This window comes from Schistocerca nitens, chromosome 7, assembly GCF_023898315.1.
Source record: "Schistocerca nitens isolate TAMUIC-IGC-003100 chromosome 7, iqSchNite1.1, whole genome shotgun sequence".
Taxonomy (NCBI): Eukaryota; Metazoa; Arthropoda; class Insecta; order Orthoptera; family Acrididae; genus Schistocerca; species Schistocerca nitens.
Window position 1 is genome coordinate 482,630,007 of NC_064620.1, and position 72,089 is coordinate 482,702,095.

Genomic DNA, 72,089 nt, shown 5'->3' on the forward strand with positions numbered 1-72,089 from the left:
CGATTCAGCTGTGCAGTCGAGGTAAGATAGAGAGTCGGAATATTCGCCGAAGCAGGAGGGTATGTGAGCAGTCATGTGAACATGGCTGTTGGGAAGTGTACCCAACGTACATACCACAAGATATACACTCCTGGAAATGGAAAAAAGAACACATTGACACCGGTGTGTCATACCCACCATACTTGCTCCGGACACTGCGAGAGGGCTGTACAAGCAATGATCACACGCACGGCACAGCGGACACATCAGGAACCGCGGTGTTGGCCGTCGAATGGCGCTAGCTGCGCAGCATTTGTGCACCGCCGCCGTCAGTGTCAGCCAGTTTGCCGTGGCATACGGAGCTCCATCGCAGTCTTTAACACTGGTAGCATGCCGCGACAGCGTGGACGTGAACCGTATGTGCAGTTGACGGACTTTGAGCGAAGGCGTATAGTGGGCATGCGGGAGGCCGGGTGGACGTACCGCCGAATTGCTCAACACGTGGGGCGTGAGGTCTCCACAGTACATCGATGTTGTCACCAGTGGTCGGCGGAAGGTGCACGTGCCCGTCGACCTGGGACCGGACCGCAGCGACGCACGGATGCACGCCAAGACCGTAGGATCCTACGCAGTGCCGTAGGGGACCGCACCGCCACTTCCCAGCAAATTAGGGACACTGTTGCTCCTGGGGTATCGGCGAGGACCATTCGCAACCGTCTCCATGAAGCTGGGCTACGGTCCCGCACACCGTTAGGCCGTCTTCCGCTCACGCCCCAACATCGTGCAGCCCGCCTCCAGTGGTGTCGCGACAGGCGTGAATGGAGGGACGAATGGAGACGTGTCGTCTTCAGCGATGAGAGTCGCTTCTGCCTTGGTGCCAATGATGGTCGTATGCGTGTTTGGCGCCGTGCAGGTGAGCGCCACAATCAGGACTGCATACGACCGAGGCACACAGGGCCAACACCCGGCATCATGGTGTGGGGAGCGATCTCCTACACTGGCCGTACACCACTGGTGATCGTCGAGGGGACACTGAATAGTGCACGGTACATCAAAACCGTCATCGAACCCATCGTTCTACCATTCCTAGACCGGCAAGGGAACTTGCTGTTCCAACAGGACAATGCACGTCCGCATGTATCCCGTGCCACCCAACGTGCTCTAGAAGGTGCAAGTCAACTACCCTGGCCACCAAGATCTCCGGATCTGTCCCCCATTGAGCATGTTTGGGACTGGATGAAGCGTCGTCTCACGCGGTCTGCACGTCCAGCACGAACGCTGGTCCAACTGAGGCGCCAGGTGGAAATGGCATGGGAAGCCGTTCCACAGGACTACATCCAGCATCTCTACGATCGTCTCCATGGGAGAAAAGCAGCCTGAATTGCTGCGAAAGGTGGATATACACCGTACTAGTGCCGACATTGTGCATGCTCTGTTGCCTGTGTCTATGTGCCTGTGGTTCTGTCAGTGTGATCATGTGATGTATCTGACCCCAGGAATGTGTCAATAAAGTTTCCCCTTCCTGGGACAATGAATTCACGGTGTTCTTATTTCAATTTCCAGGAGTGTAGAAGTAAGGCCAATATTGAGTCAAGTTAATACTGAAATTAATATCCTGGTTCATGTTTACAGTAACCAGAGTGAATCTGCCCACTCCCAAAACATCACAGCACCACCTGCTACCTGGCCTATACCCCATACGCACTGCGACTTACTGGGCTGTCAGTGCAGTCGACGTTTGACGTCATTTGAAAAGGGGCAAAAACGCAACTCGCCTCCAGCTATCTACTCTCTAGTTTCTGTGTTTTTCGGTCCAATGAAGTGCAGTTTTATGTGTAACTGTAGTCACTGATCTTCTGTGAGATAATCTACCCCACATACAGGTGCTAATTGCATGGAGTTGTCCTCGCGATGTTCGCTCCGAAACTAGGTGAGATGGCTCTACATTCACTGACTACAGCCATACTTGTCATCACCATCGCCATAACCAGTTTTGGTTTAGGAATTTTTGGTTGTTCCAGTTTTAAGTAGAATGCAGCCGGTCTTTTCATCTCTTCGTAGGACGCCCAATTTTCTTTTTCACGTGTACCTGTACATTTTTACATTAATTTATGTGCTAGTTCCTCTGCATTAGTTCTTCTGTCATCCTTTGAAAGTTTTGGAATAGTATTTCATTCTGTACTTCTCTATTTTCTGAAATACGCTTTTCACACCCAGTTCATTCCTTATTGCACTATTTTTTGTCCGACCAGACAGAGGTCTTATGAGCCTCATCTCTGCTCCCTCAATCCTCCTCCTCTGACTGTCGCTTAGAGCTCAAGTCTCTGAACCATACATTAGAGCTGATATTGCCATCCAATTATAAAATTTTAGTACTGTCTGTTTTCTAGCTTTTTGGAGAAGGGTACGATTTATAGTACCCACTACGTACCAACTGCTGTAATTTTTGCAGTTTATATTCTTGATCGGCACGGCCCTGCCGCAGTGGTCACAGCAGCACCGGTCAGATCACTGTATTTAAGCGCCGTCAGGCTTAGCTGGCACTTGGATGGGTGACCGTCCGGTATCCCGTACTCTGTTGGTAAGTGGGGTGCACTCAGCCCTTGTGAGGCAAATTGAGGAGCTACTTGACTGAGAAGTAGCGTCATAAAAACTGACAACAGACGGGAGAGCAGTGTGCTGACCTCAGGCCCTTCCATATCCGCATCCAGCGCCACCTGTAGGATGAGGATTACATGGCGGTCGGTCGCTGCCGTTGGCTGTTCCGAGGCATGTTCGGACGGAGTGCAGTTGTTTAGTTTTATATATTTGATAATTGTCTGTGATACATGAGACCTCACATCCCAGGTATTTAAAAATATTTTTTTTAGCAGTTTATCATCAATTATTATTTTTGCCCATAAATGCTCCTTACCATGGAATGCCAGTTTCTTAGTTTTACCTTTAAATATCGCCATGTTATAATTTACTAACTTTTGCAAGCACAAAATTGCTCTTTGTAATTTATCTTCTGATTCTGCTAAGACTATTTGATCATATGCAAACTGGAGTATGTATAAATTTTTTATTGAGCTTATAATGGTGCAGTACTTTATTCTTCCAAATCTTTATGACGTCTTGTATCTATGCATTAAATAATGTGGCTGATAAAGAACAGTCTTGTCTCACTCTTAGGGAGATGTTTCTTGTAAACGGACTTCCTCTTTGTACTTTGATATATACGTACTATGAATTACACTTATTAGATGCTGGGATAGTCCATTGTTTTCTAAAGTTTCTCATAACTTGGCTTTCTTACTTTATCAAAAGCTTTGTTACTGTCAACAAAGGTTATGTATATGCAATGATTGTATTATTTGATGTTACAGATTGGAAAAACACTGTAGAAGTAAAATCTTCCCATCCGAAAATCATTCTGTTCTTCTGCAAGAAACGTTTCCAAAATATCTATAGTCTGTTTGACATTATTTTCGGGTATATCATGTATCCAGAGTTCAAAAGGTAAATATCTCGATGATTCTCATACATCCTGCATCTATTTTTTTTTAAATAATGGGATAACAACTGCAGTTTTCCAATCTTCTGGTATGTTGCTCAGCTGTTTGCATCACGCATTTATGAAATTCAGTAGTTTTGAGTATGATGATTCTGAAGCATGTTTAAATAATTCCAAGTGTAGAGACCGACGACCTGAGCAGTTTGGTCCCTTAGGAATTGACACACATTTGACATTTGACAATCAGTAGTTTTCGTCTTTTGGTTCGTTATTGAAATTAACATGCCTGCTTGTATGATGCCAGTGCTCAGAGGTTTATTCACAAGTAATACGCATTTTGTCTGTTCCAAAAATTTATGTTTTCTTTATAGCTGGGCTTTTTAGTTTTTTCGATATCTTTAACACAACTGTTAGTTCTTCCGTTGACACAAGATCAACAAGCTAACCTCTGATTGTCATTTTCACATTTAGTCTTCCGTTGACATAAGATCAACAAGCTAACCTCTGATGGTAATTTTCACGTTTTCGTGTTCACCCGTCCATAGTCTCTAGAAATAATCCAGCCACTCATTTTCTTCAATGTGATTAATTTGAACCACATATCTTTCATCTTTATTAAGCTGTTTCAGCATTTGTTTCCCATGTACATCACGCTTCATTTCACTCAGGATTTGTTGTTTTATTGTTCTTGTCTCTATTTTGACCACTGTTGTGTGTCGCTTATACGCGATATAGTCTTCTTGTCTCTTTGATTGCAAATATTTTAGGTAGGCCTGTTTCTTACATTGTGTGATGTCTGCTAGATCTTGATTACAGATTGGGAATCTCCTTTCGTTTTTATATTTCATTCTTTTCCTTAAAGCTTCAGTTACGTGTATTATTCCTACTATTTCTTTCCACTCTTCATTAATCTTTTGTTTTGCTTGCACACGTTTTAGTACTTAATCCACAAGTTTTCTCTATAACCATGTAAAGCTTAGATTTTGTAGAAAACGTACTCTGTAGACTTTTCGTCATGTTTGTTTTTTGACTGTGCTTTTATTGTTATACAGTGGACTTCTTAGTTTTGATATTACCAGAAAATGGTCAGTACTAACATCATATCCTCTGTTGACACCGATGTCTTCTATTAATGAGATGGCTTCCTTATTTGCAATAACACAGTCTATTACTGATCTAGTACCCTTAGCACTACGTGTTAATTTATGAATATCTATATGGGGGAAACCTGTTTGTTATCCTTAAGTGGTGAAAGGAAGAAAAATCCTTTAACTGATCTGCATTATAGTTTTTAGTATGTTCTCATGTGGCATCAGTATTCCTTTAATGGTAGATTTACCTACCCTCACATTGAAATCTCCAGCAATTAATAAATATTCTGCTTTAGGTAATCCATTAATAATCGTCTGCATGCATTCGTAAGTTACAAGCGATTCTTCTCTCTTTCTCTCCTCTGGCCAATATACACTGATTACATTCACCAGCTTCCTCATTATCTTCAATCTTAAATATATCAACCTTTAGTTTATTAAGTTATTTGATTGCAACCATTTTCTGTGAGTACTTCAGGTCACAACTTGTTGCCCGTTTAGTTCTGTTTACTCCACTGTATAACATAACGTAGCCATTATTTCCGTTAGAGCCTTGTAGTTTCTTCTTTGTTTCTGGTATTACAGATATATCATCTTTGCAGTGTTTAATTCCCTTGTTAGTTGTCCTTCTTTATTGCTCATTCCTCTAACTTCCCACGAGTCTATTTTCAGCATTTTCCCATTTCTTTTATTATTTACTTTTCATCTGCTTTGATCGTCGTGAAAACATCAGAGCGTTTTTCTGCCTGACTTTCGTGAGTAATGTAATTCCCCCATTACAAGAAACAGACCTGTAGCGACGGTAGCTAGGTGGTGGGCTGCCACCTTTGGGTTACTTAAGGGTTGTCTCCCCTTAGATGATTGCCTTCACTACGGCTGTAGATCCAAGTCTCCAGGTTGTGGGGTGTCCTTCCCTGTTTTTAATCAAGGTTGCGTCCTCTAGGAGAGTAGGCTTCCCTACGCCCAAAAGCGACCCCCCTCCCCTGCCCCCGCTACGTTGAGGACTGCTCTCCGTCTGATTCTTGCCCAGAAGACCTGTCCGGCTAGGGCGGCCCTACCACGAACTAGCGCTCTCTAGGTCACAGCAGAGTGCACAAACCTCCTCCCCACGGTAAGGCGGCAGTGCTCGAGGACGCCACACCTGTCGAGTTTGAAATTTGTTGGCCTTGACAACGCGTGACACCCGTATTCGCTACAAATTTTTACAATTTCTGCTATTACATCGCTGCAAGTAGTACACCTTTCCTTGTAGATACGCCAGAAAGTCCGTTTGATTCACCACCAAACAGGGCAACTTGTAACATTACGGAGATGATATCGGTTGATTCAATAAACCTTTCTAGCTCATGTTTACAATATGTTCAAACTGTTCGCACAATATTTCGACAGATAACATTTGTACACACCCCCATAAGTTCTATACACAAGAAATCGAAGAATGATTTTGCAGCTTATCGAACATTATTTTCAATGTAGAATTACGATCAAATTTGGAACCGTACAGTTATCAGGAAAAAATAAATTTTTGGAAGAGACAAAATGCATATTACTTGTAAATAAACCTCTCAACACTGACATCATACAAACAATGTTAATTTCAGTAACGAACCAAAAGACGAAAATTAGAGACTGTCAAAAGTGTGTGCATTCCTAAGGGACCAAACTGCTGAGGTCATCGGTCCCTACACTTACGCACTACTTAAACTGATGTAAACAAACTTATGCTAAGAACAACACACACACCCATGCCCGAGGGAGGACCTCCGGCGGGAGTAGCCCCTCAATCCGTGACATGATGCCTCAAACCGCCCGGCTACTCCGCGTGGCTTACAGATTGTGCAATATTGTTAAATTATTCATTAAATCGTCGTTTTGTACTTTATGTCTCATCCGAAATCTTAGGTGACAGAGATACTGCAATGCTTCCTAGTTTTTGTCAGTTCTATCCCAAATAGAAGACAACTGGATTTGAAATATGAAAATTGCGTCGTAATTTTCAATTAAAAAGTATAATTGATTCACAAAACTGTTCACACCAAAATTACTTTTATTGTTTGTAAATCCTCAAATGGAACATAAAACAATGTATCTTATTTGTAGAAAAAAACAGAACTGCAAAACACCTGTTTGACAATCAGAGTGGAAAACACGCCGAAGTTAAATTAAGTATACCATTGTCAGCGCAATATAAACATCATATTCTCGTAAATAATTTCCAATAATTACTCTAAGCATTATTCTATACCTGTAAGTTTCATATTTTCCCAGCTTTTGTAATAATATTAACCTGTGTCAAAAGCTTGCAAACAAAATCCAAAACAACAACTCCAGCCTGAGTCTGGTTTTACGAGATCATTGACATATCGAGGCAAACGGCGCACTTGGATGTCAGGGATGGTAGGAAGTGTACGTGTTTTGAGGGTCGCTCAAAATACTGTTGTCATCACCAATGCATGTGAATATTGCAAACAATAGTGAGAGTGTATCATAATTTGGAAGAAAACCATATGGTGGAAAATATCATGGTCAAGGCTTTTTATTTAAAGACAAACGTCAAACCTTTTACCAAAACCTATTTTTCAAACTTGCATAAGAGGCAGCAGCATCCTGGGAGACATCGCCGAAAAGTTCAACATTTAAAAGCTAAGTACAAACTAATTCAGCTACGTCCTCTTCACTGTGTCCAGAATTTAAATATTTGAGGGAAGAAGACGAGTACTGAAATCTGGTCATATCCAAAAAGGTATTAGGACAGTTGGACGAAGTGACGTAAGAAACTTCATTCACGGTTTGATTATCTTTACATCCAAACATAACAACTCGCTTCTTCATTCTGTCACGTCTCGACATCGACCTATCTCACTGCGCAGATTCCATACAACACATTGACTGCCATAGTATAGTTGGGTTACCGACCCCTTGGGGCCATTTACTTTTTTTCAATATCCTGCTTTAGTCTGATCCAAGTAAACTTGTCAAGTGCAAATAAAGTGAAAATATGGCATTTTACTACCTTTTTTGAAACTTTCTTGTGTTGGTTACATATGATTCACATGGCCCCAGAGTAAAGGTACTAGGTGTGCCATTTGCTATGTCACTAATAATTTTAGGTTTGTACTCCTGTCAGTTTTTCATTCCACAGCATTATTTGTGTACAGTTCTATTATTGCTTTCCTGATTTGTTGCTAGAGTCTTTATTCAGTGTTGTTTGCTCCGTGAAAAAGTGATATTGTGACAGAAGAAAATGTCTCGTAGAAGTTATGAAGATGGACAAAGACATGTACAGCAGCTTTTAGATGAAGTTATGGACATAAGTGATGGAGATTCTGTGTCTTTATTTGATGATAGCTGAGACGAATTTTTACCAGAGGAGACCAGAAGTGAAACCGGAAGTTCTGATGATGAAATCACATCAGTGAAGGTAGGAAGAAGAGTTTTATGTCCACCAGACTTCACAGCTGTAAAAACCAGGCAACAAAGCACCTCTAACCGTGTTAGTGCCATAACTACTGCAGTTGATTCAGGTTCAATTGAAGTAAGTGTAATATCAGAAAGTTCTGAAGATGAAGATGACACACTTACAAGGGAACCTCCCCATCGCACCCCCCTCAGATTTAGTTATAAGTTGGCACAGTGGATAGGCCTTGAAAAACTGAACACAGATCAATCGAGAAAACAGGAAGAAATTGTGTGGAACTACGAAAAAAATAAGCAAAATATACAAACTGAGTTGTCCATGCGCAAGATAGGCAACATAACAGGAGATTGTGAGCTCAGGAGCTCCGTGGTCCCGTGGTTAGCGCGAGCAGCTGCGTAACGTGAGGTCCTTGGTTCAAGTCTTCCATCGACTGGAAAATTTATTTTCGCAAAGTTATGATCTGTCCGTTCGTTCATTGACGTTTCTGTTCACTGTAATAAGTTTAGTGTCTGTGTTTTGCGACCGCACCGCAAAACCGTGCGATTAGTAGACGAAAGGACGTGCCTCTCCAATGGGAATCGAAAACATTTGATCGCAAGGTCACAGGTCAACCGATTCCTCCACAGGAAAACACGTCTGATATATTCTATACGACAATGGTAACGGCATGTGCGTCACATGACAGGAATATGTTGTCGACCCACCTAACTTGTACACTTAGCGAATGGGTTTTACCTTGCCCGATTTAGGTTTTGTTGTGGATGTGATAATCACTCCCAAAAAAGGGATGAAAACATAAGAGTGCGTCACATAAACTGCAACAAATGAATGCAACAGTTTCACAGTCGCAGTGTTTTCCCTGTGCTCTTTCAAAGCATATGTTTTTAACGGTTTCTAACGTTTTCTAATTTTTCCTTGTGTAGACCGTCAAATCATGCATATGTCCAAGCAAATCTGAACATGTCCTGGAATTTTGGAGTCCGAAGTTGATTATGTGTGAGTGACTGAACTTTGATAATTGTCTGAAAATAAGAAAATTAAACTTCTTGCTCGAGGGAAGGCTTGAACCAACGACCTCTCACTCCGCAGCTCCTGACGCTAACCACGGGACCACGGCGCTCCTGAGCTCACACGTGTCCTTGATGTTGTATATCTTGCACATGGACTACTCAGTTTGTATATTTTGTTTACTTTTTTCATAGTTCCACAGAACTTCTTCCTGTTTTCTCGATTGATCTGTGTTCAATTTTTCAAGGCCTATCAACTGTGCCAACTTATAACTAAATCTGAGGGGGGTGCGATGGGGAGGTTCCCTTGTTAGAACAGATTCTAATGAGATTGTCTGGGGGCCAGTTACGAATAAAAATATGAAAACTTTTACGTTTATTTATTCCAGTTCTGGTGTAAATGCTTCTGTTACACTAACTCTCAAAGGCAAGACACCATACGATTTCTTCAAATATTTTGTAACTGATGAAATTTTAGAATATCTGACTCAACAAACTAATTTTTACATGTAATTCGTACATGGGAGCAGCCAGGCGTGGGTGTACAGTGTGCTACGAAAAAATGAAGAATGGATTTGGATGAGAGCAAGCTGTCAAGAAATGCAAACAAACAGCATGGAAATGTAAGACTTGTGGCTCATATTTTTGCGTAGAGTGTTTTTTCATAAAGCACAGTGCATACTGGTGTTAGAGAAACAAAATGGAATGACCCAAATTTATCAGTTTCATTGTTGTTGCAATTAGAGCTGAAGAATGTAAATAAAACTGTAAGTGATTTGCAATCTACTGTGTAAGTAATATGTCAAACCAAATAATATAAAACAATAAAAAGAAGAAAAGTCCATTACGACTGAGCCATGTGAGTTATATATAACTCACGAATTCACATGTCAATAACTACTCTTGAGCTGTTGAAAACCGTAGACCACGAACATGATTTGTTACTGGGGCCATAGCCTACTATAACACCGATTCACAGCACGCTCCTGAGAGTTACAACTGCACCACGGAGCTTTAAATGGAAAAATGTCCGTGAGTTGCATTTACTTCACGTGGTCCGAAGAGAACACTTCCCGTGAGTTATATTTAACTCACGTGACAGTCAGTGTGTTATCTTTACATCCAAACATAACAACTCTTATCTTCATTATGTCACGTCTCAACATCGACCTATCTCGCTGCGCTGATTCCATACAACCGACTGACACTTCAAAGCCAAGACTTACGTTGACGGTAGAGGTTCACGTGGAGGCCCGGTACTAGTTGTACACTATCCACGGCTCTTCAAGTGACCTGTGTGCTCTGTTAGGGGGTGTTTACTCTGTCCACTGTATTCATAACCCCTAATTTAATTTAAGTCTTCAGTCTTCTGACTGGTTCAGTGCCACCAGACAGGAATTCTTCTCCTGCGCCAACCACTTCATCTAAGTGCAGTATTTGTACCACACGTCCTGAATTTGTTGGGTATATACCAATCTCTGTCTTCCTGTACAGTTTCTTTTTCCTCTCTGAAGCTCCGTCTAATATCATGGAAATTATTCTTCAAAGTTTTAATACGTGTTCCATCACCTCGTCCCTTCTTCTTGTCAGTGTTTTCCACGTATTCCTTGCTTCGCCTTTTCCGCAGAGAACGTCCTTATTCCTTATCTTATCAGTCTACCTAATTTTTAACAATCTTCTCTATTACCACATTTTAAACGCATAGATCCTTTTCTGTCCCGGCTTTCCCACTGTGCGTGATTCAATACTATGCTATGCTGTGCTCCAAACGTACTTCCTCCGAAGTTTCTTCATCGAGCTAAGGCCGATGTTTGATACCAGTAGCCTTTGTTTTTGGCCAGGAGTGTTCTATTTGCCAGTGCTAGTCTGGTTTTTATATTCTTCTTGCTTCCTCCATTATTCCTTATTTGGCTTCCAGTACAGCAGAATTCCTTCTTTTCACCTACTTCGTGGGCACAAGTTATGATGTTAATTTTCTTTCTTTACTTATTTATATCATTCATCATTACTTTCGCATATCTTCGGTTTACTCTCAATCCATACACTGTAGTGGGAGTTTTGTAGCTTGAGGTTAGTGTGCGCAGGAACAGACGATGTTTCCTGGTTGGCGTTTCGATCTCGTGACCGATTTTATAGTCACATGTGAGACTCCCATACGAAGTTTCCAGGATTCTCTACTGTTTTCTTGTTGTGAGACGATAGACTATTGTAGCATTCGTAAATATTATGACCTCTACGTATTTACGTGCTGTATAATATACTGCAGCTATTTGCTAGACAGTGCTGATTCTTCAGTTATAGAATTTTATGTCAAGTAAAATTCTATTAACTCTTAAAACTAGTTCCACAACGTGTGGATGCTTAGGCCATAATTCGTCGGCCGTGCATCCTGCTGTACCTTGAAACTGAAGAAGATCTTCTACCAGGGAATATGTGTAATTTTGTAACTTGTGAATCAACTGAATCTCTCTAATGTCGTAACCCATCCCCCAATGAACCAAGGGCCTTGCTGTTAGTGGGGAGGCTTGCGTGCCTCAGCGAATCATATAGCTGTGCCGTCGGCGCAACGAAAAGGCAGTGGCACTCTGTTGAGAGGCCACACAAACGTGTGATTCTGAAGAGGGCAGCAGCCTTTTCAATAGTTGCAGGGGAAATGGTCTGCATGACTGACTGATCTGGCCTTGTAACACTAACCAAAACGGCCTAGCTGTGCTGGTACTGCGAACGGCTGAAAGCAAGGGCAAACTACAACCGTAATTTTTCCCGAGGGCTTGCAACTCTACTGGCCGGCCGGAGCGACCGAGCGGTTCTAAGCGCTACAGTCTGGAACCGCGCGACCGCTACGGTCGCAGGTTCGAATCCTGCCTTGGGCATGGATGTGTGTGATGTCCTTAGGTTAGTTAGGTGTAAGTAGTTCTAAGTTCTAGGGGACTGATGACCTCAGATGTTAAGTCCCATAGTGCTCAGAGCCATTTGAACCATTTTTGTTTTGCAACTCTACTGCTCTAAGTGTCCGGGAGTCCTTTCTGAAAGTATTTCTATGGGGTGTAGCCACGTATGGAAGTGAAACATGGGTGATAAACAGTTTAGACCAGAAGAGAATAGAAGCTTTTGAAATATGGTGTTGCAGAAGAACACTGAGTATTAGATGGGTAGATCACGTAACTAGTGTTTGTTGTGAGACTGGAATGTGTCAGGCAAACTGCATGTACTAAGCACTGGAATGTCCTGGACGCTATGCGCATTAAGTTACATACAAGACTTTTTCAACTGTGGCGAGCCCAATTGCTCATAATTGTCACTATTAAGCAGTGTAACAGAAGCGCCAGCATCTAACTGAACTCGCAAGCGGCGTCCAGCAATGACTAACTTCACAAACAGTTCGTTTGACTGTCGTTGCACAGCACTTGGGCTAGATGGAGGCACGTCCTGAATTTGGTCATTACTAGTACCAGTAGCAGGTTTAGAAAAAACGACATGCATTGAGTGAGAATGTGCTCCACACTTGCGAGAGCGAACGTGGGTAGAGTTCTTTTTCTATTGCAAGCACACAGACTGTACATGTCCTGGATTTTCACAAGCAAAGCAAGTCACGTTCCGCGAAGGGCAATGTCTTTTATGCGTGGAAAAACAGCGGGGACATGATTTCACAGCAGACACATGAACCGACACTGGTTTACTCTGGCCACGGCGCTGCGACCCGTTTTCTCACGATAGTTGGTAGTAAGGCTGTACCTGCTTGTCACTCTGCGTTAAGCTGGAAATGGGAGAGATTCAAACTTTTCCACGGCACTGTCACATGAATCCTGACGTTCAGTAATCTGTAACACATGTTTCAAAGTAGGATCAGAATGTTTGAGCACTTGTTCATGAATCATACATTGTGAACAATTGCCTGAAGAATTATTGTGTCACTACAGTACTGTAAAAAACTACATTGGCTGGCCGGTGTGGCCAAGCAGTTCTAGACGCTTCAGTCTGGAACCGCGTGACCGCTACAGTCGCAGGTTCCAATCCCGCCTCGGGCATGGATGTGCGTGATGTCCTTAGGTTAGTTAGGTTTAAGTACACTCCTGGAAATGGAAAAAAGAACACATTGACACCGGTGTGTCAGACCCACCATACTTGCTCCGGACATTGCGAGAGGGCTGTACAAGCAATGATCACACGCACGGCACAGCGGACACACCAGGAACCGCGGTGTTGGCCGTCGAATGGCGCTAGCTGCGCAGCATTTGTGCACCGCCGCCGTCACTGTCAGCCAGTTTGCCGTGGCATACGGAGCTCCATCGCAGTCTTTAACACTGGTAGCATGCCGCGACAGCGTGGACGTGAACCGTATGTGCAGTTGACGGACTTTGAGCGAGGGCGTATAGTGGGCATGCGGGAGGCCGGGTGGACGTACCGCCGAATTGCTCAACACGTGGGGCGTGAGGTCTCCACAGTACATCGATGTTGTCGCCAGTGGTCGGCGGAAGGTGCACGTGCCCGTCGACCTGGGACCGGACCGCAGCGACGCACGGATGCACGCCAAGACCGTAGGATCCTACGCAGTGCCGTAGGGGACCGCACCGCCACTTCCCAGCAAATTAGGGACACTGTTGCTCCTGGGGTATCGGCGAGGACCATTCGCAACCGTCTCCATGAAGCTGGGCTACGGTCCCGCACACCGTTAGGCCGTCTTCCGCTCACGCCCCAACATCGTGCAGCCCGCCTCCAGTGGTGTCGCGACAGGCGTGAATGGAGGGACGAATGGAGACGTGTCGTCTTCAGCGATGAGAGTCGCTTCTGCCTTGGTGCCAATGATGGTCGTATGCGTGTTTGGCGCCGTGCAGGTGAGCGCCACAATCAGGACTGCATACGACCAAGGCACACAGGGCCAACACCCGGCATCATGGTGTGGGGAGCGATCTCCTACACTGGCCGTACACCACTGGTGTCGTCGAGGGGACACTGAATAGTGCACGGTACATCCAAACCGTCATCGAACCCATCGTTCTGCCATTCCTAGACCGGCAAGGGAACTTGCTGTTCCAACAGGACAATGCACGTCCGCATGTATCCCGTGCCACCCAACGTGCTCTAGAAGGTGTAAGTCAACTACCCTGGCCAGCAAGATCTCCGGATCTGTCCCCCATTGAGCATGTTTGGGACTGGATGAAGCGTCGTCTCACGCGGTCTGCACGTCCAGCACGAACGCTGGTCCAACTGAGGCGCCAGGTGGAAATGGCATGGCAAGCCGTTCCACAGGACTACATCCAGCATCTCTACGATCGTCTCCATCGGAGAATAGCAGCCTGCATTGCTGCGAAAGGTGGATATACACTGTACTAGTGCCGACATTGTGCATGCTCTGTTGCCTGTGTCTATGTGCCTGTGGTTCTGTCAGTGTGATCATGTGATGTATCTGACCCCAGGAATGTGTCAATAAAGTTTCCCCTTCCTGGGACAATGAATTCACGGTGTTCTTATTTCAATTTCCAGGAGTGTAGTTCTACGTTCTAGGGGACTGATGACCACAAATGTTGTCCCATAGTGCTCAGAGCCATTTGAACCATTTTTGAAAACTACATTGAAAACGACACTGTCATTTCAAACCATGAAGCTCAGGGACCCACAGAAGGTATGTCTGTTCTGGCTCTTTCCCCAATTGAAAGAACTTGTAATGAATTCCAGCAAACTGTACCTGATCCTCGTGATACTTAGTGTGGAAGGAACTAAATCTTCAGAAACCAATATCTCCAGCCTGCTGCTCGGGAAACTGCTGTGCCAGCCGCCGACAAGAAATAAGAATTTCACAGTACATTGCACTTCACGTGTAGCACAAAGAGCATTCAACTGATCATAGTACTCACTCCATTCCTCTTGCTGTTCATCGCAAACTCGGAACGGTGAAATGCGTTGAGGCAGTGACATGGGTGTGCCTAGCTCTTGTGGCGGAGCTGATGCAGCACCGTCTTGTGCATTAATGAGCTGCTGGACTGCCATCAGCAGCTGAGACATTTGCTGGTTCTGAAACTGAATAAACTGCCTTAGATCGGAGCCAGCAGCAGCAGGAGACGCAGGCGCAGGTGATCTAGGAGGTTGGTTTCAAACGGCTCGGAGCACTATGGGAGTTAACATCTGTGGTCATCAGTCCCCTAGAAATTAGAACTACTTGCACCTAACTAACCTAAGGACATCACACACATCCATGCCCGAGGCAGGATTCGAACCTGCGACCGTAGTGGTCACGCGGTTCCAGACTGAAGCGCCTAGAACCGCACGGCCACAACGGCCGGCTTCTAGGAGGTTGGTTGGACGCCATTTTAATAAGTGCCGATACACAGTAATATAATTAATTCAAATACACAGTGAGTAGCAATGCACCTCTGAAAGAAACGAGAGAAATATTAGTGAGGCCCTGTGAAGAAGCGGCGTAGATCGAAGGCAGCGTTGGTTCTTGAATCCTCATCACCAGATGTTGTGGTGGCTACTTTGGGAGTCAGCATGGACACAAACAAGAGAACTTGCAATGGCCAATGGCAGGAATCCAAAATCTATGCATAACACTTGAAGATTAATTGTACATTTTATTTCTAAAAAGGAACTAAACAGAACTCTTCTTTTATAAGTGCCTGCCTGTGCCTCCTTTTTGCAAGTACTTTAGCCACTATTACTACTCGCAGAACATTGGCTAAGTGTCGTCTTGACATTACTCAGTACTGATGCTCTCAAAGACTGCGACTGAACTAGAGCCGACCAGCAGTGGGCGGCTCGTAAAATCGGAGTTAACAATGGGAGCTGAACTCTGCCTTCCTAGAGGTGTGGCACTGTCCGCTCTTTCCACTATTTCGCAGTTAGCGCCTTGTTAATGCCGTTTCGCGGTGCTGCGCTGGTCGGTGTGTAGTCAATGCTTTAGGACTGCCCACATGGTGGAGCGCATGTCCAGCCTGTAGGATTCCATACATTCCACACTGTATACAGTTCTCCACAGCAACCAGAGTGCTTTTCTATGGAGATTTATTTATTTCATTAACAGCACAGGGTAACCCACCACTTTGAAATCTAAGGTGGGTCGGATGCTTCTGAATCTTACAGCAAAGACTTCTCATTGTTACAATCTTATTAATATACAGCTTTTAATGTTTTTTTAAATATATAATTTAGTGAACATAATATATAAAGATTCTCTGAGATTACAGCGAAATGAATGCTTAACAATTGTTAAAATTATTCCATATAATTTTTTACTACCTAGTTGATGAAAATATAATTTATGTAATGCAAATGTCAAAGAAAAATTAAAGAAAAAGGAAATCTAATACAATGAGTGTGGTGAAAATAATTTGCAGTATGTAGAGGGAAGTAATATGCTGTATTTGGATGTGTAATATAGTCTAAGTAGCATGTTGGTTGATAATGGCCTATTTCTACCTATTTCATATGAGAAGGTCTTGGCACAACCTCGAGCTATTCTTAAAAAAAAAAAAAAATGGCTCTGAGCACTATGCGACTTAACTTCTGAGGTCATCAGTCGCCTAGAACTTAGAACTTATTAAACGTAACATCACACACATCCATGCCCGAGGCAGGATTCGAACCTGCGACCGTAGCGGTCGCTCGGCTCCAGACTGTAGCGCCTAGAACCGCAAGGCCACTCCGGCCGGCCAAGCTATTCTCATCTGAAATGGTTTGTGCGAATGTATGTTTACACAGATTAAATACTGACTGAGCACATCATACATGGAATACATGAATTTTTGCTTTACATGAGAAATACACTTATGTTTGTAATTTGTTAGTAGAAACAGAATATAGTTCATTGCTACTAGAATGCACTATTCCTTAAATAACTTAATAAATTACTGATATATACAATTCATTTATTGTAACTTTGAATAGAGAAGAGAATATACTTCTGTCTGCACGCAATAAGACGAGCAATACATTGCTGCTTATCTGCAGTATACTTTAAACACAATGCAGTACGTCACTGGGAAAGAGGAGCCCCGGAATAAAAGTTCTTCGAGCCTTCTCCTCCCAAGCGACATTATCTTGTTACCACAATCTTAGTTTATGGCGCCGGTGTTTATTCGTTTTATGATTGTTGTGTTGTTTGTGACTGTGTTGTGGCATGCAGTGTCATGCATTGATGGTTTTGGTCCCTTACATGTTGATCCCTTCTGAGTCATGTTCACTTAGTGTTCCTTCCTCGGTTTCGGAATCTGTGGTCGTGTTTGTGTGCTCCCATGTCGTTTGTTGTGTTGTTCGTGCATGTCTACGCCTCCTTCCATATGGGTTTTGGCGCTTGTATTCTTCGTGCAATGCCAATCATCGGGATTACGTATTATTCTGGCGATGTCATTGTCGTTCTGTATAGGTCTCACTTGTGCTAGAATATTGCTCAGCAGTGCGACATGTTCTGGTGTCCCAGTTTCTCCGCAAACTTCATTGTTAGTCCCATGCGGTTTAAATGTACCCAATACGGCCCGTGGCCTGTAAGGAAATGGACCATCCCCCAGCTTGGGTCGACATGTTTCAGTTGTAGTCTTACGTGTACATCAGGAAAGAAAGAGTGTACTCGGCGGCCCTTGTCGGATGCATCCCACTCTCTCTGCCATGTTTGAATCCGCCATTGTTTCTTTTGTGTTTTGTTCGTAATGTTGGCTCCCGTAATTTCGGTGACTTCATCGAGCCTGTCCCTCTTAAGCCAGTAAAGTGCAGCTCTATAAAGTATTGTTTTGCCTATAGGGCAGGTCCCGATCACAACGCCAAGTGCCTTTAGTGACGTGGTGTTGAAGGCTCCGCCCATTCTCAGGAGTACACTACGTTGACCTCGTCTTGCAATTGTCTTGTTAGTCTGTATGTTTAGTCTGTGAGCCCAAGCACTTGCAGCCAAGCATGCGATGGATTCAGATATCACCAACTGCAACATGGTCGCAATGTGGTAGGTCCTTATCATCTTAAAAGGTAATTTATACTGAATTATGTTTAGTCTTGCTAGTTTGTGCATAATTTCGGAGACTTTATCAATTGTCAATTTTATATTATGGTTGAAAGTCTGTTTATCGTGAAGATGCAGTCCGAGATAAAGTGTGGCTTGCTTCCTCTGTATGCTTGTCTAATTTTAGAATTGGATTCCTCTGTAGTGTCCCTCTGAGCAGTAAATATACAGTTTTGTTGGGAGTTAGTTTTAATTTATTTTCTTTGCACCAGCTGTTAATTTTATGAAGCGATTGCTTGCCTATTGTCTGTAGTGCTGCTCTGGAGTTGGCTGACACCGCTACGAGCAGGTCATCTGCGGAAGCCACCACACCTCTTACCCTGCCGCCACTGTCCAGGGTGTTCAGCAAGGGCTCGATTGCGATATCCCAGAATATTGTTCCGCAGAACGTGCCCTGTGGACATCTCTTTGTTATTCTCTTGACAACCCTCCGTGTACCAGCCCGCCACTCTGCCGCTGCCGTAGTTGAGGAGGCTATTGTAAAGGGATGCTGATAGCCTCATTTCCCTTAACCTGGCGAAAAGGGATGGCCATCACAAGTTGTCAAAAGCCTCGGCTATGTCGATTAGTATGGCGGCCACGTATTTGTCACTAATGCTATTTGTAACTGTCAGTGCTCGGTTGACGGCGTCTTCTATTGATCTACCTTCCCTGAAGCCGAATTGATGGGGCGTTAGACCAACGAGGCGTCTGTGCGATTGTAAACGGTCGCACAGGAGCCTTTCATTCATTTTGCCGAGAGTGTTTAAGAGACAGATAGATCGGTACGTTTTGGGGTCTGTTGGCTCTTTGTCTTGTGATTTCCTGATTATTACTACATTAGCAGTTTTTCTGATGTTTGGAATTCTGCCTGTTAGTAGTGCCTCGTTGAACATGTTAGTAAGAGATGGTGTGATTTCTGCTGCTTTTTGTTTTAATGTTTCTGAAAGTATTTGTCTTGGCCGGGTGCTTTTCGGATTTTAAGCCTGCTGATTGCCGTCGCGACTTCTTCTTGCGCGAATGGCATGGTTACTCTGTCACTGATGTATGGGTGCCTCATGCTCTCTCTTAAGTCAACGTGGTATCGCTCGTCTTGTGTGGGGTCGTCATCTGGGAGGAGCCTGTTCAGAAGATAGTCTGCTACGCTTCTCCCTCCTCTAGTCATTGTGCCGTCGGTTTGTTTCAGTGTTGACAGAACTGTCGCTGTCTTAACTCGTTCTGCTTCTATCTTGAATGGTTGTCCGCAGATGTCTTTCTGTAGCTGGTTTGTTACAAAATTGGTCCAGTAGTCTTGCCTTGTTGTCGAGTTGTCTTTGGTATTTCTGTTTAGCATCACAATACAGATCAAGTCTCATCTGTCTTTCAGGAGCTGTCTTTGCTTGCTGGTAGTACTTTCCTTTGTCCCGTGAATCCTTCCTTAGTTCTGTCGACCACGGTTGTTTCTGTCCCCACCCAGCTTTTGTCCGTGGTGTAGGTGCTTCCTGTGCTCTTTGTAGGACATCTGTCAGTACATGCGTTTTGTAATCTATACTGCCTTGAACAGTGTGTAATGACGACGCCTCAACAATACCTCGAACTTTTTGCCATCGGCTCTTCCTATGAGTAAATGCTGCTGTTCATGGTCCATGTTATGTGCATTGATATATCTGTCCTTAGTTATACCGATTGCGTTGAGGTCGCTGTGTGTGGCTCTATCTAATACCCTCCATTTATTGACTTGTGGAGAGACTAATATTTTCCCTGGCTACCTTACATAACGTGGCAGTCTGTAAGAAGACACTGGAAAAACGATTAACGTAGTTACGGACAAGGCCGGAGAAGTAGGTTGTCGAATATTTCCACAGGACGTGAAGATCGAGAAGAGTAGGATTTGAAAAGACCAGAAACCAGTGAGATCCGACTGGAAGTATTTGTCGACGGCAGGTCAACAATGAAAGAAATGTCTGCGACATGTCCGATAGAGCAGACACCACTCACATATACACATTTCTGAAAAAAGAAGGCCCGCATCTCGTGGTCGTGCGGTAGCGTTCTCGCTTCCCACGCCCGGGTTCCCGGGTTCGATTCCCGGCGGGGTCAGGGATTTTCTCTGCCTCGTGATGGCTGGGTGTTGTGTGCTGTCCTTAGGTTAGTTAGGTTTAAGTAGTTCTAAGTTCTAGGGGACTTATGACCACAGCAGTTGGGTCCCATAGTGCTCAGAGCCATTTGAACCATTTTTTTGAAAAAAGAGGGTAATGGCTCCTTGATGCTTGGTTAAGTGTGAATGGATAAATATTTTCCGAATTCCTATGGGAATCAGGATTTGTTAGTAAAGAGGATAACGGATCAGGGACGTTGCATTGCAGCATACATTAAGTTCGAAAATTGAGTCGGTCAAGAACCATGTTCCAATAGCAGAATATGTTGTGGCAACCGCTCACGAGAAGCTGTAAATCCGAGTTCGTGTGCCGCTACAGCTCAAAATTTCAACGTTCGCCGTTGCATTATCACAATGCCCTGTGTGGCTCGCCATCACGATTTCCCACCCATCGTTTTCTTTTCTACATTTGATGTTTACAGAAAGAAGTGAATAATCTGAGATGAAAAAGCAGTGTGAGATACTCTTGCAATCTATTCAAATTGAGTGCTCAGGTATGTATGGATTGCTTTCAGTTTTATCATTAATAGCTCATTACTTATTGATCGTTGCTGCGTCAGACATCTGTATTACAGAGAGTGTGCTATGGAGAGCAAGAGCTATAGCGTCTACGTTGCCATGATGGCGCTAATGATACATTGTTATCAGAATACAAATTTATTATTCATTGATTCATGGCTGCCAGCAGTCAGCATGCACTGATGCCAGCATGTCTCACATCCTCGGGTGTGCAGCGAAGGAGATGCATATGCAACGCCCCACAACATCACAGTCAGCTAGGTACTACCCGCAACTTAGACATGTGTTACCCACGCTGGCTGTGGCAGCCAAACTTACCAGAGCCCTCTCATTGACATAGTAGACTACGACCCAGAATGTCAGGCAACAGCTCTGCATGAGGTGGCTCTATTCGTGAAATGGTCGCAGCCCCTCAGCGAGAGAACAGCCGGTGACACCGATGTTTGTTTTCATAGATGGAGATTGGGGGGTAGTACAGTAGCTCACCAGGTACCATTAGATAGGCCTTCAATGGGCTTGGTAGCACGAGAAGGTGGAAGTGAGTGAGCAACACCCCACACCTACAAAGTCCCCAAGGTTGGACTGGCTGTTGCACTGCAGATTGTAGTCATCTAGATCGAACGCAAATGGAATGTCACAGAGCCTACCTCAGGACCAGTTAGCTGGAAACTGAGAGATTATACGTGGAATTCAGGTCTGTATCTATGATGCTATCTTGTGGCAATAACGACCAAATGTGCCCCATTTTCCTGAATCCATCAGTAATCAACATGACGCTGTGGTGTCCCAACTCTGCTCTTTGGTTCAGTTATCTCTGCAGTGTCCACGTGCTGAAAGCCGTTTCTTGTGTACAACTTAGGCGTTCTTGCTTCAGTGTGCATGGTTAACAGAATGACGTTATGGTGCCTTTGCCATGAGGTGAATTCGCTACATGGCCCCATGGTTCTCCAGCTTGAGTGGTGTATGGCAGTTTAGCCCAAAAGTGTGCTCATTCTGCATGAAGTATTGGCTATTCTTCTAAGTTCTCATTCCAGTCTAGATATTGCTTATTAGCCTGGCCCGCCTTCAACTCTGGCTCTGGTGCTGGCTGAGGAAACTTTAAAAAAGTTTCATATCACCCAGAATATCATTCTGGGACATAGTAGTACATTTTTGTTGATGTCAGGATAAATAAATCTACATAACAATAATTATCTTATGTATGTACAAGTAACCAATTCTTTTAGAAGAGTGAACGATATACTGAACTTGCGCAACATGTTTTAAATGGCGCCTTATACACATTATATTTTGAGACAGGCTACTGGAGGTGGAAATAAGAATATTTTGCTAAGCGAGTGGGCTTAATTACAACATAGGATATATATATATATATATATATATATATATATATATATATATATATATATATGACCTTTTCTTGCTGCTTGAGGCTAGAACCAGAGGCTGAAAGAACCAGATGTTGTACAGAGTTTCAGGGAGAGCATAAGGGAACAATTGACAGGAATGGGGGAAAGAAATACAGTAGAAGAAGAATGGGTAGCTTTGAGGGATGAAGTAGTGAAGGCAGCAGAGGATCAAGTAGGTAAAAAGACGAGGGCTAGTAGAAATCCTTGGGTAACAGAAGAAATATTGAATTTAATTGATGAGAGGAGAAAATATAAAAATGCAGTAAATGAAGCAGGCAAAAAGGAATACAAACTTCTCAAAAATGAGATCGACAGGAAGTGCAAAATGGCTAAGCAGGCATGGCTAGAGGACAAATGTAAGGATGTAGAGGCTTATCTCACTAGGGGTAAGATAGATACTGCCTACAGGAAAATTAAAGAGACCTTTGGAGATAAGAGAACCACTTGTATGAACATCAAGAGCTCAGATGGAAACCCAGTTCTAAGCAAAGAAGGGAAAGCAGAAAGGTGGAAGGAGTATATAGAGGGTCTATACAAGGGCGATGTACTTGAGGACAATATTATAGAAATGGAAGAGGATGTAGATGAGGATGAAATGGGAGATACGATACTGCGTGAAGAGTCTGACAGAGCACTGAAATACCTGAGTCGAAACAAGGCCCCCGGAGTAGACAACATTCCATTGGAACTACTGACGGCCTTGGGAGAGCCAGTCCTGACAAAACTCTACCATCTGGTGAGCAAGATGTATGAGACAGGCGAAATACCCACAGACTTCAAGAAGAATATAATAATTCCAATCGCAAAGAAATCAGGTGTTGACAGATGTGAAAATTACCGAACAATCAGTTTAATAAGCCACAGCTGCAAAATACTAACGCGAATTCTTTACAGACGAATGGAAAAACTGGTAGAAGCGGACCTCAGGGAAGATCAGTTTGGATTCCGTAGAAATACTGGAACACGTGAGGCAATACTGATCTTACGACTTATCTTAGAAGAAAGATTAAGGAAAGGCAAACCTACGTTTTTAGCATTTGTAGACTTAGAGAAAGCTTTTGACAATGTTGACTGGAATACTCTCTTTCAAATTCTAAAGGTGGCAGGGGTAAAATACAGGGAGCGAAACCAGATGGCTGTTATAAGAGTCGAGGGACATGAAAGGGAAGCAGTGGTTGGGAAGGGACTAAGACAGGGTTGTAGCCTCTCCCCGATGTTATTCAATCTGTATATTGAGCAAGCAGTAAAGGAAACAAAACAAAAATTCGGAGTAGGTATTAAAATCCATGGAGAAGAAATAAAAACTTTGAGGTTCGCCGATGACATTGTAATTCTGTCAGAGACAGCAAAGGACTTGGAAGAGCAGTTGAATGGAATGGACAGTGTCTTGAAAGGAGGATATAAGATGAATATCAACAAAAGCAAAACGAGGATAATGGAATGTAGTCGAATTAAATCGGGTGATGCTGAGGGAATTAGATTAGGAAATGAGACACTTAAAGTAGTAAAGGAGTTTTGCTATTTGGGGAGCAAAATAACTGATGATGGTCGGAGTAGAGAGGATATAAAATGTAGACTGGCAATGGCAAGGAAAGCGTTTATGAAGAAGAGAAATTTGTTAACATCGAGTATAGATTTAAGTGTCATGAAGTCATTTCTGAAAGTATTTGTATGGAGTGTAGCCATGTATGGAGGTGAAACATGGACGATAAATAGTTTAGACAAGAAGAGAATAGATGCTTTCGAAATGTGGTGCTACAGAAGAATGCTGCAGATTAGATGGGTAAATCACATAACTAATGAGGAAGTATTGAATAGGATTGGGGAGAAGAGAAGTTTGTGGCACAACTTGACCAGAAGAAGGGATCGGTTGGTAGGACATTCTGAGGCATCAAGGGATCATCAATTTAGTATTGGAGGGCAGCGTGGAGGGTAAAAATCGTAGAGGGAAACCAAGAGATGAATACATTAAGCAGATTCAGAAGGATGTAGGTTGCAGTAGGTACTGGGAGATGAAGAAGCTTGCACAGGATAGAGTAGCATGGAGAGCTGCATCAAACCAGTCTCAGGACTGAAGACCACAACAACAACAACGAGGCTAGAGTGTGCGCATACAATGATATTAGTAATGCACCAATAACATGTCCTGCACTGCCTGCCCATACTGACAGAACAACACATCCCAGTAACTGTCGTGTTGGGCTAGAGTCTCCCAACGAACATTCTCCCCATGCTCCTTTATCTGACTGCAATCAGATACTGTGCTTCAGAAAAACAAATTCCAATATGATAAAAAAAGTTTATATCTGCGATCATGCAGATGACATACAAACGTACATATGAAACTTACAGCCAGATGATTTCCTCCCTCCATTCCGCCTAACATCTTCACTTCCGTCTGTACCTCCAATCCTATCTTCCAAATTTCATCGAAGGTCTCGTCTTCCCTTCTATTCCTAGCGAACTAGCACTCCTGTATGAAAGAAAAGTAGGAGGGAGATACCAATGGCAATGGCTCGCAGTAGTCCAGCACGAAATTTGAAATCAGTGCACACTTCTCTGCGGCAGGGTGAAAATTCACTCTCGAGATAAGTATATATTATGTCCTCTTACATATTTCACATAAATATTTTTAATCGAAATCAGTAGTAAGCTACCATATCCAACACAGTAATTAGCCCTTGAGGTATATTTTTTGTAAAAAATATTCATACTGTTTGTGTTTTCCTGTACTGTGCATAGTCACATATTGGTAAGAAAGATGAGTGCTCATAGTACGGCACAGATAAAGAAATTACATGTTTACAATAGGACATATTTATTACATTTGTCTTTTTCACTGCTCTGCAGGAAGTTTAAAATTTTCCAAGTAGACCAAAGTAAAGATTTCAAGAAATTTTGCATTACAAGTTACCGTAGCTAATGTTCGTTTGTTCAGCCACTTTTACTTTATTACCATTTTCGGGCTCTAATAAGTACTTACTTTTTGTGGTTTATGATCACTGGACTACATTATGAGAATGAAGAGTTGTTTCAGACTCCTAGTCGAGGAATGGATCTGCACCAGACATTTGTAGATTTTGTGATGTTAAAGTACACAAGCGGACGCTTGGATAATTTCTTAAAGTTATGTGTTATGTGTGGAAACGTATTTTCATCGAATGAGATATAAGCCTTTAATGAGAAATTCCTGATGTTTCGCATTTTAACCTAGGGATTTATTTTCTGGTCTGTTTTTCCCTTTCTTTAAACCATTTGTGGCAGTTTTACGCAAAATAAGTAGTTTTGGATTTGAAGAAATACGAGTAAACCGTAATTTTTGTCCAAAAAGTTTCATGACTCGTTTAATGCGACCTGCACGAATTCTTCTTGTGCAAGCTATTTTACATTAGAACATAACTGCCATCCAACGTTCTTAGTCATTTGTCGGCTGTATTTTAATCTCTGTCTTTTCTACAGTCCCTACCCTCTTCATTTCCATCTGGCACCATGAAGGTTACTCCCTGTCGTTCTCTTCCTTCTTCTTGGCAGGATTTTTCATATGTTCCTTTCTTCTCCGATTCTGTGGAGGCCCTCCTCATTTCTGTCTGATCTGTCCACCAAAATGTAACACCTCTCTATAGCATCAGACGCTTCGATTCTCTTCTGTGCGTGTTTTGCCACAGTCCACTATTCACTACCATACATTGCTGTGCTTCAGACGTACGTTCCCAGTAATGTCTTCCTCAAATTAAGGCCGACGTTCGATATTAGTAGATTTTAGTAGACTTCTTTTGACCAAGAATGTCGTCTTTGCCTGTGCTAGTCTGCTTTTTATATCCCCCTTGATTCTTCCCTCGTGTGCTATTTCGCTTCCGAGTGTTACAATTCCTTACCTTCGTCTTCGCCCTGGTCGCTAATTTTGATGTTAAGTTCATCGTTACTCTCGTTTCTGCCCCTCCTCATCACTTTTGTTTTTTAGGTCATCTCATTAGACTACTCACTCTGTTCAAAAGGTCCTGACATTGATCCTAACTTTCAATGAGGATAGTAGTGTAATCACTGAATCTTGTCACTAACATGCTTTCATTCAGATTTTTAATCCCACTATTCAATCTTTCTTTGATTTCCGTCATTGTTTCTTCGATTTAGAGATTTAAAAGCTGGAACGGAAGACTACTTCCTTGTATTATACACATGTTAGATCGAACACTTTGTCCTCGGTCTTCTTTCTTGGTTCTGGAACATACTTTATATTGCCAGTCTTTTCTTATTGCCAATTCCTATTTTTATCGGGATTTCGAAGATCTTTCACCATTTTATATCATCGAATGCTTTTTCTGGGCCGATAAATTCTATATTGTTGTTGTTGTTGTTGTGTTCTTCAGTCCAGAGACTGGTTTGATGCAGCTGTCCATGCTACTCTATCCTGTGCAAGCTTCTTCATCTCCTAGTACCTACTGCAACCTACATGCTTCTGAATCTATTTAGTGTATTCATCTCTTGATCTCCCTCTACGATTTTTCCCCTCCACGCTGCCCTCCAATGCTAAATTGGTGATACCTTGATGCCTCAGAATATGCTCTACCAACCGATCCCATCTTCTAGTCAAGTTGTGCCACAAATGCATATCTCCTTTACACTTCACTAACCCCTCTAAATCTACTTTGAATCTTTCTATTTCTCTTTTCACATGTTCCCTACAACATTCAAACTTCTGACATTTCACGCTCCGACTCGTAGAATGTTACCTTTTTGTTCATTATTCAATCTTTTTCTCATGGTTATCTACCCTACGGCAGTCCTTTCCCTGATATCCGAACGGGGAACGAATCTGTAATCTTTCGCCATTGAAGATAACATGGCAGTTTCACTTACAGTCCAAACGTCCTGGCCTACACATTGTGTATCGTTAGCGCAGTTGTTTCCATTGCCTTCTATTCAATACCTCGTCATTAGTTATGTGATGTACCCATCTAATCTTCAGCATTCTTCTGTAGCACCACATTCCGAAAATTTCTATTCTCTTCTTGTCTAAACTATTTATCGTCCACGTTTCACTTCCATACATGACTACACTCCATACAAATCCTTTCAGAAACGACTTCCTGACCCTTAATTCTATACTCGATGTTAACAAATTTCTCTTCTTCAGAAACGCTTTCCTTGCCATTGCCATATACTCTCTACTTCGACCATCATCAGTTATTTTGCTCCCCAAATAGCAAAACTCATTTACTACTTTAAGCGTCTCATTTCCTAACCTAGTTCCCGCAGCATCATCCGATTTAATTCGACTAAATTCCATTATCCTCGTTTTGCTTTTGTTGATGTTCGTCTTATAACCTCCTTATAACCTCTATGAACGTATCTTGATTTTTCTTAAGTCCTGCTCCCATTTTCAAATGCTGTCTCAGAATTGTCTCGAAGGCACCTGTACCTTTCCGAAAACTAAACTGATTGTCATCTAAGAGGGCTCCAATTCTTTTTTCCATTATTCTGTGCATTATTTTTGTCAGAAATTTTGATGCATCAACTGTTAAGCTGTTTGTACAGTATTTCTCGCATTTATCTAACCTTACTATCTTTTGGATCGTGTGGATTGTATGTTTCCAGACTCATCGTGTCATAAATTCTACACGCCAGTTTGAATAGCCGTTTGGTTGCCACTGCATCCAATGATTTCAGAATTTTGCTTTATTTGATCGTAAATCATCCAAAGTTGTATTAAATTCTCACTCTAACAGTAGGTCCCCCGCGTCTTCCAAATCTGTTCCTATTTTTTTCTTCTACCTCGTTATCAGACAAGTTCTCCGCTCCCTTGAGGCAGTCATTGTACTCTTTCACCCTATTCACTGATTCTTCTGCTTTTAGCAGTGGAACTACTACTGATCTCTCAATGCTGCCGCCCTCGTTTATTTCGCTAATGGTAATTTTGACTTCTCTGCTATCTGAATCAGTCCTTCCGATGACCATTTATTTTTCGATTTTGCCTCATTTTTCTTGTAATTTCGGCTTTTTTCCGTAGTTCTTAATTATTTTCCAAAGTGACTTATAATGCGGTATTTCTTTGAGTATTCTTCTTTCGACGATCATTTCTAGTATTTGTTCGTCACACAAGGTTTCTTCACATCATTGTACCCACGTTTACATATACGACTTCTGTTATTGCTCTTTTTAGAGATGTTCATTCCTCTTCAGTTGAATTACCGACTGTGATAATAATTATCGCAGTATTAATGCTTTAGAGTTCTTCTAACACACATGTCTTTCCGCGTTACTCAGAGATCCCACTTCTTCTCAGATTGATTCTTCTGAACGATTATTGTAAACTTCAGTCTACTCTTCATCATTATTAAATTATGATCTGAGTCCTGGGTACGCCTTACAATCCAGTGTGTGATTTCACAATCTCTAACCATGAGGTAGTCCATCTGGAATCTTCCCGTGTCCCCAAGCCTTTACCAAGTATGTCTCTTCCTCCTGTGATTTTTAAGCAGCGCATTCGCTATTACTCGCTGAAATTTATTACAAAACCCAGTAAGTTTTTCTCCTCTCTTTTTTCTATTACCAAGCTCATATTCTGCAGTAACTCTGTTTTTATTCCTCCGCCTCCTACCGCATTCCAGTCCCCCATGATTATCAGATTATTATCTTCATTTGCTAAATTACTTGTTCAGTATCTTAATATACCTCCTCTTTCTCTTCATCTTCTGCTTGTAACGTCGGCATGTATACCCGTAGAGGAGTGCTGTACCTGGAGGGAACTATACCCTAGGAGCATACGATGTTTTCTGGTCAGTCTGTAAACCTAATGATTTTAGGGTCAAATGAAATAATGCTAATTAGAAAACGTTATGCGCAGTTTCTGTCATTTTATACCGTTTTTGTTTTCGTGAGACATAAGGTTGTGTTTTGAGGAGCATATCTCCTTTACACTTCACTAACCCCTCTAAGTCTACTTTGAATCTTTCCATTTCTCTTTCCGCATGTTCCCTACAACATTCAAACTTCTGACATTTCACGCTCCGACTCGTAGAATGTTACCTTTTTGTTCATTATTCAATCTTTTTCTCATGGTTATCTACCCTACGGCAGTCCTTTCCCTGATATCCCAGCGGGGAACAAATCTGTAATCTTTCATCTTTCGCCCTTGAAGATATCATGGCAGTTTCACTTGCAGTCCAACTGTCCTTGCCTACACATTGTGTATCGTTAATGCAGTTGTTTCCATTCCCTTCTGCAGCCTCATGCCGTTGATCCTTACAGATTCTTCCTCCTTCCATGGCAGTGTCCGCAGCAAGGAAAAGAGATTGGCTTGAGACTGCCTCCACTTTTCCGCCTTGTTTGACTAAGCCATTGGTAGAAACAGGATGATTCCTTGTACCGGAAAGCTTGGACCGCCATTGTTCAGTACTTTTATTCAAAATTTAGTCACCCGGGACGTTTTGAGTGCCAGACAAAGGCGCTATCATCTTTATTATTTCTCTGTCTGTGCCTTTTATCTCGTTTGCTAAAACGTAATAATTCTCCTAGAAATGGAAGAAATTGTCGTAACTATTTAGATTAATGTGGTGAACTTCTGTTTTATTATTGATATAAATTTAAGTTCTTTTTAATTGTAAATTAAATTATAAGGGAAGTTTTTCATCCGATGGAATTGAAAAAGTAACAAGTAAATTATCTTTAGTTTACTATACAAGGTGTAACTGGTTTAAGGTAAGATATTTCTGTTGGTGACTTAGGAAGGTGTAATGAACGGCATTACATAAGTATTGACGTTATCTGAAGACTACTAATTATTGTTATAAAATATCATATGTTTGGTAATACCTCCAATGACAAGGTGTCCATGATTAGAGTTCCAGTTTCAAAACGCTGTAGGAAGAGAACCACTGCTCAGAATGACGTCAAATTTGAACAGCATCTTATTGGAGCATGGCGGGGGGTTCGTCATGGAACAGGAAAATTTTCGAAAATTTTATGAACAGATGGCACTGTAAGCGTCTTAAAGTAAACTTGACCGGCTACAAATGACTGTGTCAATACGATGGCTATGGTTTGAATTGCACATTACACCGTCCGTACTGTCCGATGTACATGACTGCTCAAGTTCAGCAGTCAACAGTTGTGGCACTGTTAGGTAAGCCCATCCACCATGGGTAAGTCGTACCATACACGGTGGGCAAAATTGCGCAGATAAAAAAAATCGCATGAAAAGCAAAATGACAAAAACTGCATAAAAAGCGAATTTCATCGGTTTGGACCGTTCTGGGACTGGCACAAGGTATGTTCAATACGCTGTCCACCGTTTTCTGCCAGAAGTTAAAATCGAGAAACAATATGTTCCACTACCGATGGAAGTGTGTAGAGGGCTACGTTCAGAATGCTTTGCGCAATGTGTGCTTTTGATTAAGTCAAGTTCCCAATTGGAGCATTGAACACAACATTTTTCGCATAATCTCACAGCCACAAGTCATACGGATTAAGATCAGGTGATCTGGACGGCCAGCTTGTAGGGAAATGACGTTTGATAATCCCGCATTTCCGAAATGCCTCAGCAGCAGCCACTTCACTGACGGAGTGCCATCTTGCATAAAAAAGATCCTACTTTCACGCTGTTGAGGGTTGGAATGACGTTGGGGCACAAGAATATCTAAGACTCTCAGAGTGTTTACCAGTGGCGGTACAGATAACAGGACACGCGGGACTCATCTCCTCGAAAAAATGCTGCCTGCAATAAACAAAGCCGTCAACCTGCACCGGTCATCACCTTTGCAGAATGAAGTGTTACCAGTTGATGTGCGTGCGGATTTTCCCTTGCCTATATTCTACAATTCTGTGTATTGGCATATCCTTGGAGATGTAAATGGGCTTTTTATGTCTTCAGAATATTCCATGGTCATTCATTGTCCACTTCCACGCAAGCAAGTACTTCCAGAGCGAACGTTTGTCTTGCTGGTTGGTCACCTTGAAGTAACTCCTGGACATGGACAGCAGTGGAGGATGTTTCGTAGGATTTTACGCACCGTGCTCGCAGCCATGTCCAACGTTCGGGCAATTCCCCGTGCATTGAATGTTTGCACACCACCGCTCGATCCCCTCTACAGTGCTGTGGACAAATCTTCGATAGACATCAAATCAACTGATTTCCTCCCTCTGCCATATTTCACTTCAAAATAACCTGTATTTTCGAATTTTGTAACCATTTTCTCCAGACTCTTAGCAGACATCGGACCAGTGCACTTTTCCATACTCTTGAGTGTCCGCAACTTCTTCAGAGCTATTTGTGCACGATCACCGTTCCTGTAAAAGAATTTTACCAACAACGCGTGAACATTCGTAGAGACTGTCATGCCGGGGGTCTTGGACGAAAATTGAGGAACAGCCGTGGTTGGGACACCTGACGCTTATAGCACCATATATTAGTCAAATTTCCGTTAATTCTTTTTTCCGTGACGTTTCCCCCTGTGTCAATAGCATTCTTTTCAAATCTGAGGTCATTGTAAAGCGTTTTGATACTGGAACTGGACACCCTGTAAATGGTCAAGAGCAAGTTACTAATGTTTGTTTTTCCCTGGGCATTAGGTCAGGTGTTGAAGTGCGGACGTGCGGACGCAAAACGCTAAGCCTATACTGACAGGTGTAGTCCACCTCATGGTGCACTTATGACCATGCAGAAAACATTAGGTCGTAAAGTTTGACATGTGTTTGAGGGAAGACTGTTCGATGCAACCAACGCAATGGTCGGTCTACATATAAAAATATATACCCATTACCCCCTCCACATTACTTCTCTCGTAAAGTGTAAATTGTTTCTCCTTCATCTGAAATCCTTTATATCTCCTCTGTCCTAAAAATGAAATTTATGGTTCTTTATAAATGCAAATATGAGGGTCAATCGAAAAGTAACGCCATCAATTTTTTTTATTTTTTTATTGGCCAAGAACTTAAAATGCAACCACTTAGGTTGGAAACCACAACAATGACCATTAATTTATGACTTCTAAAAAATACCTACATCCATTTCCACAGTTTTGGTACATCTTTTTACAATGGCATGTAATCCAGTGTGGTAAAATGCAAGCATCTGCTTCTGAAGCCATTGACGCAAGGACCTTTCGAAGGCCTTCACATCCTGAAAGAAAATCCAATGATGATCTTTTTGTGACTCGAACAGATTCACGTCTGATGGTTCCAGGTCAGGACTGTGAGGGGTATGAGTCAAGACTTGACATACAGTTTTCACAATAATTTCAGTGGCCAGTTAACGTTATTGGTACCCAAGTTGCACAAAACTTTGGGTGTCCTAGCTGTTGAATGACCGTCATCACACTGCTTTTGCTGTGGGAGGTAATGGGTCACAAATCATTCGCACTCACCCGCTAGTCACCGCGAACTGTGCCATCGACTTGCTGAATGGTGTTTGGCGTCACTGAAATTACTGTCCTGCCGCCCAGCGTTACGTCAGCCAATGGTGGCTGCACTTCAACTACTTTACAGCGATGAAGCCATCGGCTAACAGCGCTGATATCCACAATTCCATCACCGTGCACATTTTTTCCTTCTTTCACGATTGCGAATGGATGTTTCACCTTCTACATTCAGAACTTCTATCACAGAACACTGTCTAATACGAGAATCGATGGTGACCATTTTGCAAGCAACTTCAGTATTACTATTTGCTGTCGCAGAAAGCTACAACTGTAGTGCATTGAAAAAGAATCTTTACAGAATAGTTTGTAACACCATAGCTCTAATGTTGTACTGATTTATTTTGCTTTTGTTTCATTTAATGTTACATTTCTGTGCTTCTGTAAATGTGTTTGTTTGAATAGATAACACAAAACTGTATACTCCTTTCTTTGTAAAAACTTTGAGTCATGGTCTGATTCTATGCGATGTAGTATATCTGCCGTTTAAATGCTTTGTCCCATTTGGAGGGAACAAAACTTACTGTATATGATTGTAATTTTGTGTGAATAATTTTTGGTAGAAATGTAAATATGTGCAAATGTTCTGTTTTAATTAATGTATTTGGTTGCTGTTGTGTAAACTGCTGATCCTCACTTAGGGCTCTTAGTTATTCTGTATGTAAAAGTTGTTGTGGTTCCCCTCAGGAACGGAACTGTGTAGCGCGCGCAAAGTGTGGTTGGCCTGTGTAGAAAAGGTGGAACTGATAGTCAGTCGGGGACGAGCTACGAGTCGGGGACAAGCTACGAGACTGTGCACTGCCATGTAAAAGATGCATATCGTGCTGGTTCCGAGAGAGGCTTTTTCTGCTACTTTCCAATGCCTCGGATGGATGGATAAATAGCTGGAACTATTCTGGAATTTGTATCTATCATCGCCACCAAGAAATGACAGAGTCCAGCAAATCCACCTGCAATTCCACCTGCCAACATGCAATCGCCACCTCATTACGCAATCATTACATCGGAATGCTACAATGATGTACAGTGAAGGATCAGCTTAATGGATGTGTTAGTGTGCTCAAATATAACGTAATTTATATCTGAATTTATGTACCTACCTTGATTTTCCTCCTTATCATAACACCTCTCAGGTTCCTCTCCATTTGAACTAAAGTGATTTCCGAGTGTCCTTACTGAAAGTACATTACAGCCCAGTGTTTTGCTAATTGATTCCTCTTGAACATAGTAAAGAGAAAGTTAAAGTTAATGTGGCAAGAGAGTGAGTTAAAGTTAAAGTGACTTGCTGAAAATAATTTTCCAATTAAAATTGCTTATTAATGTGTTGTTGCCAACTTCAAATTAAAATTTCTCAAGACTGAGGCTTATAAAGTTTTGCTTAGTAAATGATCACATTGCTGTCTGTAGGAAATTCTAAAAGGTGAGTTAGTTTCTTGCAATTTTGCCAACATTGTGTTTCACTGTAGTAAAAGTGGAAAACTGCAGTTGTGAAACTTTATATACTCATGTTTGTTAAGTGTATGTCTCTCTTGTGTATAGGAAGTGCATATTAATAATATAACAGGATCCACAGTTTGTCTATTGTATTAATGCTGGGTAACAAGTAATGGGAAGACCACTGATTATAAAAACCATAATTTCTTTATTCAAATGATAATGAGAAGCAACCTGTGAGTGGATTCCAATTAACTTTCATTTTAAATAGTAAAGTATTTAACTGAGAGAGACTTCACATATGTACAATTTATGATCCTGCAGTGAATGTTAATAGTAATTATATAAATACCATTCAGTTTGAACAAGGCCTGAAATTAATAGTGTGTTTCGGTATCTGTTATAATTTTGCAAATAGTTTGTGCTGCTCCAGTTGTTAGCTTCAAGCTTAACGTAAACATATGTACGTGTCAGAGTTTATTGAACTCGCGTGTGTCCAAGTATAGGTTGTGTTTATCCATTAGAGTTACTAATAACTATTTTCTTGAACGAGAATGTTAACCATTCTCTTGCCTAGTTAGGCTGGCGACCGTTTTCTTTATCAGTTAAACAGTGCAGATAGGCAAAATATTGTTTGTTACTGTTCGAATATTTACGTAATTCTGACTTTCACTTCCGATAAGCCACCCCGTTAGGTACAACACGGTCAACATAACAAAATTCCTCTCGGAAGGTAACACTGCTCTGTTGCTTTAGACCATTATCACTCTAACAAAATAATTCTGATTTGCAAATTGCCTCCAGTTTTGAGGTTATGGTATAGCAGTAGCAGACAGAAGTGTTATACGTGGCGCCGCGTGACAGGACGTTGTTCAATTTGCACCTACAAGCGGGAAAAAATTGTAAGTAGTTAGCATTTTACAAACATAGAGTGAACATAAAACGTCCAGCGGCACGAATCTGTACATTATTTGAAAGAACGGATAGTGAAATTTCAGCTTAAATTGAAAATAAAAGGCATCAGTACTTAATAGTAACTAAAATGGACAGGAAACTAGAAATAAATCCAGACGAGCAGGAACAGATTGTAGCCGGTAGCAGGTTGGACTGCTTAACAATAGATGGCACGACGCGCGACGTGCGAGTACAGGCGGACGTAAACAAACCTATCCAAGCTACGAACATTGCACACACTAAACAGGATGAAATAGACGATGTTGCTAAAGACAATGACTATGCTAACGAATCGAGGGATATGTTCGAATCACCGGAAACAGCAAGGGACGTAGGACGTGAACACGAAAATGCAGTAGAAACCGAAAGTGAAAAGACACCAGATGTGATTGATTTGTTCAGGATGTTGTCTGAACAATTTACAACACAAATTGCAGCAGTGGGGCAACAATTGGCAGCGTATTATGATGATATGTCTGCACAAATGGTATCACAAAGTAAACAAATCGAAATGCAATGCAACAGAGTTATCGAAAAAATTGATATGTCATTCAATGATGATCTTTCAAGGTCAGAATCGTCTGAAAAGGTATTATTACAAAATGAAATTGAGCTAGAAAATGCGAGTGAAAAGGAGGATATTTGTACTGTTAATGATGTGTATGAGGTCAAAGACGTAGATTTGGGGGAGGTTATGATGAAATATGTCACGCAAAAGACGTGTGCACAACTAATAATAGGTGAAAGTGATGTAAAGGAGGACGTTAGTAAACATGACATTATAAACAGTGCAGGTGAAATTATTGTTGATGGAAAGGTGTTTTGTGGCTCCGATGCAGAAGGGTCTGGTAGGGATTTCGCACGATTATCTGAAACTGATAGTAATGGAATCAGTGAAACGAAGGTTATCAGTGTATATGACGAGTATACTATGTACGAAACTAAGGCTGAAATTGTCCAAAGTGCTACTACTGTAGTGCCCACGTGTCCAAACGGTGTGCATTGTGTAGAAAGTAATTCAAAAAACAAAGTAGCTGAAACATCTAGTGATAATCTGCTCCACTGTCTAAAAGTTGCTTTCCTGCTCGAATATGATGACGAAAATGAAATCAATGATAGTTCAGGTGATGAAGGGTATACGAATACAGGTAAGAATGAATATACTAACTTTCCCTGTTGTTCAAAAGTAGCGTACTTAAGTGAATCTGATGGTGAGGAAGAGAGTAGTGATGACTCCAGTGCTTATGTACTTAAAAAAAGTAACATAATAAGTAAAATAATTAATCATAAATACAAAATAAAAATAGAGGACCCAGAAATCTGCACAATAGACTTAATATCTCAGATGCATGGACACCATCCTCATGTTTAGTTTTCAAAACGTTTTCAATAAGTTCGTTTCTGCTGTATTTCATGGTGTAATGCTGTTAGTTTACATTTAAAATTCCTTTAAATTCGATGTTTCTGATGTTGTCACATAGTGCACGAACTGGTTTTTGGCAAATTACAATACTGTTTTCCTGGTCGGGATATTGCTTTTGGTCTGGTGTCATAACTTCTTATATCTTCACGTATTGCGTTGTCGTCATCATATTTGACGCTTATTTCTGCTTCATCTATTCCAGTATTGCCCCTAAACCACAGGTGATCTACTGCAGTAATATTCTCACATAAAATGATGCAATGAACATGGAAAATTAACTTTGAAATTGCTTGTTACGACGAGCATTTAACAAACACTAAACTACTAAACTACGCGAACAGCTACTGGCTGCCTATTAACTCACGTGCAATGAGCACTTCGCGGTTTTTCACTGAGGAGGGCAGACACGTGTCTCAAAGTGTCGCGTATTGTCTTGCCATGAAAAAGTAATTTTTTGCTAATGTGCTTTTTTCTACCGCAGTAATAGAGTAAAAGCTGTTGTTGCTCATAATTCACATAATGTTAGTATTTCCGACGGTGCCAGGAACAGTAAGAGGGACATAAAAGATGTGACTACACCTTGCGGTTTCGTAGTTTGATGAGCCGTCATATTTCAAAAACTGCTGTATTGAAGTATGTTTCTACGTATTTTATCACATATGTAGCACATACAATTAGCAAGAACCAAAATACCTGTTACGTGCTACTGTGGATGATTCAAATGGTTCAAATGGCTCTGAGCACTATGGGACTCAACTGCTGTGGTCATCAGTCCCCTAGAACTTAGAACTACTTAAACCTAACTAACCTAAGGACATCACACACATCCATGCCCGAGGCAGGATTCGAACCTGCGACCGTAGCAGTCGCACGGTTCCGGACTGCGCGCCTAGAACCGCGAGACCACCGCGGCCGGCTATGTGGATGATTCCAAAATAAAAGAAGGGAAATTCATATGACAGACAAACAGCCTTTCATTTAGTGACTAAAACACATCTTATATACAAAGAAGATAGTGATTAAGCCACAACAAAAATATATGAAATTAAGAGTTGTATTCATAGTCCAAAAGGTGTGCTAAAACTCTATTCTCTATAGAGACAAAAAATGTTATATATTAAGTAGATGATCACCTGTATATTTATTTATATTGTTCATCTAAGTACACGTGTACCTTTAAAGAAATAAACATTTTATTCTGGAACTGGGAACTGAAATTATTGAACTACTTATTTCTGAAGTTATAATTACAAGATGAGTATCTTTCTGGAAACGTACATTTAACAAATTTGGTGGCAGTTTCTAAGTATTCCAGTTTGTCTGAAAGAACTATATAGATTCGTATATATTGAAAAATTAAAATAAATTGTCCAAACTTTTCATAAAAGTATGATTATATATTCGTGAACGAAATTGTAGAAAGTATTACAGCTACCTATTTCCAGTTTGTACCATTCATGGCTTAGAAAAGTCTGCAAGATGTTTACAACACGGCATATTGCGAAGTAAGAACACCTTACAGAATTCAGTGTAAAACATTCTGTTGATCTGATCTTAACAATATGCACCACACTGTGGCTGTACAATAACAAATATCTTCAAACTGTCTTGCGTCCGATTAGATTATTATCGAAAGTACAACCAAATGGAGTATCAAGCAAGATTTGTGACTGGGAGGAGATACCACGTTATCTTGGATGGAGAATCGTCGACAGATGTAGAAGTAACTTCAGGTGGCCCCTAGGGATGCATGCTAGAACCATAGCTAGTCATATTGTATAATAATGATCCTGCAGACAATATTAATGGTAATCTCAGAATTTTCACAGATGATTGTGTCATCTGCAATGAAGTTCTGTCTAAAAAAGGATGCACAAATATTTCAGATCTTGATAAGATGTCAAATTGTCGTAAAGATTGGCATTAAATCCTTAGAAATGTAAAATAGTCTACATTACAACATGAAAAAAGTAGTATCCTATGACTACCGTATGCAAGATGCACGATTGGAATCTTTCAACCCACACGAATGGTTGGGTGCAACGTCAGTACAGGTATGAAATAGAACGATAACATAGTCTCAGCCGCAGGTAAAACAGCTGACAGACATCGGTTCGTTTTTAGAATACTAGGAAAATAAAATCAGCCTACAATGGAGACTGAATGCGGAACACGCGTGCGACCAATTCTAGAATACTGCGCAAGTGTGTGGGACCTGCACCAAGTAGGACTAGCAGATGATACTGATCGGTTACAAAGAAGGGCACTACGAATGGTCACAGGTTTGTTTGATACACGCGCAGTGTACGAGGTGCATTCAAGTTCTAAGGCTTCCATTTTTTTTCTAACTAACTACTCACCAGAAATCGATGAAACTGGCGTTACATCTCGACGTAATCGCCCTGCAGACATACACATTTTTCACAACGCTGACGCCATGATTCCATGGCAGCGGTGAAGGCTTCTTTAGGAGTCTGTTTTGACCACTGGAAAATCGCTGAGGCAATAGCAGCACAGCTGGTGAATGTGCGGCCACAGAGAGTGTCTTTCATTGTTGGAAAAAGCCAAAAGTCACTAGGAGCCAAGTCATGTGAGTAGGGAGCATGAGGAATCACTTCAAAATTGTTATCACGAAGAAACTGTTGCGTAACGTTAGCTCGATGTGCGGGTGCGTTGTCTTGGTGAAATAGCACACGCGCAGCCCCTCCCGGACGTTTTTGTTGCAGTGCAGGAAGGAATTTGTTCTTCAAACCATTTTCGTAGGATGCACCTGCTACCGTAGTGCCCTTTGGAACGCAATGGGTAAGGATTACGCCCTCGCTGTCCCAGAACATGGACACCATCATTTTGTCAGCACTGGCGGTTTCCCGAAATTTTTTTGGTGGCGTTGAATCTGTGTGCTTCCACTGAGCTGAATGGCGCTTTGTTTCTGGATTGAAAAATGGCATCCACGTTCATCCATTGTCACAACCGACGAAAAGAAAGTCCCATTCATGCTGTCGTTGTGCGTCAACATTGCTTGGCAACATGCCACATGGGCAGCCATGTGGTCGTCCGTCAGCATTCGTGGCACCCACCTGGATGACACTTTTCGCATTTTCAGGTCGTCATGCAGGATTGTGTGCACAGAACCCACAGAAGTGCCAACTCTGGAGGCAATCTGTTCAACAGTCATTTGGCGATCCCCCAAAACAATTCTCTCCACTTTCTCGATCATGTCGTCAGACTGGCTTGTGCGAGCCCGAGGTTGTTTCGGTTTGTTGTCACACGATGTTCTGCCTTCATTAAACTGTCGCAACCACGAACGCACTTTCGACACATTCATAACTCCATCACCACATCTCCTTCAACTGTCGATGAATTTCAATTGGTTTCACACCATGCAAATTCAGAAAACGAATGATTGCACGCTGTTCAAGTAAGGAAAACGTCGCCATTTTAAGTATTTAAAACAGTTCTCATTCTCGCCGCTGGCGGTAAAATTCCATCTGCTGTATGGTGCTGCCGTCTCTTGGACGTATTGACAATGAACGCGGCCTCATTTTAAAACAATGCGCATGTTTCTATCTCTTTCCAGTCCGGAGAAAAAAAATCGGAGGCCTTAGAACTTGAATGCACCTCGTATCACGAAGATGTTGAAAAAAAGAGACTGGCAGGCACTTGAACGAACTATCCCTTGAAAGCCTACTTAGGAAACTTCAAGAGCCTACTTTAATACATACTAGAACCGCACACGAATCACTTCCATAGGGAACGCGAAGACAATATTAGAGTAATTTTAGTGTGCAGCCAAACATTTAAACTATCATTCGTTCCGCGTTCCATATGCGAATGCAAAAGGGAAAAAGTCCTAGTATCTGATACAATGGGATGTACCCTCTGTCATGCGGCTTACAGTGGTTTACAAATTATAGATGTCGATGTAGTTGTTACTATAATGTTGACTGTTCCTCCTCCGCTTCTACGCCTTGTGTACCTTAATAATGTAGCTTAATTGTAACTAGTAATCCTAAAGCTGTTTACAACTGCTTGGCCACTAAGGATTCGAATCAACTCAGTGCATAATTTGATAACCCAATTTTCTGTTGGTCCACAGCTAGTAACAGTAATATTACACAAGCTGCGACATCGTCGCGAAAAAACAGTGACCCGTACATGTAATAAGTTTCCTTTAATTTATAATCTTTTAGTTAACATATTACCGGTTTCGGTCTTTAATGACCATCATCAGATCTGCAGCAGAAATGGGAAAAACATAAATGCACTCGCAAACTGTATACAGCTTAAGAACAATACATACACCATAATGAAAAGTAGTACTGACAAAATTTACATTTGTGCGCTTTAAATATGAAGAGGCATACCTGTTCCATAAAAACAAAGTCCTAATGTACTGCAGCCATAGTGGCATCGCCAAATGTTAAATGCGGAATCAGCACCAGCATCGTCAAATACTTATAAATAACATCACATGCACGAGTCATGTTGTCAGTAGTACTACTGTTTAAAACAAGCTGCCGTACAGTAGCCACAAGATGTTTGTGTTGTGAGTTCACCAGATGTCGCTAATGTCGGCATACACTTTATTTTCGCTGTTTCAATTAATTATTGAAAACTCCCCATGCTTTCATACCTTGTAGTCATATAGGATAATATTCCTGACTAGCTCACTCGATAACCAGGAAATATTTCTAGCGTGAAAGTAAGACAACAGTGACATAAATGGTGTTCTCAAAAATAGATGGATGTTTGTTTAACAATCTCGAGATTATTGCTCTGAGATTGTAATATACCTAAACAATTTATTGGCGACTCCATGTTGTCTTGTGCACTACGACCAGATAACAGGTATACTTGAAAAAAGAGACAGCATTGGTCGTATATTTTTTACTATTGCAAAATCGATTTTCTGTCACTGAGTGACCATTTTCAGTGCTATATTGTATAACTTAAATTGGGATGCACTGTTGTCACTAAGCTTACGGCAACTCCGATTGCTGACAGTAAAGTTTTGTTAAGAATAAACAATATTCACAAAGCATTCTATGCATCTTCAAATGCAACCTTTTCTCCTTAAGACAAATAATTACAACTCACGGTTTAACAAACGGTTGGCTAGAGAAATCACTCAAGACAATAAATTAAACAATAGATACAATCCTTGCAAATCCATTGACAATCAAGGGATAAACAGCAATAGTTAACTTTGGGAGGGGGTTTATGCGCCTCAGTATTGGTATTAGTTTTACAAATGGTAAGTCTTTCAGTCCATTTCCTGGCCTTTCTGTTTACAATAATTCACCTCTTGGCGCTTCTGCTTAGAATACCTTATGATACCAGTAACACAAACCTACTAGCACCAGGAATAGACAGTCAGTCACAGCACTTAATTAAGATGTTTAACAAGGGCAACAAATGTAAGTAACCCCACCCCCCACACAAACATATACACACAGAAAAGTTACAGTGAAACGCAGGTACAAGCATTAAAATTATCCCTTGGAATTAAACACCACAAACCTATTTAATTTTATCCTTTTAATTTAGCCGTCTATGAATTAAGCCAACTTAACCAACCAACAATTTGAGCGACATCCAGACACTTCAAGTAAGAAGTAATAATTTGACCAACGCAAGCAAGAACACATGACTTTACGAAACAATCCCGTATCAACAGCAGTACTAACATTTCTTTACATTTAATAAGGAGACCAGGCGCAGCGTCTCCTTTTGGGTTACCATGATACGTCTTTGGTTTGATATTCCACAGAAAATGTTGACTTTCAAAACCGCGAGTAAAATCTTCCAGCAATTCGAGGTTGATATCTTTCTGATAGGCCGACATAGTTGTACAGGGTTATTACAAATGATTGAAGCGATTTCACAGCTCTACAATAACTTTATTATTTGAGATATTTTCACAATGCTTTGCACACACATACAAAAACTCAAAAAGTTTTTTTAGGCATTCACAAATGTTCGATATGTGCCCCTTTAGTGATTCCGCAGACATCATGCCGATAATCAAGTTCCTCCCACACTCGGCGCAGCATGTCCCCATCAATGAGTTCGAAAGCATCGTTGATGCGAGCTCACAGTTCTGGCAAGTTTCTTGGTAGAGGAGGTTTAAACACTGAATCTTTCACATAACCCCACAGAAAGAAATTGCATGGGGTTAAGTCGGGAGAGCGTGGAGGCCATGACATGAATTGCTGATCATGATCTCTCCCACGACCGATCCATCGGTTTTCCAATCTCCTGTTTAAGAAATGCCGAACATCATGATGGAAGTGAGGTGGTGCACCATCCTGTTGAAAAATGAAGTCGGCGCTGTCGGTCTCCAGTTGTGGCATGAGCCAATTTTCCAGCATGTCCAGATACACGTGTCCTGTAAAGTTTTTTTCGCAGAAGAAAAAGGGGCCGTAAACTTTAAACCGTGAGATTGCACAAAACACGTTAACTTTTGGTGAATTGCGAATTTGCTGCACGAATGCGTGAAGATTCTCTACCGCCCAGATTCGCACATTGTGTCTGTTCACTTCACCATTAAGAAAAAATGTTGCTTCATCACTGAAAACAAGTTTCTCACTGAAGCGTTTGTCAACGGGTGTCAGGGCTTGTAGCAATTGTAAACGGTAGGGCTTCTGCTTTAGCCTTTTCCGTAAGATTTTCCAAACCGTCGGCTGTGGCACGTTTAGCTCCCTGCTTGCTTTATTCGTCGACTTCCGCGGGCTACGCGTGAAACTTGCCGGCACGCGTTCAGCCGTTTCTTCGCTCACTGCGGGCCGACCCGTTGATTTCCCCTTACAGAGGCATCCAGAAGCTTTAAACTGCGCATACCATCGCCGAATGGAGTTAGAAGTTGGTGGATCTTTGTTGAACTTCGTCCTGAAGCGTCGTTGCACTGTTATGACTGACTGATGTGAGTGCATTTCAAGCACGACATACGCTTTCTCGGCTCCTGTCGCCATTTTGTCTCACTGCGCTCTCGAGCGCTCTGGCGGCAGAAACCTGAAGTGCGGCTTCAGCCGAAAAAACTTTATGAGTTTTTCTACGTATCTGTAGTGTGTCGTGACCATATGTCAATGAATGGAGCTACAGTGAATTTATGAAATCGCTTCAATCATTTGTAATAGCCCGGTACTATAAACTACCTCATAAGCGACGTATGCCTCCACAAATTTCCCTATTGTTATAATACACGCTGAAGTATGCACACATCCTGTGCTTGTGCGAGCTTAAAATTCGATCAAGCAACAAGCAGCTTGTATATGCCCGAAGCTTGCGTAAATTTATCCTACAAACGCTCAAACGTACTCACGCGAAACGCTTTATCACGCGTACTTGTCTAGCACGCAGTTGCGTGTGTAGCCCCCATCGTAAGAGAGTGGTTCTCGAATTTCTGAGGAACTTCTCTAGGATCAACCAGCAGCAAGTGTTAGTGTTAGAGATACGCTTAGCAGCGACGGACACAACAGCTTACTCCCGGAGATGCGAACATCACTGCATTTCTATAACTACCTGGAGACACACGCTTCACGCCAACCGCTTCTGTTACTGACTGTTGTCAGCAGTGTGTCCGGGATTTCACGAGGGCTTAGAAAAGTACAGCGTGGAGTACGAAACATGGTCGACGCCTCATCGAGGGCAGTCACATATCATCAAATGTGGTGCGAGAATAATACGCATTTAGAACTGATTTCTGTATATTATTTTTGAGTAATGAGGGCATGTGTTAATTACCGGGACTAGTGGTTACTTCATGGAGGTGAATTTAGTAACGGCAAATGGCTCTGAGCACTATGGGACTTAACTTCTGAGGTCATCAGTCCCCTAGAACTTAGAACTACTTAAACCTAACTAACCTAAGGACATCACACACATCCATGCCCGAGGCAGGATTCGAACCTGCGACCGTAGCGGTCGCGCGGGTCCAGACTGCAGCGTCTAGAACCGCTCGGCCACTCCAGCAGGCAGTAACGGCAGAACTTTTAATATCGCGAATATCTTGAATATCATAAGAATTGATCTGACCAGGAGACCACACGGTAATGTATATCGGATCCAAAAGCAGTTAACTGCGATTCTAAAAAATTCTCGAGAAAATCCATTTTGAAGTTCTCCGAGCTTCCTTAATACCTTACAGCAATGTCGCATTTATGATCCATCGTATGGCTGTGTGGTAGAATGCCCATCTACCACCGGGATGGCCTGGGTTCCTTTACCATCCATGGTACACTTTTAAACCAAAGTGTATTTTCGATGAGCATTTCTGTGAGGCATGAAATACTTACGCACGGAAAAAAAAATAATTTGAAATTTTGATCTATTTACAAACATACTTTCATAAAAGGCAGGTGAATAAGAGTTTACATTATTAATGAAAAAAATGGTTCAAATGGCTCTGAGTACTATGGGACTTAACATCTGTGGTCATCAGTCCCCTAGAACTTAGAACTACTTAAACCTAACTAACCTAAGGACATCACACATATCCATGTTCGAGGCAGGATTCGAACCTGCGACCGTAGCAGTCGCGCGGCTCCGGACTGAGCGCCTAGAACCGCGAGACCACGGCGGCCGGCTTTTAATGAAAAGTGGATTTTTTTGAACGATATGGAATTGTAAATAAGAACTGCTTTTTCCATAAAAATGACCATTATTCGCTTATATTTGATGAATTTTATATTAAAATGATTTAGATAATCGATCTTAACGGAGAAAAACTATAAAGACCGAAATGAGACTGGGACCTGGAGTTAACAGTCTTGAGTGATACTGAATTTATTCCACCTTTCTGCATTTTACACGTCGCGGAAATACTAATAGAAAATGCACCTGAGTTTAAAAATTTGCGTCGGGTAGGATTCTAACCTAAGACGCCTACGTGCTAAGGGAGCAGTCTATCCCAGAGGCACACTGTCTGTCTAGGAAAAATCGAGATTGCTATAGCGTATTAAAGATGCTCGGAAAACTTCGAAGTCGATTTTTCTCGAGAATATTTCAGACCTGCTTAGAACAGTTCCGTGAGATTGATGTGTGAGTTCTGAACATCAAGAAATCATAAATATAAATAAATTACCAAAGTCTGGGTTCCGCGTGGTGTCCTTGTGAGTGGCTAACTAGAGAGAGAAACATTGTTTGAGCTACGTCAGAGTGAAATAGACCTTTTACTTTCTTAATTCCGTGAATAACAAAGAAAATTAAAATTGCAGAATCTGTCTCGTCAGTTTATAAACAACCGTTAGCCGCATTTCTCTGGTGCAAAATGAAGAGCACAGGCTGGATGATAGGTACACAGTTAAAAATATATCCCACCTGAGACTCTGATGTAATCCTCCCTACTTTATACGACTCAGAGAGGGTAGGGTTGCAGCGCTCTTCGCTGATCGACATTGAGCGCGTCCTTGTCGGCTGCTTGGACGTTAGTGCCGGCTGGTGGAGAGCTGCCGAACCTCCTGACAGCCGGGCCAGCCCACAAACAGAGCCGCCTCTCTCCCCATTAATTAACATTCCTGCCGCAGCTCAGCGCCGCCCTATCTGCCGTCCGCCATCTGCATTCATCTGGCCATCTGCATAACATATACATCCAGGGTTCTCTCGAGACTCAGGATAGAACTGGCTTGAGTATCTGCATGAATTCTCTGTGTGCCCTAGAGAAACGCCCAATACACATCAAAAACAAGGAAGGATAGCAAATAACAATGTTTTCTTTTCGTATAAATACGTTATAGTAGGAAGAATATATGATTGAGTTTGCCGGTGATGTAGCGTTACCCAGTAAATATACAATCTTATATAGTAAATACACAATCTGTATATTGAGCAACCAGTAAAGGAAACAAAAGAAAAATTTGTAGTAGGAATTAAAATCCATGGAGAAGAAATAAAAACAAGGTTCGCCGATGACATTGTAATTCTATCAGAGACAGCAGAGGACTTGGAAGAGCAGCTGAACGGAATAGACAGTGTCTTGAAAGGAAGATATAAGATGAACATCAACAAAAGCAAAACGAGGATAATTGAATGTAGTCGAATTAAATCGGGTGATGCTGAGGGTATTAGATTAGGAAATGAGACGCATAAAGTAGTAAATGAGTTTTGCTATTTGGGGAGCAAAATTGATGATGGTCGAAGTAGAGAGGATATAAAATGTAGACTGGCAATGGCAAGGAAAGCGTTTCTGAAGAAAAGGAATTTGTAACATCGAGTATAGATTTAAGTGTCAGGAAGTCGTTTCTGAAAGTATTTGTATGGAGTGTAGCCATGTGTGGAAGTGAAACGTGGACGATAAATACACTCCTGGAAATGGAAAAAAGAACACATTGACACCGGTGTGTCAGACCCACCATACTTGCTCCTGACACTGCGAGAGGGCTGTACAAGCAATGATCACACGCACGGCACAGCGGACACACCAGGAACCGCGGTGTTGGCCGTCGAATGGCGCTAGCTGCGCAGCATTTGTGCACCGCCGCCGTCAGTGTCAGCCAGTTTGCCGTGGCATACGGAGCTCCATCGCAGTCTTTAACACTGGTAGCATGCTGCGACAGCGTGGACTGAACCGTATGTGCAGTTGACGGACTTTGAGCGAGGGCGTATAGTGGGCATGCGGGAGGCCGGGTGGACGTACCGCCGAATTGCTCAACACGTGGGGCGTGAGGTCTCCACAGTACATCGATGTTATCGCCAGTGGTCGGCGGAAGGTGCACGTGCCCGTCGACCTGGGACCGGACCGCAGCGACGCACGGATGCACGCCAAGACCGTAGGATCCTACGCAGTGCCGTAGGGGACCACACCGCCACTTCCCAGCAAATTAGGGACACTGTTGCTCCTGGGGTATCGGCGAGGACCATTCGCAACCGTCTACATGAAGCTGGGCTACAGTCCCGCACACCGTTAGGCCGTCTTCCGCTCACGCCCCAACATCGTGCAGCCCGCCTCCAGTGGTGTCGCGACAGGCGTAAATGGAGGGACGAATGGAGACGTGTCGTCTTCAGCGATGAGAGTCGCTTCTGCCTTGGTGCCAATGATGGTCGTATGCGTGTTTGGCGCCGTGCAGGTGAGCGCCACAATCAGGACTGCATACGACCGAGGCACACAGGGCCAACACCCGGCATCATGGTGTGGGGAGCGATCTCCTACACTGGCCGTACACCACTGGTGATCGTCGAGGGGACACTGAATAGTGCACGGTACATCCAAACCGTCATCGAACCCATCGTTCTACCATTCCTAGACCGGCAAGGGAACTTGCTGTTCCAACAGGACAATGCACGTCCGCATGTATCCTGTGCCACCCAACGTGCTCTAGAAGGTGTAAGTCAACTACCCTGGCCAGCAAGATCTCCGGTTCTGTCCCCCATTGATCATGTTTGGGACTGGATGAAGCGGTGTCTCACGCAGTCTGCACGTCCAGCACGAACGCTGGTCCAACTGAGGCGCCAGGTGGAAATGGCATGGCAAGCCGTTCCCCAGGACTACATCCAGCATCTCTACGATCGTCTCCATGGGAGAATAGCAGCCTGCATTGCTGCGAAAGGTGGATATACACTGTACTAGTGCCGACATTGTGCATGCTCTGTTGCCTGTGTCTATGTGCCTGTGGTTCTGTCAGTGTGATCATGTGATGTATCTGACCCCAGGAATGTGTCAATAAAGTTTCCCCTTCCTGGGACAATGAATTCACGGTGTTCTTATTTCAATTTCCAGGAGTGTAGTTTAGACAAGAAGAGAATAGAAGCTATCGAAATGTGGTGCTACAGAAGAATGCTGAAGATTAGATGGGTAGATCACATAACTAATGAGGAGGTATCCAATAGAATTGGGGAGAAGCGAAATTTGTGGCACAACTTGACTAGAAGAAGGGATCGGTTGGTAGGACATATTCTGAGGCATCAAGGGATCACCAATTTGTTATTTGGCAGTGTGGAGGGTAAAAAACGTAGAGGGAGACCAAGAGATGAATACACTAAACAGATTCAGAAGGGTGTAGGTTGCAGTAGGTACTGGGAGATGAAGAAGCTTGTACAGGGTAGAGTAGCATGGAGAGCTGCTTCAAACCAGTCTCTGGACTGAAGACCACAACAACAACATACAAGTTATGCCCAAATGGAAAGAAGATCTTTGCTGTAGCGGTGCTATAGCTCCAGTGGGTACATGTGTTCGCCGAGAGTTGGCGTGGATGTATTCCCAGTTGCACAAGCGTTGTTAAAGGCTTTGAGACAGTTTCCTCATTTCTTGCATGATGGATTCCTCATGATCATCACAAAGAGAGGCTATCCAATTGCTTCACGCAGAAGCAGATATGGTTCAAATGGGTCTGAGCACTATGCGACTTAACTTCTGAGGTCAATAGTCGCCTACAACTTAGAACTAATTAAACCTAACTAACCTAAGGATATCACACAGATCCATGCCCGAGGCAGGATTCGAACCTGCGACCGTAGCGGTCGCTCGGTTCCAGACTGTAGCTCCTAGAACCGCACGGCCAAGAAGCAGAGAGTGCTTTACAATTTTATTCTAGGATGAAAGCGGTGTATGGAGAACAGTGTCTCCCACAGCGCTCAGTTTTCCAGTGGTATCAGCGTTATGAGACGTAACGTGTGAACATCAAGCACTTGCCACGCCCTGGGCTGGCGCACCTTCGGCCGTGGAAGAAATCATACCGACGAATAGTCGGAACATCACATGTGACATTGGTGTTGAACTGTCAATAAGAAGAGGAACAGCGCGTCACATAATCTACGGGAAGCTTCGTTATGGGAAAATTTGTGCCCAGTGAGTGCCAAATCGTCTCTCAGAGGTCAGAAGACGCCGAAGATGAGTGTCTGCCTGATCTATCTGTTGAAATACACGGAGCGAGGAACGGATTTCATTACTCGTGTAGCATGTGATGAGACATGGGTCACCACTTCCATCCTGTCTCCAAACAGATGAGCATGGAGTAGGGTCATCCCGGTTCCCCTCGTCTCCCACTCTGTCCCGAAGGCCGGAAAAGTGATGCTCAGTTTCTCTTTTGACGACGAAGGACCTTCTAAAAATACCACAATTTGCAAAGTAGGTTAGAAAACAGATTAATAATGTTGCTCACGCAGCATATGTTCGCTTTATCGGGCAACAACCAAGTTATTGACTGTTGATGGTATCGTCAGAATGGAAATAATGAAGTCACTATAAAAAAGTCATTAATTTTGGCACTAATCTTGAATGGATTCCCACCTAGATTTCGTCGAAGTTGTTATGGCTCATCTTGTTCATTCTAGGGTGATTCCACTTTGACTGCTAGGAAGTCCAGATCTGTATTTTAGCAATATTTGAAGACCTAACAAATGCGTTTTTCAGGAAATTCTTAATGACCAAACAATCCCAGATCAGAACAATGGTATGGTGGAAATAATTTTTGACTTGGTGTTCACGATCCACATTTTTATTAAACTTCTTGTAAATTAACATATACTTCTTTTTAATTGTCACATCATCAAGAAAACAGTTTTATATCAATCTTCATATATTTAATTTCCACTTTAACCAAACACAAGATTTGACTGTTCTTTCACAAAGCGAAATAACAACTTAACTTCTGCAAAGTGAAACAAAGACTGCTCAGTGCGCATTCGCGCCCAAACGGTTACAAGTAAGTCAAAGATTATGACAGTCTCACAGAAATGAATACACACAAGAACCACATCACTGTAATATATCGATACATCGGAGTACCTAGACATTAATAAAACCAAATGTGAATATTGTCACAAAAATATATCTGTTACTTCGCAGAAAAGTAGTACGATATTACTGGTATCGAGAACTGGCGTTGGAGTGCCGTAATGGTCACGTAAATAAAGAACCATTACAACCTTTACCCATCGACCGGCTACCACAGGGTGGAACAGTTAACGCTAAGCAATATTGCAGTACTTTGGTGGAATAGCGCTTCTCCAGGACAACATTAGGGTATATGTGGCCAAGAGAACCAACAAGCTACTTAGGAAATTTCAATGTGAGGTCCTGAAACTTCTCCTTACAGTTCCCATATCTGTCCATGTGACTGCCATATCTTAGGTTCCTTCATCTCCCACAAGGAAGTGAAGGATATGGAAAACTGTATCCTTCATCAACCCTGGAGTTTCTACAGTGAGCTCATCCACTCTCTTCTCATGTGCTGGGTGTATTTGCGTCAGTGCCAGTTATATATACAGTTGTACTGTTCCACATTAACTGTAACTATAATATTATTATTAAAATTTCGTTGCATATAACTGAAATCTCAGTTTCATTTGGGCACACGTTATAGCACACAGAGCTGACACTCCTGGCAGCAACAATAGCTCGAATCCAGTAGGACATCGAGTCGAACTGACCTTTAGCAAAAGATATCGGTTCCTCATTCCGTGCTGCTTCAGTTCGCTGCCATGGTTCACCAATCGTAGTTGCTGTTGAGTTGTTGGCTTACAGATATCTCAGCAAACAATGACCAAATGGTTTCACTTGGTGAGGGACACCAAGAAAGCGCTGGCAGCAGTCGAGCACACTAACAAGGGAACCTCCCCATCGCACCCCCCTCAGATTTAGTTATAAGTTGGCACAGTGGATAGGCCTTGAAAAACTGAACACAGATCAATCGAGAAAACAGGAAGAAGTTTTGTGGAACTATGAAAAAAATAAGCAAAATATACATACTGAGTAGTCCATGTGCAAGATATGCAACATCAAGGCTACTATAAGCGTAGGAGAGCCCTGGTGCAGTGGTTAGCGTGAGCAGCTACGGAACGAAAGGTCCTTGGTTCAAGTCTTCCCTCGAGTGAAAAGTTTAATTTTTTATTTTCAGACAATTATCAATGTTCAGGTACTTACACATAATCAGCTTCGCTCTCCAAAATTCCAGGACATGTTCAGAATTGCTTGGACATATGCAGGATTTGACGGTCTACACACGGAAAAATTTGAAAACGTTAAAAACAAATGTTTTGACAGAGCGCAGGGAAAACCGTGCGACTGTGAAACTGTTGCATTCATTTGTTGCAGTTTATGTGACAAACTCTTATGTTTTCATAACTTTTTTGGGAGTGATTATCACATCCACAAGAAAACTTAAATCGGGCAAGGTAGACGAATCTTTTTACCCATCCGCCAAGTGTACAAGTTAGGTGGGTCGACAACGTATTCCTGTCATGTGATGCACATGCCGTCACCAGTGTCATAGAGAATATGTCAGACGTGTTTTCCTGTGGAGGAATCGGTTGACCTATTACCTTGCGATCAAATGTTTTCGGTTGCCATTGGAGAGGCACGTCCTTTCGTCTACTAATCGCACGGTTTTGCGGTGCGGTCGCAAAACACAGACACTAAACTTATTACAGTGAACAGAGACGTCAATGAACGAACGGACGGATCATAACTTTGCCAAAATAAAGAAATTAAAATTTTCATTGGAGGGAAGACTTCAACCAAGGACCTCTCGTTCCACAGCTGATCACGCTAACCACTGGACCACGGCACTCCTACACTTACGGTAGCCTTGATGTTGTCTATCTTGCACATGGACTACTCGGTTTGTATATTCTGCTTATTTTTTTCATAGTTCCACAAAATTTCTTCCTGTTTTCTCGATTGATCAGTGTTCAGTTTTTCAAGGCCTATCCACTGTGCCAACTTCTAACTAAATCTGAGGGGGGTGCGATGGGGAGGTTCCCTTGTAAGTATCTAGGTGAGTAAGGACAGCAAAGACAACATGCGGTCTTGTGTTATTTGGTTAAATGTAAAATTCGAATGTAGGACACAGCCGCGGCCTTGCTGCTGACATTACAGGCTGTGTGCATTTGTCCCCGCAATCTGATAACGTTCGTTCGTCACACACAGATATGTCCATCGTGGTGTCGTACACAGAAGGAGAACTAACTAAAACAGACCTGACAAGTGCGAACAGTGCTCGTGCTCTGAGGGATCCGTACAAACTTTAATTATCCGTACAGATAATAACAATAAAAATTTCGTGTGGCTAAATGGCCTGGTGCAAGCGTCTCTACCTCTCATAAATTACCACAGCTAAACAACTGGGCAAAGCGGGACACACAGTTCAGCGTGGAAGCCGAACCGACCGAAATATCCTCACAAGTCTAGGTTAAAACAAAGACTACAATGTCGGTGGTCCGACCAAGATGCGCTCCAGGGACCTCTGGGATTTCCGGCATGCGCTTTACCGCTAAACCACTAGGCCCGACAAGTATGTGCATGGTTTCCTCAGAGGTTTTGATGAGTGAGTTTGAGGATATCGAAATATGAAACATATATGGCCGTATGTTTGATTGCATTGACTTAAAAGCTTACATTATGTACACCGCCAAAATCTTAGTATTTGATATTAGATTATTCTATCGGATTCTGGGGAAAAGAGATCTTAATAGACGGACGTACAGGCAGACGGACAAAAGACGACGACATTATGTGATATGATTACAAATTAACAGTTTCCGAATTTTCCACTTTACCTCTGCTGTGAAACCTTGCTTCTTGTCGAATTTCATGATTCCAGACCAGCGGAAAGTACCCTACAGGTTTTGATGAGTGATTTTCGAAGTATCGAAATATGTGACATAAATGGCGTACTTTTTGATTGGACTGACTTAAAAGGTTACGTTTTTCACACCGCCAAGGTACCTCAGATCTTAGTTTGTGACACAAATTTCAACTTGATACATCTACCCGTTCTTGAGAAAAAGGGGTCTTAACAGTCGGATGGACAGATGGATCATGAAGTGGTCTTAGAAGGTGTCCTTTTTTACCGAGTGAGGTACGAAAATCTAAAAAGGACATGATGCCACTGCCGTTGAAACGTCCCCTTAGAAAAATTTATGAATGACTGTGCTTAAACTGACACATAATATTTTTAGCGCAACGCAATCTGACTCTCAACAATCCTTACCAAAAATGGCACTAACTAACAATAACCTACACCTTTCATGAATCACTTACCTCACAAAAATCTTCGTTACTCAAACTACTGCAATACAGTGTTCGCCAATACTGCCAGCTAAAGAAAAGATTCTAACGACGGAAGGCACTAACTACTGATAGGCATAGTCAGCAAACGAAAGGTTTTGATAGAGAACAAACAATGTATTTACCTTCAACTGCGCAACGCTATGCGCTGTTCACATCCAACTGCGTACCACTAGAATAGCGAATATTTCAACAATGCCAACCAGCCACAGACTTCACATAGCACAGCCAGTGATTTTCATACAGAGCGCTACGTGGCGTTACCAACATAAAAACCTGAACAGCCTACTTACACCGTGTCCAGTACTGTAATTAGGCGCACCACTGTCGGCGGATCACGGCACACGCTGAAACTAGCCAACTGTGCTTAGTAAAGTACACATTTAAACAAGCAGCGCCGTTGTATAACAAAAACAGCTGTATGCTGTGAGAAAATATACAATCAGTGACCTAAAACGCCTGCGTACTTTTCAGTAATTGCTTTCCGTTGGAGCGCTGGTTTGTTTACAAGAGTCTTCCGTGTTCCTGAGCACTCACAGCACACACGCACGCCGCGGAAGAGAGCAGAAGACGGCGGGGTCGGTTCGCCGTCTGACAGCACCTTTCGTTAGCGCCTCCCGCCGCCGCCGCCGCCGCCGAGCCATAAAGCTGCTAACAGTAACAAACTGTCTCCGCGAGAGACCCGGTACATGCGAGTCCTCCAGTCAGGACTCTTAACTCCGTTCTCGCTCTGCGCGAATCTCAAAGCAGATCTCAGAATATGTTCACACAAAGAAATTGTGTATACGCCGTTGTACGCATTGTCCGAGGACAACCGTACATCTTCCGTCTCAGCTGGCAAACCCATAACAATACGTTCTCCTATAACGGACTGCTTCAGCCCTATGGCAAGATCTGCAACTGCGAACACCTTACAGGTCCTTTATTTCGTTTTTAATCTTGATACTGCTTCACTTGCAAGTTATTATATCACAGTAATTGTGATCGTAACGTACGACGGGCGTTCAATAAGTAAGGCGATCTTTTTTCCGAAAGATTGGTTTTATTCAGGATTCCTATACACCAATTATTCCCCACTTCTATGGCTACAGAACATAATATCTGTTCAATACGATAGCGTTGTCTAGTGGTCGACGTCATAGCCAACGTCTTGCTGCATCAGTAACCTCGTCTGCTTCCTGTGGGGTGCATCTGTCATTGGATCAACAGATGAAAGTCGGAAGGTGCGAGATCCGGCGGACGTGGAAGAACAGTCCAGTGACTTTTTGTGAACTCCTATTGGGTGCGCAGCCTTACGTGAGGCCTTGCTTTGTCATGGAGAAGGAGAAGTTCGGTTGCATTTTTGTTGCAACGAACACGCTGAAGTCAAAACTTCCTGGCAGATTAAAATTGTGTGCCGGACCGTGACTCGAATTAGGGACCTTTGCCTTTCGCGGGAAAGTGCTCTACCATCAGAGTTTGGAAAGTAGGAGACGAGGTACTGGCGGAAGTAAAGCCGTGAGGACGGGCCGTGAGTCGTGCTTGGGTAGTTCAGATGGTAGAGCACCTGCCCGCGAAAGGCAGAGGTCTCGAGTTCGAGTCTCGGCCCGGCATACAGTTTTAATCTGCCAGGAAGTTTCATATTAGCGCACACTGCGCTGCAGAGTGAAAATCTCATTCAGGACGCTGAAGACGTTTCTTCAGTTTCCTGAGGGTAGCACAGCACACTTCAGAGTTGATGGTTGCTCCATGAGGGATAACACAAAACAGAATAACCCCTTTAAAGTCCCGGAAGTGCGTGTCAAATGGTTCAAATGGCTCTGAGCACTATGCGACTTAACATCTGTGGTCATCAGTCCCCTAGAACTTAGAACTACTTAAACCTAACTAACCTAAGGACATCACACACATCCATGCCCGAGGCAGGATTCGAACCTGCGACCGTAGCGGTCACGCGGTTCCAGACTGTAGCGCCTAGAACCGCTCGGCCACATCGGCCGGCAAGTGCGTGTCCTTAGGTTAGTTAGGTTTAAGTAGTTCTAAGTTCTAGGGGACTGATGTCCTCATGACCTCAGATGTGGAAGTCCCATAGTGCTCAGAGCCATTTGAACCATTTTTGCCGGCCGAAGTGGCCGTGCGGTTAAAGGCGCTGCAGTCTGGAACCGCGAGACCGCTACGGTCGCAGGTTCGAATCCTGCCTCGGGCATGGATGTGTGTGATGTCCTTAGGTTAGCTAGGTTTAAGTAGTTCTAGGGGACTGATGACCTCAGATGTTAAGTCCCATAGTGCTCAGAGCCATTTGAACCATTTTTGAACCATTTTTATGTTCTTCAGTTAGGCGGAGAGGAACCCAGCGGTCACACGTGCTTTTGAGTACCCCAACTGGTGAACGAGTCTGTCAGCACCACCAACAGAGGCGTCCAGCTGAGCAGCGAGGTGTCTGATTGTGACCCGTCGATGACCTCAATGAGAGTGTCCGCACGTCCCAACATTGCAGGAGTGACAGGTGTGCGAGGCCGGGGACTATGTGGGAGATCGGACAGGTTTGAGCGACCTTGTTGCGATGGTGACTGACGCCTCGCCCAACAACTCACCATTATTTTCTTCACTGCGAGGTCTGTATTGATTGATCTCAGTTGCAATAAGATTTATAAAAAATACTGACCCCCATAATAGTCGAAGGGGCTATTAAATTTCCTTTACTTTACGTCTATGGTCACAAACTTTTTGTTAACAGATTACCGGTTTCGGTCTATAATGTCCATCATCAGATGTGTTTCATAAAAACAGCCATAGTGGCATCGTCAAATGTTAAACGCAGAATCAGCACAAGCATCGTTATATATATATATATATATATATATATATATATATATATATATATATATATATATTTGACGATGCTTGTGCTGATTCTGCGTTTAACATTTGACAAGCATCGTTATATATATATATATATATATATATATATATATATATATATATATATATATATATATATATATATATGACGATGCTTGTGCTGATTCTGCGTTTAACATTTGTCGATGCCACTATGGCTGCAGTATATTAGGACTTTGTTTTTACGAAACAGATCTGATGATGGTCATTATAGACCGAAACCGGTAATCTGTTAACAAAAAGGTTTGTGACTATAGACGTAAAGTAAAGGACACTTATTGCATATACGGGTCACTGTTTTATTCACGACAATGTCGCAGCTTGTGAAGGGGCTATTTCCAGTGAGACGGAACGCCAGGTAAATGGTGCATCCTGACACTGTGCCCGTCGGATACGAACCAAGTACCGCCTCCCTCGACACAGTCTGTGTTGTCTTGGATAGTGAAGTTTACGACAAAGATCTAACAAAGCGCCACACCTGGTTGTTCGTTAAGAAGGCATGTATAAATCTGCAGCGAAATGTACATGGAACTGAATTTACAACAAAATACGATGCATAGGCCTACTTGATATTCATTTCAGTAATCACCAGATACCTATGGAAGGTAGATGGCCGTTATTTTCATCATTGGTAGAGAGCAAATAAGGTGTACTAGGGGCGTTCAATAACTAATGCAACCTATTTTTTTCTGGGTGAATTACGGTTGAAAATATGCGGAATATGTCGTGGGATATCGTGAAATAATCGCGTTTCAGGCCCTACGAATTCGTGAAGTGCCGGTATGTGGCGGCGTTACACATCCGTTTCAAAATGGTGTCATGGAGAGAGCTGTCATTGAGTTTGGTTCAAATGGTTCTGAGCACTATGGGACTTAACTGCTGGGGTCATCAGTCCCCTAGAACTTAGAACTACTTAAACCTAACTAACCTAAGGACATCACACACACCCATGCCCAAGGCAGGATTCTAACCTGCGACCGAAGCGGTCACGCGGTTCCAGACTGTAGCGCCTAGAACCGCTCGGCCACCCCGACCGGCTTGACTATCTTGCTAAATGGGAAGACAGATATTAAAAGTGAGGCAGCCATTAGTAACAAGTGACTGACGTTGTTGCTGTTCTCTATACAACAATAATCGAGAGATTATGAAGAAGCACATGACTCTTTTCACCTTCAGAATGTATTAAGGACGTTACTACCAATAGTCTCATTTATTATGTAATTTTTTTACTAGAAAGTTCCTATAGCTTAAGACAATTTGTTTCTACTTGTACATAGAAAACTGAAGCTACTGTGAAGAGTTCATCTCTCCATGTGGTAGTACATAATTATGAAACATGTGTGTGTTGAGTACATTGTTCCGCGTAGTCTGCATTTGTCTGCACCAGTCTGTACCAGTCTGCCTTAGTCTGTACCAGTCTCTACGAGTTCTACATTTGTCTGTACCAGTCTATAGTCAAGTTTCAATCTGCGCCTAATAAGATTACCATATTCCTGTTCATAGCCATGAAGATAAATGTATAGATACTTTTGTCAAGTATCAGAGATATATGTGAGAATACGATTAACGTACCAGTACCAAAGGAACTTCAGATTGTCAATTGTAAATAGCATCCAGAACCAAGTTAAGTAATTTTTATGCTTGTTATTATTTTAATAAATGTGTGTGAAAATGAATCAAGTCCTGTTTAAAGTTGGTTACCGTCAATCTGCTAATCTAAGCGTGCAAGTGGCCTTCTATCGTCTGACCTAACGTCAGAAGATAAACACGCCACAATAAGACCACGAAACATATTGCTGACACTCGCCTACTTCGTTAGAGCGAAAACTCAAATAATCTGATGGTGTGTGTACTGAACGTCTTACAGTACGCACACCACAGTGTGAACCATCTTCAAAGAGTGTTATAGTCACTGATGCCACTCTTGAATGGGTTCGTAGGGATTCGGCTTTTAAAAGTCGAATTTACGCCGGCATGATAGTCACTCACGATGGGTTTAAGGATCCCAAGCACTTTCATGGTGCTGGTCTTCCAACTTTAACCAACCGAGTGCTTGAGTCAGTCCCTTAACTGGGTCACGTCCCTGTAAATTCCCTCAAACCGAGTCAGGTCAGGCTATAGAAATATACACCAGCATCAAGAATGCGTCTCTGTTGCTGTCTGAAGACATCAGGAAATGATATTCAACCAATATTACAGACCGATTATTTTAACAAACTGAAACTTTCCAACTTTGCAATTCCGGGTGGATGTTAAAATAAATTGAGTAACTTTGCACTGCTGTGAATATAAAGAAAGAATTTTACGTGGAAATGCACAGAAAATTACCAAAAGTGATTGCAAACAAAAAACGAACCATGATAAATGTTGATTGTGAGAAAGATCATTATTGCTACCACGGTCAGCTATGCCTGCTTTTTACCTAGAAAACGACAATTTCGACCATGTTGCTAATTACACTCGATATTCAGCTGCATTAAACTTTACAAACATTTTATTTTATTTACTTCTGAACTGAAACATACAAAAGCAACTGAAAGAGATGCAGAAGAACACAAGGAAAAGTATGTTAAATGGTAGCATGGTATGTCTCGAAACATCATGATCACAGGTAACATGTGAATCTGTTAATTCTGCCAGAAGAAAACAGAGAAATTTACTATTTATGTTAGATAAACATATCAAGGCTGGCGTGCGGTAGCATTAGTCCTTCTGATCATTATAGTACACACATCAAAAAAAGTTTTGCATCACCCCGGTTCCCAGAACTCCTGAAGATAGACGTTGACTGTTGACATTCTATCACAGACACAGTCCCTTTGACTGTTCAGATATGTCACTAAACCAGCAAAAGGATGTAGACATGTAGTGCATGAGCAGCGACTATTAGACGATGGTGCGACAGCCAATCAGTTTCAGTCATTCCACCAGGAAGGAGGTACCCGGCTCATGTAGTCTGTAGTTCAACCATGCCTAGACGGTAAATACCGCGGTTCGATCGCGTCCGCATTGTTAGTTTGTGCCAGGAAGGGCTCTCAACAACGGAAGTGTCCAGGCGTCTCGGAGTGAACCAAAGCGATGTTGTTCGGACATGAAAGAGATACAGAGAGACAGGAACTGTTAATGACGTGCCTCGCTCAGGCCGGCCAAGGGCTACTACTGCAGTGGATGACCGCTACCTGCGGATAATGGCTCGGAGGAACCTTGACCGCAACGCCACCATGTTTTCAGGAAGCTACAGGACGTCGTGTTACGACTCAAATTGCGCGCAATAGGCTGCATGATGCACAACTTCACTCCAGACATCCATGGTGAGGTCCATCTTTGCAACCACGACACCATGCAGCACGGTACAGATGGGCCCAAAAAAGTGCCGAATGGATCGCTCAGGATTGGCATCACGTTCTCTTCACCGATGAGTGTCACATATGCTTTCAACCAGACAATCCTTGGAGACGTGTTTGGAAGCAACCCGGTCAGGCTGAATGCCTTAGACACACTGTGCAGCAAGTGCAGCAAGGTGGAGGTTCCCTGCTCTTTTGGGGTGTCATTATGTGGGGCCGAGGTACGCTGCTGGTTGTCTTTGAAGGCAACGTAACGGCTGTACGATACGTGAATGCCATCCTCCTATCGATAGCGCAACCATATCGGCAGCATATTGGCGAGGCATTCGTCTTCATGGACGACAATTCGCGCCCCCATCGTGCACATCTTGTGAATGACTTCCCTCAGGATAACGACATCGCTCAACTAGAGTGGCCGGCATGTTCTTCAGACATGAACCTTATCGAAAATGCCTGGGATAGATTGAAAGGGCTGTTTATGGACGACGTGACCCACCAACCACTCTGAGGGATCCACACCGAATCACCGTTGTGGAGTGGGACAATCTGGACCAAAACTGCCTTGATGAACTTCTGGATAGTACGCCACGACGAATACAGGCATGCATCAATGCTAGAGGACTTGCTGCTGGGTATTAGAGGAACCGGTGTGTACAGCAATCTGGACCACCACATATGAAGGTCTCGCTATATGGTGGTACAACATGCAATGTGTGGTTTTCAAGAGCAATAAAAAGGGTGGAAGTTATGTTTATGTTGATCTCTATTCCAATTTTCTGTACAGGTTCCGGAACTCTCGTAACCGAGGTGATGCAAAACTTTTTTGGTGCATGCAGTATGGGAGTGCTATTAGTACTATTTTCAATCTAAAACGAAGTTGGATGCTTATTTAGTTGAGTGTTCAGAATTCTAGCAAGTCAGGAGTATAGTTATATAACATGCAATTAACACTACCGTTTGACATAGAAGCAGGTATGGAACGATTGTGCAACCGAATGTTATTGATGTAAATCATGTGGACAAACCATTTAGTATTGCCTTAACCGTGCGCTGTAATTAGAGTGACGAATATTCAGAATTTCAGCTGTACTGGGCTGCTAACATTATGGAATCGTTTGGAAGACAGCTATAATTATCTGCAGAGGACATAAAAAATTAGTTGTTGCAAAACAAGCAGATGACTGTCAGTCTCAAAGAAGTACAAGTGTTTCAGGCAATAGAAATCTGCCACATCTGCAAGGGATGCTTCAAGCAAACCCATTTGGAACACAGAAATCATGCTTATTTCACGGGCAAATTTTGTTTTGCTGCCCATGGCAGCAGTAAATTAAGGTATAGACAATTTCGTTGAGTAATCAGTTTCGGTGATGTATTACGCGGTCTTTGCCGAAACTGGCTCCTCAACAAAGTTGTTGTTGTTGTGGTCTTCAGTCCTGAGACTGGTTTGATGCGGCTCTCCATGCTTCTCTATCCTGTGCAAGCTTCTACATCTCCCAGTACCTACTGCTGGCTACATCCTTCTGAATCTGCTTAGTGTACTCATCTCTTGGTCTCCCTCTACGATTTTTACCCTCCACGCTGCCCTCCAATGCTTAATTTGTGATCCCTTGATGCCTCAGAACATGTCCTACCAACCGATCCCTTCTTCTAGTCAAGTTGTGCCACAATCTCCTCTTCTCCCCAATTCTATTCAATACCTCCTCATTTGTAATGTGATCTACCCATATAATCTTCAGCATTCTTCGGTAGCACCACATTTCGAAAGCTTCTATTCTCTTCTTGTCTAAACTATTTTTCTTCCGTGTTTCACTTCCATATTTGGCTACACTCCATACAAATACTTTCAGAAACGACTTCCTGACAAATCAATACTCGATGTTAACAAATTTTTCTTCTTCAGAAACGCTTTCCTTCCCATTGCTAGTCTACATTTTATATCCTCTCTACTTCGACCATCATCAGTTATTTTGCTCCCCAAATAGCAAAACTCCTTTACTACTTTAAGTGTCTCATTTCCCAATCTAATTCTCTCAGCATCACCCGACATAATTCGACTACATTCAATTATCCTCGTTTTGCTTTTGTTGATGTTCATCTTATACCCTCCTTTCAAGACACTGTCCATTCCGTTCAACTGCTCTTCCAAGTCCTTTGCTGTTTCTAACAGAATTACAATGTCATCGGCGAACCTCAAAGTTTTTATTTCTTCTCCATGGATCTTAATACCTACTCCGAATTTGTCTTTTGTTTCCTTTATTGCTGGCTCAATATACAGATCGAACAACATCGGGGAGAGGCTACAACCCCGTCTCACTCCTTTCCCAACCACTGCTTCCCTTTCATGTCCCTCGACTCTTATAACTGCCATATGGTTTCTGTACAAATTGTAAATAGCCTTTCGCTCCCTGTATTTTACCCCTGCCACCTTCAGAATTTGAAAGAGAGTATTCCAGTCAACATTGTCAAAAGCTTTCTCTAAGTCTACAAATGCTAGAAACGTAGGTTTGCCTTTCCTTAATCTTTCTTCTAAAATAAGTCCTAGGGTCAGTATTGCCTCACGTGGTCCAACATTTCTACGGAACTGATCTTCCCCGAGGTCGGCTTCTACCAGTTTTTCCGTTCGTCTGTAAAGAATTTGCGTTAGTATTTTGCAGCCGTGACTTATTAAACTGATAGTTCGGTAATTGTCACATCTGTCAACACCTGCTTTCTTTGGGATTGGAATTATTATATTCTTCTTGAAGTCTGAGGGAATTTCGCCTGTCTCATACATCTTGCTCACCAGATGGTATAGTTTTGTCAGGACATGCTCTCCCAAGGATGTCAGTAGTTCCAATGGAATGTTGTCTACTCCCGGGGACTTGTTTCGACTTAGGTCTTTCAGTGCTCTGTCAAACTCTTACGCAGTATTATATATCCCATTTCATCTTCATCTACATCGTCTTCCATTTCCATAATATTGTCCTCAAGAACATCGCCCCTGTATAGACCCTCTATATACTCCTTCCACCTTTCTGTATTCTCTTCTTTGCTTAGAACTGAGTTTCCATCTGAGCTCTTGATATTCATACAAGTGGCTCTCTTTTCTCTAAAGGGCTCTTTAATTTTCCTGTAGGCAGTATGTATCTTACCCCTCGTGAGATAAGCCTCTACATCCTTACATTTATCCTCTAGCCATCCCTGCTTAGCCATTTTGCACTTCCTGTCGATCTCATTTTTGAGACGTTTCTATTCCTTTTTGCCTGCTTCGTTTACTGTATTTTTGTATTTTCTCCTTTCCCCAATTAAATTCAATATATCTTCTGTTACCCAAGGATTTCTACTAGCCCTTGTCTGTTTACCTACTTGATCCTCTGCTGCCTTCACTATTTCATCCCTCAATGCTACCCATTCTTCTTCTACTGTATTTCTTTCCCCCATTCCTGTCTATTATTCTCTTATGCTCTCCCTGAAACTCTGTACAACCTCTGGTTCTTTTAGTTTATCCAGGTCCCATCTCCTTTAATTCCCAACTTTTTGCAGTTTCTTCACTTTTAATCTACAGTTCATAAACAATAGATTGTGGTCAGAGTCCACATCTGCCCCTGGAAATGTCTTACAATTTAAAACCTGGTTCCTAAATCTCTGTCTTACCATAATATAATCTACCTGAAACCTTCTAGTATCTCCAGGGTTCTTCCATGTATATAACCTTCTTTCATGATTCTTGAACCAAGTTATGCTCTGTGCAAAATTCTACCAGGCGGCTTACTCTTTCATTTCTTAGCCCCAATCCATATTCACATACTACGTTTCCTTCTCTTCCTTTTCCTACTGTCGAACTCCAGTCACCCATGACTATTAAATTTTTGCCTCACATCCTACCTGAATAATTTCTTTTATCTCATCATGCATTTCATCAATTTCTTCATCTGCAGAGCTAGTTTGCATATAAACTTGTACTAGTGTAGTAGGCGTAGGCTTCGTGTCTCTCTTGGCCACAATAATGCGTTCACTCTGCTGTTTGTAGTAGCTTACCCGCACTCCTATTTTCCTATTCATTATTAAAGCTACTCCTGCATTACCCCCTATTCGATTTTGTATTTCGGGAGAGCCAGTCATGACAAAACTCTACCATCTGGTGAGCACGATGTATGAGACAGGCGAAATACCCTCAGACTTCAAGAAGAATATAATAATTCCAATCCCAAAGAAAGCAGGTGTTGACAGATGTGAAAATTACCGAACTATCAGTTTAATAAGTCACAGCTGCAAAATACTAACGCGAATTCTTTACAGACGAATGGAAAAACTGGAAGAAGCTGACCTCGGGGAAGATCAGTTTGGATTCCGTAGGAATGTTGGAACACGTGAGGCAATACTGACCTTACGACTTATCTTGGAAGAAAGATTAAGAAAAGGCAAACCTACGTTTCTAGCATTTGTAGACTTAGAGAAAGCTTTTGACAATGTTGACTGGAATACTCTCTTTCAAATTCTGAAGGTGGCAGGGGTAAAATACAGGGAGCGAAAGGCTATTTACAATTTGTACAGAAACCAGATGGCAGTTATAAGAGTCGAGGGGCATGAAAGGGAAGCAGTGGTTGGGAAAGGAGTGAGACAGGGTTGTAGCCTCTCCCCGATGTTATTCAATCTGTATATTGAGAAAGCAGTAAAGGAAACAAAAGAAAAATTCGGAGTAGGTATTAAAATTCATGGAGAAGAAGTAAAAACTTTGAGGTTCGCCGATGACATTGTAATTCTGTCAGAGACAGCAAAGGACTTGGAAGAGCAGTTGAACGGAATGGACAGTGTCTTGAAAGGAGGATATAAGATGAACATCAACAAAAGCAAAACGAGGATAATGGAATGTAGTCAAATTAAGTCGGGTGATGCTGAGGGAATTAGATTAGGAAATGAGACACTTAAAGTAGTAAAGGAGTTTTGCTATTTAGGGAGTAAAATAACCGATGATGGTCGAAGTAGAGAGGATATAAAATGTAGACTGGCAATGGCAAGGAAAGCGTTTCTCAAGAAGAGAAATTTGTTAACATCGAGTATAGATTTAGGTGTCAGGAAGTCGTTTCTGAAAGTATTTGTATGGAGTGTAGCCATGTATGGACGATAACTAGTTTGGACAAGAAGAGAATATAAGCTTTCGAAATGTGGTGCTACAGAAGAATGCTGAAGATAAGGTGGGTAGATCACGTAACTAATGAGGAGGTATTGAATAGGATTGGAGAGAAGAGAAGTTTGTGGCACAACTTGACTAGAAGAAGGGATCGGTTGGTAGGACATGTTGTGAGGCATCAAGGGATCACAAATTTAGCATTGGAGGGCAGCGTGGAGGGTAAAAATCGTAGAGGGAGACCAAGAGATCAATACACTAAGCAGATTCAGAAGGATGTAGGTTGCAGTAGGTACTGGGAGATGAAGAAGCTTGCACAGGATAGAGTAGCATGGAGAGCTGCATCAAACCAGTCTCAGGACTGAAGACCACAACAACAACAAACCCTGTATTAGTAGTGTACCCGTGGTCTAGGGGTAGCGTCTATGATTCATAATCAAAACGTCTTCGGTCCCGGGTTCGATCCCCGCCACTGCCTAAATTTAGATACATAATCAGCATTGGCGGCCTCATTCTGCCAACGGCCTTGTCAAAGAGGGCGGAGGAGCGGATAGAGGTTCAGGGCACTCTCTTGTCCTAGGGATGGGAAATTGCCCCTAAAGGCGGAAGAATCAACAATGATCAACGACATGAGGATGCAGAAGGCAATGGAAACCACTGCATTAAAGACACGTGACGTGTATCCACATGCCATGTGGCCTGTAATTGAAGAAGTGTCATGATGATCTCTCCATTGGCAAAAGATTCCGGAATAGTCCCCCATTCGGATCTCCGGGAGGGGACTGCCAAGGGGAGGTTACCATGAGAAAAAGATTGAATAATCAACGAAAGGATAACGTTCTACGAGTCGGGGCGTGGAATGTCAGAAGCTTGAACATGGTAGGAAAACTAGAAAATCTGAAAAGGGAAATGCAAAGGCTCAATCTAGATATAGTAGGGGTCAGTGAAGTGAAGTGGAAGGAAGACAAGGATTTCTGGTCAGATGTGTATCGGGTAATATCAACATCAGTAGAAAATGGTATAACAGGTGTAGGATTCGTTATGATTAGGAAGGTAGGGCAGAGGGTGTGTTACTGTGAACAGTTCAGTGACCGGGTTGTTCTAATCAGAATCGACAGCAGACCAACACCGACAACGATAGTTCAGGTATACATGCCGACGTCGCAAGCTGAAGATGAACAGATAGAGAAAGTGTATGAGGATATTGAAAGGGTAATGCAGTATGTAAAGGGGGACGAAAATCTAATAGTCATGGGCGAATCGAATGCAGTTGTAGGGGAAGGAGTAGAAGAAAAGGTTACAGGAAAATATGGACTTGGGACAAGGAATGAAAGAGGAAAAAGACTAATTGAGTTCTGTAACAATTTGCAACTAGTAATAGCGAATATCCTGTTCAAGAATCACAAGAGGAGGAGGTATACTTTGAAAAGGCCGGGAGATACGGGAAGACTTCAATTAGATTACATCATGGTCAGACAGAGATTCCGAAATCAGATACTGGACTGTAAGGCGTACCCAGGAGCAGATATAGACTTAGATCACAATATAGTAGTGATGAAGAGTAGGCTGAAGTTCAAGACATTAGTCAGGCAGAATCAATACGCAAAGAAGTGGGATACGGAAGTACTAAGGAATGACGAGATACGTTTGAAGTTCTCTAACGCTATAGATACAGCAATAAGGAATAGCGCAGTAAGCAGTACAGTTGAAGAGGAATGGACATCTCTAAAAAGGGCCATCACAGAAGTCGGGCAGGAAAACATAGGTACAAAGAAGGTAGCTGCGAAGAAACCATGGGTAACAGAAGAAGTACTTCAGTTGATTGATGAAAGGAGGAAGTACAAATATGTTCCGGGAAAATCAGGAATATAGAAATAGAAGTCGCTCAGAAATGAAATAAATAGGAGGTGCAGGGAAGCTACGACGAAATGGCTGCAGGAAAAATGTGATGACATCGAAAAAGATATGATTGTCGGAAGGACAGACTCAGCATACAGGAAAGTCAAAACAACCTTTGGTGACATTAAAAGCAACGGTGGTGCAACGGTAATTCCACTGTTAAATGCAGAGGAGAGAGCAGATAGGTGGAAAGAATACGTTGAAAGCCTCTATGAGGGTGGAGATTTGTCTGATGTGATCGAAAAAGAAACAGGAGTCGATTTAGAAGAGATAGGGGATCCAGTATTAGAACGACTATTCAAGTTGGTGTGTAGAATATATGAGTCTGACGACATACCATCTGACTTTCGGAAAAGCATCATCCACACAGTTCCGAAGACGGCAAGAGCTGACAAGTGCGAGAATTACCGCAGAATCAGCTTAACAGCTCATGCATCGAAGCTGCTTACAAGAATAATATACAGAAGAATGGTAAAGAAAATTGAGAATGCGCTAGGTGACGATCAGTTTGGCTTTAGGAAAAGTAAAGGGACGAGAGAGGCAATTCTGACGTTACGGCTAATAATGGAAGCAAGGCTAAAGAAAAATCAAGACACTTTCATAGCATTTGTCGACCTGGAAAAAGCGTTCGACAATATAAAATGGTGCAAGCTGTTCGAGATTCTGAAAAAAGTAGGGGTAAGCTATAGGGAGAGACGGGTCATATACAATATGTACAACAACAAAGAGGGATTAATAAGAGTGGACGATCAGGAACGAAGTGCTCGTATTAAGAAGGGTGTAAGCCAAGGCTGTAGCCTTTCGCCCCTACTCTTCAATCTGTACATCGAGGAAGCAATGATGGAAATGAAAGAAAGGTTCAGGAGTGGAATTAAAATACAAGGCGAAAGGATATCAATGATACGATTCGCTGATGACATTGCTATCCTGAGTGAAAGTGAAGAAGAATTAAATGATCTGCTGAACGGAATGAACAGTCTAATGAGTACACAGGATGGTTTGAGAGTAAATCGGAGAAAGAGAAGGTAATGAGAAGTAGTAGAAATGAGAACAGCGAGAAACTTAACATCAGGATTGATGGTCACGAAGTCAATGAAGTTAAGGAATTCTGCTACCTAATCAGTAAAATAACCAATGACGGACGGAGCAAGGAGGACATCAAAAGTAGACTCGCTATGGCAAAAAAGGCATTTCTAGCCAAGAGAAGTCTACTAATATCAAATACCGGCCTTAATTTGAGGAAGAAATTTCTGAGGATGTACGTCTGGAGTACAGCATTGTATGGTAGTGAAACATGGACTGTGGGAAAACCGGAACAGAAGAGAATCGAAGCATTTGAGATGTGGTGCTATAGACGAATGTTGAAAATTAGGCGTACTGATAAGGTAAGGAATGAGGAGGTTCTAAGCAGAATCGGAGAGGAAAGGAATATGTGGAAAGTACTGATAAGGAGAAGGGACATGATGATAGGACATCTGCTAAGACATGAGGGAATGACTTCCATGGTACCAGAGGGAGCTGTAGAGGGCAAAAACTGAGAGGAAGACAGAGATTGGAATACGTCAAGTAAATAATTGAGGACGTAGGTTGCAAGTGCTACACTGAGATGAAGAGGTTAGCACAGGAAAGGAATTCGTGGTGGGCCGCATCAAACCAGTCAGTAGACTCATGACCAAAAAAAAAAAAAAAAACTGTATTCACCTGACCAAAAGTCTTGTTCCTCCTGCCACCGAACTTCACTATTCCCACTATATCTAACTTTAACCTGTCCATTTCCCTTTTTAAATTTTCTAACCTACTTGCGCGATTAAGGGATCTGACATTCCACGCTCCGATCCGTAGAAAGCCAGTTTTCTTTCTCCTGATAACGACGTCCTCCTGAGTAGTCCCCACCCGGAGTCCCGAATGGGGGACTATTTTACCTCCGGAATATTATATTTAAGAGGACGCCATCATCATTTAATCATATAGTAAAGCTGCATGCCATCGGGAAAAATTACGGCTGTAGTTTCCCCTTGCTTTCAGCCGTTCTCAACAAAGTGATAATTGGAAATTTAGATGGCTGAAAGGTGTTTTGATTCGACATTCTATACTCAACAGCCAAGGTCCCACAACCACCTGTATAAAGATGGGCATAAAGAGACTTAATTTTATGGTGCCTGTTGTGTTTCACTATCCGACAAATTATGACACTCGTTTTATAATAATGAACTTTTGCAAATGAGTGAAAGAAACTAACCACAATGAAACAGTGAAAATAAATACAAGCTATGTCTCTGTGATTGCAACAAACATAAATAGTATAAAATATTCACAAAACGTATCGCAGTTGGTTATCGTTACAACATAAAATGTCGATTTATAGATTCTTTCAACTTTCTGGTGTGTTCTAGAGAAATATCTCTCAAATTTATGAACCAGTTAATTCGACGGTATCTCATTCCATCCAGAGAAAACTATCTTGTAATTGATAATACACAGTAGACTCTGCTTAATTAGAGCGATGTCTCTATTATAGCAACAGACATGACAAGTATAACATATTCATAAATCTTGTTGCAGTTGGATATAGTTACAACATATGTAAAGTGTCGAGTTATGGGTTCCTTCAACTTTCTGGCGTGCTCTCTATAATAATGTCTCTCAAATTAAAGACCTGATCAGCTGAAATTAACAAGAAAGTATTTCTGCGACAGTGGTCAGTTTAATTTGATCAGTAAGAGAGACGTGTTTCCATGTATGTGTGTAATTGATGAATCCATTTTGTAGGATGAAAAGTTGCAAAAGCTTGCTCAATGCTGATAATAAAAGAACAGGAATACCAAGAAGGGTGTAATGTGTGGAGTTTCTTTTGAATGCAAGACATTAGGAGTTTAGTCTGACTTGTATTTGAAAACTGATGTCCTGCTTTTTGCTGATGTGTCTGAAAATTTTCGCACACTCTGTCTTAAAACATACCAACTGGAGTCAGTACAATATGTGACTGTACCTGACAGCATGGGACACTTTGCTGCAGTCTAATTGCATCTTATTATGAACACGAAGAAATTAAAATTTGTTGAGCCTGATGTCAGAGGTGGCAATGCACGCACAGGCATACAGCTGTGATGAAGAGCTCCATAACTGACTAGAATGAAAGTAACAATGTATGTATGTTAACAGTCTCAAAAGGCTTGGTTTGAAACGCACCACTCTCTAGTTTTGTATGAACCTCTGCGGACGGTTCTCATATACTGAGCGTATCACATCATTCAGACGCAGTTTACACATTAAAAGAAGACCTTGAGTATCCAGAAAACATACGAGTATGTGAATTTCACTCCGACCTACTACACTGCCAGTGAGAGCTGGGTTCTCAGGATGGGGCAGGATAAGGTTACGATTGTGGATGGGGTGGTAATCAGTTACTCTCGGTTGCACAACAAATATGTAAATTTTATTTAAAGAAATTAAAATTTTAAAACAATTTCTTGAAAAAACACAATTGACTGTATGACGGCTGAAGGTCTTATCACCAAAGAATTCCACAATTTTAGAGCCGAAGGCCACCAATAATAACCTCAAACAACAAACGGCTGAAGGCCTGAATTAGAAGTCAGGAAAACAAATCCAAATAGCACACATCTCAACAAATACCTTGCTCTTAAAACAAGTTTGCTTTAAGAAATTAAAAAATAACACGGCTCAAGGCCTTATCACCAAAGAAGTGAAATTACTGTTCGGCTAAAGGCCACACTAACAATAATTAGAACATTACAAATATCCTTAAAACAAACATCATAATCTAAGGAATCAGGCCAAGCGGCTCTCAGCAAGTGTTCCAATGGTCGGCCTGGGAAGGTAACTCAAACATAAGGTGAGACAGGCAGTCAAGGGTTGTACTGACGTAACAGAATGGCAACTCAAACTAGGGGCAGGTTACGCGACGACCGACCGACTAACCAATCCGCCGATCACCAGTACAACGATGGAATATTTTTAGGCAAGGGCGAAGAGATAGACAGCATTACGTCTTCAGAAAACACCGAAGGGCGAAGGAAACACTGGAACCAAGGTAGACGTCCCAAAAAAAATCACAGCTCAATACAAGAGGCTGTCGAACTACACGCCGTGTAGGACAGCATCAACACGATGAGGAAAAGTACGCTAACCTCTAGGGCAGGTAACTGGGGCGTTAGCGGCCACAAGACAAATACAGCACGTTGCACTTCACTAACAAGAAAAATACTTATTTCAATGATGAATAACAAATAGAGAAAGCCGGCTGCAATATTTCACCGCCTCGAAATACTTCACTCATTGCCAACAGGCTCAGCGGCCCTGGGAGCAACAACCCACCGACCAAAGGCGAGATCTCAGAATAGTGGAGGTTGCATTAGCAGTTAACTCTTCACTCAACTTAAACGTCCATGGTTCGGTGTGCAACGAAGTCGTCGCTCTCGCAGCTACCCCTCCTCAATCCGGCAGCGGCAGCACGCCACCAGCGGCCCCCTGCTTGCCCTCGCACTGCACGGACCTGCTCGCTGCTGCGCCCCCAGCCGACCTGAAGTCCGTTTGCAACTTTCTCCAAATCTAGTACGCAGACAGCATTAAAATAGCAGCTCATTCAAAGGTACAAGATACACACTGATCCGGGAAAAGAATTGCACCAACAACTCACAATACTAAAACCAGTCAGTGTGAAACAACATGGACGAATTATAAGTCGGAAAACCAAATGCACGTCGTCCGCTGCGACGACCGACCAACGACCAACCACGGTAGTGCCCGCTCAACTCAGACACGGCAAAGATCCCAGTATAAATCGTCGACTGACAACTTATTGCCATGAGGTCACTTTGACGGGCGGACACACACACACACACACACACACACACACACAGGGGAAAGTAGCACTACTCGAATATCACAGCCCATTCCACTAAAACTCGATGAACTCTCGCGACTGCATCCTTCCGTCGGACAGTGCACGTGTGTCGCCAGACGTCGGGCGAGTACTGGCTGTCCGGACCTCACTGCTGCTCCGTACCAACTCAACAAGCTCGACACACGACGACCCGAAAATACTAGAGGCCGCTCCAAAGATGGTACCACAGTACGCGCTATCGATAAGCGCTGCTGCTGCCACTCACGAACAGACAATACGAGCAAACGTAGTGGAGCCAGTGAACACACTAAGAAGACGAGACGCCACTATGCTATTACAAGATGCCAAGCTACGAACAGCATCAACACGAGCTGCACACGGCTCAATCGAGTCGCATCAATGGGAACTACATGCCAAGAGCCGCTGTATCCATCTTTTGCAGCGCAAAACGCTGCGTGACGTACAGGAAGAGTCACAGAGGTTCTGCAAGGTATCGAAAAGAACGTGGATTCCTGCCAACTCCCAGTGCAGTGGCCAACTGCGCTTGGTTCCTTGGTTGATGATCCATGACTCGAACAGCCCATAGGCGGTCCCACAGGTTCTCGACTGGTTTTAGATTCGGGGAAACTGGTGGCCAGGGGAATACGACAAACTCATCACGGTGCTATTCGAACTACGAACGTACGCTGCAAGCTGTTTGACATGGTGTGTTGTCCTACTGGTAGATGCCATCGTGCCGAGGAAAA